The sequence below is a fragment of the Durio zibethinus genome, chromosome 13 (genome assembly GCF_047325235.1).
Source record: "Durio zibethinus cultivar Kanyao isolate XHJ-2024 chromosome 13, ASM4732523v1, whole genome shotgun sequence".
Classification (NCBI taxonomy): Eukaryota; Viridiplantae; Streptophyta; class Magnoliopsida; order Malvales; family Malvaceae; genus Durio; species Durio zibethinus.
In genome coordinates, this window is record NC_143174.1 from 16,915,710 (window position 1) to 16,987,798 (window position 72,089).

A 72,089-nucleotide genomic window follows, 5' to 3' on the forward strand; every position below is an offset into this window, starting at 1 on the left:
TGGTGATATTATTGTTTGGCCCGAATATTTCATTGGTTTTCTTCAATTTTCTACAAGAGAAAGAAATTACATCAATCGCATATGATGATCAAAGGATATATTGCATAAAGGCTTATAAACAATTTTTTTAGTAATGGGTTTACGTACTGAGAAATCATCTGAAAGCCAATATTGAATAAAATTTATCCAATCTTCAACACTTATTACATCTACATATGACATAGGTGAAACAGCTAATACATCACCTTGATCAGCTAACGTAAAATATAATAGGTTGTCAATCTGCTTTTAAAGTTTCTAATATGCTTTTTAAGTAGATTGTAACACAATCTTTTTGTAATCAATTAGGATGTCGAACCGTTCCTAAATAAATTAACACAATTAGCATGAACACATTGAATTTCAATTAAATGATCATTTAACAAATTTTATGAAATAGTTGAATAAACATACCATAACCGACTGTCATATATCATCATTTAGATCATCAGGAACTCGTCACTAATTGGTGTATGTAATTGAAATCTTACTATGGACAATGTCTCCAATATGAGTAGCCAACTTGGCAGCTCCTTCAGACATAGACTGCCCACTTTGATTGAAGTCAACGTGAACTTTTGTGTCACTCACTTTAATTTGTTTATTTGGGCCCCTTCCTTTTTTTTTTTTGGCCTACAAGTGTGTCTTGTGCATGTTCATTATAAGGAGAATGATGTTGTTCGGTGTCCATAATACCTATGATTTTGATCATAATTATATGAATTACACAAAATGATCATCTAAATTTAACACTATACATAATTAAATACAACTAATACCATACTACGTACGAAACACCATTTAGCAAACCAATCAGCAATGTGCTCAGACACACCCTTCAGCAAATTATTCAGCATATGATTTAGCATACCAATATCATACAATACCATTCAGCAAAACAATATCACACAACAAAGTTCAGCAACCCATAATATTTAAAGAAAACTATACAGAAACAGGATACTTGCAATGAAAGGTGCTTGGACGACTATGCTTATGGTGAAATTAATAAAAATATATAAACATATATATATAAATAGTAAGGAATCGAAAAAAGAAATAGCTCTATCGAATAATATAAATAATATAGTAAAAAAATAAAGACATAAAGATAACTAGAGAAGTGCGCACCATAGATTTGGTGAAGATTGGTGGCGACGATAAGAATAAAGAAACCAAAGGTCTTATAGAAATATGTTTATAGGTTTGGTTTGGTTTATTAATGCAACCTTTAATCATTCTCTGTACTAACAGTTTATGATTCCAATGTTCAATACAAGGGACTGAATATAAAAATTATTATTAAAGGCATTTTTCTGGAAAAAAAATACCTTTAATAGTCATCTTAAAATTTTAGTTGGAGATTATTGAATGCGTTTTTTACTAAAAGATGCCTTTTGTAATCCAAAAAATAATTTTCAAAGGAAATTATTAAAGGAGTTTTTCTTCAAAAAACAACTTTGATAATTCTAAAAAATTATTCAAGGCGTTTTGAGTAGAAAATCGCTTTCACTGATATTCCCGTGATAAGAATGGAGAAAATTATTGAAGGTGTATTATGTGAAAAATACCTTTAATAAATTTTTTTAAAAAATTATAACAAATTATTAAAGGCGTTTTTCAATAGAAGATGCCTTTAATAATCTCAAAATTTAAAAAAAAAATTATAGAAGGCATTTATTATAAAAAATACCTTTAATAATTATGTACAAAAATTAAAACGAATTAGTGAAGGCATTTTCCTAGAATAAATACCTTTATTAACCATCTTAAAATTTGAGTAATGGTATATTGAAGGGGTTTTTCAATAGAAAACACCTTTAATAATCCTAAAATTTTTTAAAAAGAAATTATAGAAGATGTTTGTTATAAAAAAATACCTTTAATAATTATGTACAAAAATTAAAATGAATTAGTGAAAGCATTTTCCTAGAATAAATGCCTACACTAACCATCTTAAAATTTGAGTACCGGTATATTGAATGCATTTTTCAATAGAAGATGCCTTTAATAATCTAAAAAATTTTTAAAAAAAATTATTGAAGGCGTTTGTTATAAAAAAATACCTTCAATAATTATGTACAAAAATTAAAATGAATTAGTGAATGCATTTTCCTAGAATAAACACCTTCACTAATTGTCTTAAAATTTGAGTACTGGTATATTGAATGTATTTTTTAGTAGAAGATGTTTTTAATAATACCAAATTTTTTTAAAAAAAATTATAGAAGGTATTTGTTATCAAAAAATACCTTCAATAATTATGTACAAAAATTAAAATTAATTAGTGAAAGTATTTTCCTAGAATAAATGCCTTCACTAACCATTTTAAAATTTGAGTACTAGTATATTGAATGCACTTTTTAGTAGAAGATGCCTTTAATAATCTTAAAATTTTCTAAAAAGAAATTATTAAAGGCATTTGTTATCAAAAAATGCCTTCAATAATTATGTTTGAAATTTAAAAGGAATTATTGAAGGCATTTTCTTGGAATAAACGCCTTCACTAACTATCTTAAAATTTGAGTACTAATATGTTGAAGGCATTTTTTTACTAGAAGACGCCTTTAATAATCCCAAAAATTTTTAGAAAGAAATTATTGAAGGCGTTTGTTTGTTATCAATAAATGCCTTCAATAATTATGAATAAAATTTTAAAAAAAAATTGAAGGTATTTTTCTAGAATAAACGCCTTCACTAACCATCTTAAAATTTCAGTAATGAAATATTAAAGGTGTTTTTCACTGAAAAACTCCTTTAATAATACCAAAAATTTTAAAAGAAAATTATTGAATGCGTTTATTATCAAAAAACACTTACAATAATTATGTACATAAATTAAAAGAAATTAGTGAAGGCGTTTTTCTACAATACACGCCTTCACTAATCATTTTAAAATTTGAGCAGTGAAATATTGAAGGTATTTTACATTAAAAAATACCTTCAATAAATTTCTTCAAAAAATAAAATGAATTACTCAAGGCATTTTTTTAGAATAAATGCCTTTAATAACCCCTTAAAATTTTACTAGTGTAGTATTAAAGGCGTTTTCTACAAAAGACACCTTTAATAATCCCAAATAGTTTTTAAAAGGAAATTATTAAAGGTGCTTTTAGTAGAAAACCACTTCATTGATATTCACAAATAAAAATGAGAGAATTATTGAAGGTATATTATGTAAAAAAACACATTTAATAAATACACCATAAAAATTAGAAGAAATTAGTGAATGCATTTTTGTGGCGTAAACGTCTTTAATAATCCCAAACAATTCTACTGTGACTCTGTTGAAGGCACCTATAATATATTTAAAAAATATTTAGGAGAAAATTATTGAAGGCATTTTTCTTAGTAAACATCTTCCATAATCTGGTCCAACAAAATTCTTCCCAAACTTAGCGCATTCGATCACCAACTTCAAGCATCATCTTCATTATTTTACTATTTCTCTTTCTAGGCCAAGTATAATTTACTTTCCCTTTCCTTCAGCTTTTAGTATTCGAGCATTGTCTTTTAGAACTTTATTTTGACTATTCATTATTTATTTACTTTAGCTTTTACTTCATTCGACTATTCCTTCAGCTTTTGCAAGTCGCGATTTTTTTTTAGTTTAAACAAATTTCTCCAAAACCCACCTTATTTCACCTTATTTTAACCCCAACTACAAATACTCTTAGGTACTATCTATGTTAGCAGTAGAGTTTTAACATTCATAATATCAGGTAGCTGATAAAATGCTTTACAACAAAGAGTTTTAATTTTTTTTAAGTATTGATCTTGTTATTATCTTTTGTTTAAAACATAGTAAACTTAAGTATTGTACATGTTCATTTTCATATAAATTATTTATATACATTTGATTTGATAATGTAGCAAGTACTAAATGGATAAGAGTTAGATGTAAAAGTCAAGATTAAGTCAAGAGTACAAAGATGGAGTGGAAAATTTTTTTAATTTTGTATTTGAGAATACAAGTGAAGATAATATGATATTATGCCAATGTGTGAAGTGTGCTAATATCCAGTGGCAAATACGTCAAGTTGTTTTTGAATATTTAATTTGTATTGGATTTCTCTCAAGATATGTTAATTGATATTTTCATAAAGAGTTTGTACCGTCAAGGTCTTCCACTACAGTTTCTTCAACTTCAAGGGCTTTTCAACACCAATAAGATCTTTTTATAGCAGATGACATTGAAGGCATGTTGCGAGATGCTTTTAACATTCATAACTTTCGTAATCTTTCTCCCTAAAATGAAGGATTTAATCAGTCCAATTTTGAAATAAATGAATTTGGTGAACCTGGGATAGGTGTACATAACCAACAACCTAGGAAAGAAGCATCAAAGTTTTATAGGTTGCTTGAAGATATGAATGAATAACTTTATGAGAGATCAAACCATTCAAGGTTATCTTTCTGTGTTCGTTTTTTTCACTTAAAATGCTTATGTGGATTGACGAGAAACTCTTTGACTTTATTATTAGAGTTTATGAAAGAAATATTTTCTTTTGCAAAAATCCCTGAATCTTGTAAGGAATCAAAGAAAATGATCAAAGATTTAGGTCTCGGATATGAGAAAATTCATAGTTGTCCCAATGATTGCATGTTGTATTGAGGTGATAAAAAAAATCAAGAATCTTGTCATTTGTCTGGTATTTCTTGTTGGGTGGACAAAAATCCCGATGAAAGGTAAATGAGGATGGTGATAAGATCTGTGTCAAAAAGAAACTTGTTAAGGTTTTATGCTATTTTCCATTAATACCAAGACTTTAACAATTTTTCATGTCTTTCAAAACTGCAGATTTAATGAACTGGCATCATGAGAAGCGGATAAATGATGGATCATTAAGGCATCATGCAGATTTTTTGGCATGAAAATCATTTCATTCTAGGTTTTTAGACTTTACATGTAATCCTTGAAATGTTATGCTTGGACTAATATCTGATGGATTCAACACATTCAAAATAACAAGTACTTTTATAGTATTTAACCAGTTGTATTGATTCCTTACAATTTGTCACCATAGATTGCTATGAAGCAATAATTATTTATATTGTCTATGATAATTCTCGAGGAAAAATATCTAGGTAATGATATAGACATCTACTTATAATCTCTTATTAAAAAGTTAAAGCAATTATGGAAAAGAGTTAAGACCTATGATGCATAAAAAAAGAGAACTTCAATATGCATGCTGCTTTATTATGGACTATCAATGATTTTCCTATTTATGCAAACTTAGCTGGTTAGAGTACAAAAAGTTGTTATGTTTGTCCTTATTGTATTGCACAGACATGTTCAAAGTGGTTACTTAATGGTAAGAAATTTTGTTAAATAGGACATCATCGATGATTAGATGATAATCATTGATTTATATTCTAAAAATATCTCTTTGATGAAACTGAAGAGTTGAAGAGATTGCCTTTACCCATTAGTGACTCTAATATTTTATCAAAGTTAAAAGATAACAATTTCACTTATAAAAAAATGACTCCATCAAGAAAAAGAGTGAGAGACATCTTTAAAGGTGTCTGATCTCATATTACACAAGTTGGTGATACTGATACTAAAGTTGGTGATACTGATACTAAAGTTGGTGATGTTGATGTTTAAAGCGATGAAGAGGATGATGAAGAAGATGACCCCAATGAGTCTTAGTTATGAAAAAAAAAGTATCTTTTTTTAGTTGCCTTATTGGGAATATAATTTATTACGTCATAACCTTGATTTGATGCACATAGAGAATAATGTTTGCAAAAATTTTATGGTGACAATTCTCAATGTAAATAAAAGATCAAATGATGACTTAAAGAGTCGGCTTGACCTAGTTGAAATGAGGATTTGCCTTGACCTTCATTTGAAGTTGCTTCCTAATGGCAAATATCGATTACCTGCTACTTGTTTTGGGATTTCTAAAGCTAAAAAAGATATGTTTTGCAAGGTTTTGAAAAATGCCAAAGTTTCAAATGGCTATGCATCAAATATATCAAGATGTGTGAATCTAAAAGAGCGAAAACTTTTTTCATTAAAGTCACATGACTATCACATTTTGATGCAAAACTTACTTCCAATTACTTTACATTTATCAATGTCAAAGCAAGTCACTTTTGTGGTAACTGAATTGAGTAACATATTTAAATCTTTATGTGAGAAATGTATGAATGTGGAAAAGCTTGACAAACTTCAAGATTGAGCCTTAATTACTTTATGCCATTTAGAAAAGATTTTTCCTCCAAACTTCTTCACTATTATGATGCATTTGGTTATCCACCTTCCATATAAAGCCAAAGTTGGTTGGCCGATTTATTATTGATTGATGTATCATATCGAATTATTTGTTAATAGATTGATAAGGTTTTTTTTAATGTTCATGCCAGTCTACTTAAAAAGATATATGCCTAATGTTTTATGTTATAGGTTTTTAGGGAGGTTAAAGTCTTATTGTCATAACAAACACTATCCGAAAGGTTCTATTGCTGAAGGATATTTAGCAAAAAAGTGTATAACATTTTGTTCTCGTTATTTGGAAGATGTTGAAATGAGATTTGATAGACCATCGAGAAATGTTGGTATGCAGCATACTGACTTTGCCTACAATTATCTTTTTCAAAGTTTTGGATAACCAATAGGCAAAGCTGAAATGGTGGAGTTAGATGATAAATCTTGGGCACAAGCACATCAATATGTTCTTTTTCATCATGACTCAATTGAATCATTTCGTACGTAAGTTTTTTAGGAAAAAAATTATTCATTACATTAACCATAATTTATTGTCTTTTTTTTTTTATTGTTAATACTTTATCATGATGCTTTATAGTGAGTATAAAAATAATTTGAAAGCTTCTGCACATTATCAACTATCAACTTGAGAGCTTGATAAGTTGTTCGTCAAAAACTTTCACGAATGGTTAGGAGCAACTGTAAGTAATGCCATAATTCCCATTATGAGAAATCTACATATAATACTTACGGTATAACTAAGATTAATAATATATATTTATTCCACTTTTATAGGTTTGGAGTGCAAGGCTTGTTAGTGAAAAGATGAAGTGTCTTTCACAAGGTTCGAATAGGATTGTGAAATGATACAAAGGTTTCATCATCAATGGATTTAGATTTCACACTAAATCCCATGAGAGATTTAGAAGTACACAAAATTCAAGAATTGTTGTTACTTCATTAACTACTAGCTATGCTAGTGCTAGGGACACAAACCTTTTAGAGGGAAATGTTGACATTATGGCATGATTAATGACATCATTGAGTTGAAATATTATGGCAAGTGAAAAGTTATCTTATTTTGATGTGATTAGGCTGATGTGAATAGTGTGAGGGATATTAAGAAAAATCAATATGAATTTACACTTGTGAATTTTTCTTGATAAATTCACACTGGACAACAACTCATCGATGAACCTTATGTTTTTTCATCTTAAGTCAAACAAGTTTTTTATTCTGAAGATCCCAAAGAATTGAGTTGGTTTGTTGTTCTTCAAAACACAGCTAGAGACTTATTTGATATGGGGTTAAATACCAGAGATGATGTTGAACATGGAACTGAATGTTATCTTTTTGCTGAACAAAACTTGGATGAAAATATCTCCAGTACCTACGCTTAGTGGGTCGCGAAGATGTTAGTAAAGACATTTATGAACCATGAAATGGTGCATCTATATTTTGTAATTCGAATGTTTAAGACATAATGTAGTAAATGATTGTATGTAATTAATGTCACATTCGCTACTATATATTTATTGTATTGTAAATCATACATTATTTTTTGATTTAATTAAATCGATATGTTCTTTATATATCGTAGGTTGTGATTTCTTAACTTCTCAATGTCTTTATATATGTTTTAAACTAATATCTTTTCTATATTTGCTTGTATGATGCAGGTAAGCTACAATGGGAAAGAGTAGGTTGAAAGGAATACATATCAGAGATATTAGTTCAGAACCATCTGCGACACCTATTGATATTGGCTATGGACTGAATCTTTTAGAGGGGAATGAACGTACTGTCAGATCTAACTCAGTCACTTCTAATCCTTCAACTGATATTGCATCTGACAATACGGGAAGTCCAGATTTAGATAGTATCTCATCAGTTGATTATTTTTAAATTTGAATACAGGTATCATATACCCCATATTTAGAATTTGAGTATAATGATAAAAGTATTGCCATTTTACAAATTTATTTTTTATTTCTTCTAGTTGATAACAATGGTCAACGGAGGACCAGAGGCCGGATAACTTTGAAAGAATTATTTGCACTACCTCTGAACAAGTGTATTGTAATGTCTACAAACTCTGATAGACAACCAATTAGTGAAAAGGCTCAACTGTTGGCTAGATTTCTAGGCATGCTTGCCCGTAATGGAATGAAATTGCCTATTCATTATGAAACATGGCATAAAGTTTCAGAAGAACTTTATTGAAGTATTAGTATAATTAATTACATATAAAAATATAATTATTTTACTTTTTGTTTACTTATTTAAACTTTTTTATTGTATTATTACAATCAAGATTTATACTTGAAATACCAACTTCATTTATGTTTAAATCATTGGAATAGAAATAGAAAGATTATAAGAATAATTTGAAAAATAAGTATTTCGATCGAAATACAACTGTAGAGGCAATAATGGAAAATATACCCTGTAATGTGATTAGGTGGCAATATGAACGATTAGTTAGATTTTGGTTCTCAAGAAAATGAGAGGTAAGCATATATAACTTTGTATAGTAGAATGAAATGATGAAAGTGTTTTATGCTTTAAGTTGGTAATATTTGTATTTCTATCATATAAGCAATTATTTTTTATGACAGGAAAGAGAACAGATTGGGATTGGTAGCAGAAAGCAACAGAAATATTGCCACACAAGTGAATCAAAAAGTTTCATAAGAAAGCAAAAAGAAATAGTAAGTTTATGATTTTAAACTTATTCCAATGAATGAATTGTTTGTGTCGTTAAAAGGTAAATATGCAAATTAACAATTATTGTTCTATTTTAATAGTTTTGATAGTTTCAATACATAATATTAAACTTATTTGAAAGTTTAAACTTAGTTTACACGAATGATATATATGCAAAAGTTATTGTTTACATCTATTTAGGTAAAAATACAAAATTGTTGTTATTGTTGTGTTTTAACAGTTTGAATAGCTCAATACTTGATATTAAACTTGTCCGATTGATTGAACTTAGTTTCTACGATTGATATGGGTAAAACAGTTGTCGTTTATGTCTATTTGAGACTATTTTTGCATATAAAAGGCAAATATACAAATTAAACTTTTGGATGGCTTTCAACAGTTTGAATGACTTCAATCCATGATATTAAACTTATCCAAATAATTGAATTTGGTTTCCATGATCGATATGTGTGAGAGCCCACAATGCTTTTATTTTTTGCGTCTGTTTAAGACTATTGTGTTGTTAAAGGGCCAAAATATAAATACATGATATTAAAATTTTTCAAAATTTTTGAACTTGATTGACAGGCTTGATATGCATGAATAAGTTACGATTGATATGTATCCTATCAAGTAACATATATTTTTGTATAGGAGAATGAGATGGGCAGTAAAATTGGACGTGTGAAACTTTTTCGCTTACCACATATAAAAAAAGACGGATCTTACATGAACATCGAAACACAAGAAATTATGATAATTTATAACATCTATTTTAACAGAAAGTAAATATTTACTCTTTTTAACATATTATCAAATAATCATTAAACTTGATAGTTGTATATGACAAATTTACAAGAAAAAGCAAAAGAGAAAATGGTTGCTGAGATTGAAGTAGCATCTGATGGTTTTCTCAACATGCAAGAATTGAAATATCGGATATTCATAGAAGTTGTTGGAAAAGAAAAGCATGGACGGGTCCGATGCCTTGAATTGGGTCCAACACCATCTACCTACTATGGACATAGCTCTCAACAATTTACATTCTCAACAAGTCAGTCTTCACGAGATATTTCAATATTGAGAGAGGAGTTGCAAACTATGCAACAAAGTTTTCAACAAATGGAAGTAGAAAGAGAGCATGAAAACACCAAAATTGAGGAAGAACGTGCAAAATATCAGCAGTTGCATGATCGATTCGATCATCTTATGAATTTTATGCAACAACAATTTTCAGGAACTAATCTCGGGGGTCCACCAACTTAGGTATTATATTTAGTAAATATTTATTTTTTTAATATAAAAAAAGCTTTCAATTAAGTGTTTGATATTGTATGGTATTATTCAGTAGGTTTTTGAGCACGCTAGTGACTAAGATGAAAAAATTCCTTTATCAATTGACAGTCTTCAAAATCTATGCAATCATCAATTTTATACATTTTAATTTTTATTTTGTTAATGCATTAAAAATATTTGAATGTTATTATACTAATTATTAAACTTTGTGTTAATTAGATGCATATTTGAATGTGAATTAAGTTTATAGTAATTTTAGTTTTTGAATTTAAACTCGTTTATGAAAATAATAAATATTAACAGAAAGTTTTTATATAAAAAAATACATTTCTTAATTTCGTGGCGTTTGCGTTAAAGAATATCGCTAAATGAATAATTTAGTGGCGTTTGTATCATAAAATGCCACTAAAAGTAACGGTGCTCTTACTAAAAAACGCTGCTAAAATAACGACATTTTTTTATACAAACGCCACCAAAGCAATAATATTTTTCTCATAAAAACGGCATTAAATTAATAGCGTCTCAAATATACAAATGCCACTAATATATCAACGTTTTTAGATACAAATGCCACTAAAGTAACATCATTTTTCTTATAAAAATATCACTAAATTAGAGGTGTCTCAAAGATACAAACGTTGCTAATATAACGATATTTTCAAATACAAATATCATTAATATTGTGGCATTTTTATGAAAATGTTATTATTTTTCGTGACACGTATATAGTCAACACTTTGATTGATATTTTTTATAAACATAAAAAATCTTTTAGTGACGTTTATAAACTCCATTAAACGTTAAAAAAAACACTACTAAAAACCTAAACCCTTGTAATATCTTAAGGAGTCGTTGCTTCCTCCCTTAGATTGAATCATGGTCAACCACCATGAAACCTTCAACCACCTCTTCCAGAGGCTTTGGTGACCACTATGCAATGAGTTTTCGCTTCTATCCATTGGAAAAAAGAATCCATAAATTGTAACCGTTTTGAGTTTCAATCAAGGTTAATGAAAATATATATATATTTTTTTCTTCTTTTATTTCAATTTTTGGAAAAATATTGTTTAGGTATTTTTTTTTTTTAGACTTGGTTTTACTTTTTGATTGTACCCATAAAAATTAAAAAAAATATCTTCAAAGAATTTTCACTTTATTCTCTTCAGCGTTTTATCGGAATGATTTTCGAAAAACGTTTTTGTTGAAATTTCCCCCCCCAAAAAAAAAAAAACGAAACGGGAGGAAGGAAGAAAGAAAATGTGAAAAGTGATGACATGACTTTTTTATTAAAAATACTTTATTTCAAAAAATAAGTATAAAAGTATATTAATTTGGATTAAAGATGTATAAGAGCCTTCAGCTGGGAAAAAACTCCATATATACAAAACATATATATATAATTATTGAATAATCAAATAAATAATTAATCAATAAATTAAAATATAAATATATAAATTCAAATAAAATTGAATCAAAGTGACACATAATAAAACTAGAATCTAAAATCTCAAAATTTTAATTTTTTTTATTTCTTATTTAAGTCTTGGATACTTAATAAATGCAAGATTCAATTCCAAATCCCGGTAAACACCGTAATAGAATTACAAAATGCAAATATTATGTGCTTTCCAGTTACTACATACCAAGCAGTAGGCCAAAATAATCACTTGGATTTTTTTTTTTCCTTCTTATGGATTCGGCGGAGTAACTTTAATGCAAGGAGGTCAATTTTGGTAGATTTATTTTTCCACTAAAATAAAAACAGATATAAATATAAAATTTCAAAACAGAGATAAAAATATGTATAAATTTTAAATATTCATTCCGAAAATGAAGACAAACAATATAACACCAACCCAAAATATATTTAATTAATGTATAAATTTTATTTAAAAATTAGATATCAAATAGGTCATATTAGGTCAACATAGTTTATTTAAATATTAATTCATATGTTAATAGAATATGTCGATTCAGCATTATTTTTAAATTTGTTGTGCTGACACAATTTATAAAGGTTAAAGATATGGCCGGCATGACACATGACCCATAATTTTCATGAATCATGTCATGCCAAACACAACACTATTTTTATGTTAAGCTAGATCAAACACATCTCATTAACACTTTTTCAAATTTTTAATTATTTAAAATTTTTTTTTTTTTGCAAAATTTATACATCTATAGAGATGGATAATAGAATCCATTAAATAAAGATATTGGAATTACAATTTTAATTTTTTTTTCAAAAGAACACACATACACATCATTTATACAAGGCCCAATAATATACATATAACTAAAATTTTATCAACTGATCCAATATCAAAAGTAAGTTAAATTCTAAAAGAAATTTTTGATAAACTAGATATTAAATTTTTTTTATGTGAAAAAATATTTTAAAAGCTTGTAATCTAATAGTATTTCTTGAAATTGTTTTATAATTGGGTACTATACCATTTCTAATTAATTATTAAAATATTCATCATCTACAAAAACAAATAGCTACTCAAACCACATTATAAATTTAGCTAATTGATTACACAAATTATATTGTGCAAAATAAAATGCACTTAAAGACTCATTAGAATGCCAATTAAGTGTAGTATGTCTGGGATCATTAGAAGCAGCAAATGCAGCCTCGTTTATTTTCTTATGCCTTTCAGATGAGCAATCTCTCCTTTTGTTTTACCACTAAAGTCTTATATATATATGTTATTAGTTTGAATATTTTGATCATATAACTTTGAAAAGAATGTTAATTTGTTTTTATACACACAAATTTAAATAAATAAAAATAATCCGTACATCGAACGGTTGGCAAACTATTTAGATATAATTTATCTATCAATAATTTAAATATTTAATAAGTACATTTATTTAATATGATTTTACTATATAAATTACTAAAAAATATATAATTTTATTAAAATATAAAAAATAATATGAATACACTCAAAGGCTAGAAACTCATTTACAAGGTCAAATTGTACAATAAATCTCTATGCTTTAGTCAAATGATGAAATTAGTCCCTTTTACCTTAATGTGTTCAAATTAAATCTTTATATTTCAATAAACTATCAAATTTAGTCAAATTATTAATGGTTCAAATTTTTTTTGTTAAAATTAATGATGTGAAATTATAACTTTTTTGACGTGATATATTTGTTACGTGGCCGTTAACTTTGCTGACATGTCAAGTCTACGTGGTAAGATGATGATGTGGCAAAAAATTTTGTCACATCAGTATTTACTACATCAATTTTTCTCAAATTGTATGACTTACTTATATACTTTGATTAAATAGTAAAATTTATTCTTCTACCTTAATGAGTATTCAAATTTGGTTCATATATATTAATTAATCATCAAATTTAAGATTTGACCTAAAATAAGTAAAATAAAGCTAAAAAAAAACCCAAAAAGCTTTTTAATGTATATAGGTAGAGTCATAATAGAGTCAATGCATGGGTCAACACACAAATTATGCCAAACCCATATTCTAAATCGATAACATTTCAACCTATTATAAAGACAAAAAATCAATTTTTAAAATTTTCCTCTTTTTTCCTCTCTTTCATCCTTATTTTCTTCTTACTTTTCTCTACAATACTACAAGAAATCTAACATATAGTGATGCTAAAAAAAGCATCAATAAAACCCTAAAATTCATCAGTATAGCACTATAAACTCCATATCGATGGTCAAAATATGTATTCTGATGAATTTTTAACCATCAGTATATCTTTTGTCGGTATAGACCTATACTAATGATTTTTAAAGTTTCGAAATAGCTTACAAAGATATACCTATGATTCAAGATTGTCAGTAAATGTATATCTATTGGTATAACATCTGTTATATGTTTCACTACTAAACCTTTTATTGATAGTTAACACCCATCAGTATAGACTTATATGTTTTAATTTTTTTTGCCTATACCGATGGTTAATGCTCGTTAGTATAGACTTGTATGTTTTAAGGCATCAATATAAATTTTAAGGCATCTGTAAATTTTTTTTTTGAATTATATTTTGAATTATTAATATTAATTTATTTATAATCATAATATGATATGGTTTCATATAAAGAAAAAATACATAAAAAAGTAAAAATATTTAATAACATTTGAAATAAAACAACCAGATTGTTTTATAATCTACAAATTTAAAATAAGTCAAGAACTAACATCATTGTACCAAATCTAAAAAAAAAAGAACATTAATATCTACGATTGAATGTTTTACAAACATGGTGCTCAAAGTTTATATCAAAGAATCCTCTTGGTGCTATTACTAATGGTTAAACCTCAAATCCTCTATATATATTTTGAACAATGTTTTGAGGATTGTTCACATTAGATGCTTATTGATTTGCTACAACTCTTGTTTCAATACTAGAGCCACATAATTCATTTCCTGATTGCCAGATTGTTATTTAAGAAATTTTTGTAAAAGTGAAACAGGCATTAAAATTTCAAAAAGAAGAGTTTTTTTTTTTTGTGATGTTTTTATCTAAAAGGCCTAAGAATAAGCTGCTTACTAGATTAAGAAGAAAAGCCCTTCTTCAGCTACATGTTCCATAGTCACATTTATCAATAAGCCACCAATCCACAGTAGAATAGATGAAGTTATCATTTATTTTTTCTATTGAAGTTGTTCAATTAACAAAAATAGTGCCTCTAATAACATTTTCAAGCCCTCATCTACTTTTTGAGTTGACAAACACTGAGCCTAGATTCATCCAATACAGCAAAAAATACAAAAAAAAGGCATGCTCAATGACATAAAATTAAAATGTAGAAAATGAAAAATACCTTTGAAAAATGACGAGAGTCTTGATGCTTCAACTTTGATTCAGCTCTAAAACAAAATGGGTGCCGATGAGTTTAAGATTGTAGAGTCAGTGAGGAGGTGAAGAGAGTTGGTGGGTGGTGGAGATTAAATATGTAGAGTCGATAAAAAGTTGAGGTAAAGAAAATGATTTAAATTCATAAGCCCGTAATTTTTTTTTATTATTTAAGGCATTTTTTGCCAGAAACTCCTTGGAAAATCCTTTACAAAAAATTCAATGCGATTATTTAAGGCATTTTTGACCAAAAACGTCTTGAATAATTCATTCAATAAATTTTTATAAGGGATTATTAAAGGTATTTTTAGCCAAAAATGCCTTTAATAATCTCCTATAAAATTTTTTTTATGGATTATTGAAGGCTTTTTTGATCGAAAACACCTTCAATATTCTTTTTTCAAATTTTTTAAAATGGATTATTGAAGGCGTTTTTGGCAAAAAAACACTTTCAATAATACATTCAATTTTTTGTAAGCTAATAATTTTTTTAGTTTGAGTCTATATTAATGGTTACGTTAATAACTGTTAGTATATAATATATTTATACTGATGGATAGTCATATACCGTTAAAAAAAATTTATTTATACTGACGGTTAAATAAAGTATTAGTATAAGTATGGTATATTTTGAGATATTAAAAAAATGGTTAGTAAAAGTCTCTTTTATTGATAAAATTTAACTGTCAGTAAATAATTCATACAAAAAATTTTTTGTACGTATTATGGAAGACATTTTTGATCAAAAAGACCTTCAATAATCTCGCTTCGAAATTTTTTAAATAAATTATTGAAGAACGCTTTCAATAATCCCATTCAATTTTTTGTAAGCCAATAATTTTTTTGTTTTGAACCTATACTAACAGTTACGTTAATAACCGTCAGTATATAATATATTTATATTAACGGATAGTCATATACGATCAGTAAAAGTTCATTTATACTAACGATTAAATAAAATATTGGTACAAATATGGTATATTTTAATGGTATTAAAAATCTATCAGTAAAAGTCTTTTTTACTGATGAAATTTGACTGTCAGTATAATCAAACATCAGTATATGAAAAATATTTTGTAATACAAATTTCATTTAACAAACTCATGTTTCATTGGGATTTTTAAAAATTAATGATTGAAAAATTCAATGATTACAAAAAAATTTATCCAAAAAATTTGCTAATACCCATAAATTGATCATCAATACCACCATTTTGTATCATTGTCTAAAGCAAAACTAAGTATAATGCCATAAAAATTCTAAATCTATGACCTCCAAAAAAGAATTTCTCAACAAAAAATTATTTTTAATTGTTTTTGTTGTGTTATCTTATTGATTATTGTTAAATTCTTAACATTTTTCCAAATCAATCTTTCCAAAATATTTTAATATTTTCTTTATATTTTTTAATTTTTAATTTCTTTTTTAATTTTTTTCTAATTTTGACTTCTTAACTTTCACCAACTAAATAATAAATAATAAAAACACTATAGGAAAATGATTATTTAATGGTAGTTTTTTAGCAGTGTTTCACTAATAAACTCCGTAAACTTTTGTGTTTTTATAAAATTGTAGTATTTTTCTTTAAAACGCTATTAAAATCTTATATAACGACGTTTGAGTTTAAAAACACTACTAAAAGCGTACTTTAACAACGTTTGTTGACCTAAATGTGCAATAAAATTATGATAAGTTATTAATATAAAATATTTATATTTTTTAAACAAACATTTTAGTGGCGTTTTCATCAAGAAATGCTGCTATACGTCTAATTTTTATACATTTTGCGGCGTTTATTGGATAAATGCCACAAAATAAATTTTTTTATTCTTATATAGCGGCGTTTTACTTTAAAACGCCACAAAATGCAACAAAAATGAAATTTTTCCTAAATTTCACTAGATGCCCCTTTCTCTATTTTAACTTTTACTTCTTCTTGCACCTTTCTTTCATTTCTGCTTGTTTTGGTTTTAGGGTTTAGCTTCCATTTCTGCTCATTTCTTCTCAAATTTTCAGTCCATTTTCGGTCAAGTTTCCTCTCTTTTTCTTCTGTTTCTACAAAGCTTTTTTGTTTTTGCTCAAGCTCATTTCTTGCGTTTTTTGTCGCCGTTCAAAAACAATTGGTAAGCTTTATTTCATACATTTTATTTTTCCATTCATTCCCTTATTTTTTTGAACCCCGTTTCTTCCTTTTTTGTTAGCCCACTGCTGGTGAAGCTTTTGAAACTCAAAATTTCAAGAAGGAAGGCCTTAGTTGAAGCTTCTGCTGGTTTGAATTTTCTGGTACAGGTAAGCTTTGAGTCGTGGAAAGCCTTTGATTTAGAGAAGACTAGGCAGGGCGAGAAAAGAGGTAAAGGTATTTTTGGTGAATTTGAAGAGCAACCAAAACCCATTTTACAGCCTTCCAAAGACTTTCAACTCGAGAGAAAAGAGTGCAACTTTTAGGGGACCCAGACCTATGTTAGTCTCCATTTATTTTTTCTTGATTTGTTTTGTTTAATGTTGGGTTCGGTTTTGTTGCTTGTAATAGTTCTAAACTGTATTTCAAGAGATAACAGGCTGATTATTTTCTGCTTGAGTATTGTTGCCAGAATAGAACCTTCCAATTTTCATTTTTTAATTGTAATTTATGGTATATTGTTTAAGAACTAAAGAATGTTTTGATGTGTCTGTCAAGACACAAGCTTTGATTGGAATATTCTAAACTTGGAATATTAGTAGCGTAACCGTAAAGCATATTTCTTCTACTTCTAATTATGGATGTCTTGAAAAGAAAAAGACAAGGGATCTCTTCCAAAGTGTAATAAAAAATTAATTTTTTGGGTTTAGGATGTTATTCATTTTGAAATTGGAAGTTTTCCTGAAGTTTAAAATTCAATTTTTGTTTTGTTGTTTTTCCTGCTCGGTGGTTATCATTTAACTAACATCATTTTCCTTTTTTTACATTTTGCAGTGATGCAGGGGCTGACCTATCAAATGCTGATCTTAGAGGTGCTGATTTTTCTTTGGCAAATGTAATAAAGTTAATCGTTTATTACATCTTAGGTGCATTTCTTTTCTTGAGGAAAACTCTTTTGAGCCATATCTGTTACCAAACAGATAAGTTATTGTTCTATCAGATGATCTTTTCTTCTGGATCCCTGCTTCGTTCCTACTGTAGGCAAATTTAAGCAATGCTAACTTAGAAGGTGTACTTGCTACAGGGAACACATCATTCAAAGGATCAAATATAACAGGTTCTGGTATGTAAAAGCTCCGGTTTACTCCCAATTTTAATCAGCTATATGCGTTTGACTTTTGAGGAGTAATGCGGTGCTTTTATGCAGCCTACAGTGCATTGCTAGTTATACCTTAAACATTTATATGTTTGTTCATAGTTCTCACTACGCACATCCTCTAGTTTGATGGACCATGCTTCACTGTTCAGTACTTCAAAACTGTTGGAGTAATTCTTCGGTTTTAATTGAATTTTACCAAAATGAGAGACTTGTAAATGAGTACTAGTATGGAAAAGGAATCACACCAACAAGGGTCCAACTAGGACTGAAACTTTTCAGGAAAACTTCATTCTCCAAAGTTTCACATTTGACTGATCTCAACTGAATAAGAGCTCATGCAAATTTTGTTATATCACAATCGGTTTATCTGATTTATATTTGTATTTAAAATGACTCCAATAAATAACCATCAATTAAAATTAAATCTAAAATCTTAAAGTAAAAAAAAAAAATGAACCATTACTAATTAAACTAATCACTAATCTCTCAAACAAATATATATATATATACATATATATATATACATATATATATATATATAGAGAGAGAGAGAGAGAGAGAGAGAGAGAGAGAGAGAGAGTATTTATTTGCTTTGTGTTGATTCTGCATTTCGTTAGTTATTATACCAATATATGTATTCTGGAAACTTTCTCGGAATAAAAAGGTCTGTTATTAATTAATGGAAAAAAGTGACAAGACTACATGATAAAAGCTAGAACAAAAATGAAATGAAGTCAAAGGAGAATGGAGTTGTAGAAAAGCATTGAAATTAAAAGGAGAGTTTGGAGAGGCAACATGGAGAGGTTCACTGCATCTCACAAACTGCAATTGAAACAAAACTGTTGATGCTTTTTAAGTTTGAAATAATTTGTTGAAGGATAATGACTTTCATGTGGGGAGGATGATGAATGCATTTATCAACTGTTTCGTATTAAGAGTGACGATTCATAGTCAAATCTATACATCTACTTATATTTGGCAAATACAAAACAAAATCATCTTTCATTTTTGCCTCTTTCTTCAGCATTCATTCATTTTTTCTTGCAAATTATACAGTCACAGGCCAAGGTGTAGCCCACCTGCTTTTGTCATCATATCAAAATGAGGAGTAAGAAATGTCTAACCCAAATACATTGTACAGAAAAACAAAACAGATTGATTAAATGGCGTCCATTGGATCAAAAAATTGGGAAGTGAGGAGCTAAATTTGAAGTTGTAAACTTTTATCATCCACTAATTAATTGTCAAATAAGTGAAATGATTCTATGTGATATTTTACATCATATACTAACCAACCCTTTTATTATTATTATTATGACATTGGCAAATAAAATATTTTCTTCTAATATTTCAGGACTAGTAGTGTAAGGACATTTTCATACATGAATTGGCATTTGAAAGTACTATTCTTCCATTAATTACTTGTCAAAATGGTCATGTATTATCAAAAAACAACAAAAGAAAATGTTATCTACTTATCTTTGAATTCTTACGAGGTTTCCTGGGGATAAGAATTTGTCAATATATTGTGATTAATATAATGCTTGCATGCGTGCATGCTTTCTCTTTCTTTCTCTCTTCAATGTGGTCCAGTACCTCCGCATGATCATGACTTGCTAGGACAGTGCAAAAAGGGATTAAACAGGCTGGCTCATAGTTTCTTTCTTCGAGAGGTATTGTGCTTTTTCGTTTGGCTCTGCCTTAGAGCAGAGCATTCTTTGGAACGGGATATTCATTCCTGACTGATTTCACAGGTGTGTATACTCTCAAGTAAAACTGTTGTCCAAGTATTTAAGTAAGCATTCAATTCATATTCAACTCAGTAAGTCAAGTTTAGAAGGTTTTATTTAGTAGTTTTTGTCATTAGTAATTTAAAGGCTTCAAGTTAAGAATGTTTTAATATTAATAATTATTTTATATAATTTTAATTTTAAAATATATTTAAAAACTAAAATATTAATAATTTAAATTTATGCAAATTAAATGTAATGCACTTTAATGAGTAAATTGGATTGGACATAGACAAGATTTTAAAGATATCAATTAGGTCTAGTTCATTCAATAAACAGTTATCTTTAACAAAAGCACAAAATCAATTATAGACCCTCGTTCTAGGGCCACTTATCGCCGGTGCAGGGCCTTTGGGTCTAAGCCATATCCGCTTTTCTGAAGGAAAGAGGAGTTCCACGAATAGTCCTAGATAGATCCAACTGCATAATTGATATCTTTAAAATCTTTACGATAACAAACAGCTCATTCAATATGATAACATGATAAATGAATTTATATTTAATATATTATTGTGTATAAATGTTATATTTATTCACTATTACAGCATCATAAGTCACCATTTTATTAATTTATTTTAATATAATTAAATATTAAAATTTAAGAATATTTATTTTTAAAATTTTTAAAAATTTTAAATTTACTAATTAATGATATGCACTGTTAATATAGTAACTCACAGTGCATTCCACATGCAGTGTTGAAGAATTAATGAGGATAGAAAAATTATTTGAGATTTCCTTCTCGGGTGACAAATTTGATCAAGCATGGATCATTAGCCAAACAGAAACCATGAATAACAAGCCTTAAGCAATTCAACAGTGGAACCAGAGATGCGAAGTAACGAGCCTTGATGCAATTGCCATTCCAGGAGATCAAAAAAATCATCAGCTATTATTAAATATTTAATCCAATTTTTTTCATATAATATATATATATATATATCATAATGAATATGGTTAAGTTTAAGTATAGGTTATTTCAATTTTTTATTTAATATCATTAAAAGATTGAATTTTCATTACTACAATTAAAATTTTAATATTTTTCTAACAAATTATCTGATTATTAGTTATTCTCAATGTCATGTTTTTTAAGTTTCAACATAATGCAAATTTGGTATTGTTTATATGTTTTGTTACAAAAAAAGTTTAAGTAAAAAGAAGTTATTTCATTTCAAAATAAAAGTACGTTGCAAGTTTGATTACTTACATTAAATTTATAAATCATTCAAAATTACTGTTAATAAAAATTGAATATAAACCTTATAAGAAATATTCTATCATTATTAATTCAAATAATGAAGCAAATTTGATGAGGTTGACTTCATATATGATTCCTCCTTTTTGGCAAAGCCAAACTATTATTGTTCATTTAAAATAAATAAAAAATTATTTAAGATTGTAGAAGCAGAGTTAGGTCCCTGTGGTGTTAATTAGGTCTCAAATGCATATTTAATTCTGGTTTAGCTTGATAGTTAGTTGTGTTAATTGTTAATTAATGTTCTTTAAATTGTGTTAACATTACTACTTTTGCTTTTTTAGTGGTGACGACATAAAAGACTCGTATTAATCCTTAATTACTTTTTTTTTCAATGATATATACACTCATTTGAGGACTGTAGAGAAAATCCTGGTTTAGATTTAAATATTTTAAACATGTAACGCATGCATTTGAGTGGAGACATTGCGGCTAAGTTAAATTTCATGTAGTCTGGGCAAATTTGTGGGCTTTAGTTGGCGTCACAGTCACTTTAAATGTTTCAGGCCATGTGGGGAATGGGTAGATCAATTAAAGCTTAGCATTTTTATGCACAAAAAGGTGAATAAAAATCTGAGCACTCTCATTTTGTAAGGTTAAAGCTTTAAACATAACCCTACTAAGAATACTTAATCAAATATTTAAAAAATTAATGCTGTAATTAACTTTCTTAATAATTTAAACGTTAGCTTTTTCAGTCTATACAAAAAATCAAACAAAATTTAACTATGGCTCAAAGATATTGTTAAGGTGATTCATTTCACCCTATTATTAAGGATGGTAAAAATAAAGGTGTTTTAAACAATTATTTGTCAAATGCTATTTTGCCGAATATTGTTTTGCTTTTGTTCAACTGTTTGCTCTCAATTTTTTGCTTATTTTGTATATTAATCTGTAAAATTACTAATATGTTTCTTTTTTTTATTTTTTTATTTTCAGTTTGAGATCAGATTTGCTTATCAATAATTGCTCCATTTCTATCAATCGTGTCTTTGCCACTAGTGTTTTGAATTTGTGAAGGTATTTCCCTTTCCAACAAATAATCACTTTTGATTAATTCATGTAACTTGTTAGGAGATCTAAATTTGTTACTAATTTAAGTGTAATAGTTAGCCTAATTAAGTGTGTTAGAGTTTGTTTTCATATAATTAATTATATAATTTTGGTGTGTTAATGCAGCAAGTACTAAATGGATAAGAATTTGATGCAAAAGTCAAGATTAAATCAAGAATATCAAGTGGAGTGAAAATTTTTTTTAATTTTGCATTTGATAATGCAAGTGAAGATAATAAAATATTATGCTCATGTTTGAAATATGCTAATATCGATTGGCAAATCCATGAAATTGCTTTGGAACATTTAATTTGCATTAGATTTATCTTGAGATATGTTAATTGGCATTTTCATGGAGAGTCTATATCATCAAGGTTATCGACTAAAGTTCCTTCAACTTTAAGGGCTCCCCAATACCAACATGATCCTATTAGACAAAATGATATAGAAGGTATGTTGCGGGATGCTTTCACTATTCATAACCAATATTTTTATAATCCATTTCCCTAAAATGATGGATTTAATGAGTCAAATGTTGAAATGAATGATTTTATGAACATGGGATAAGTGTAGGTGACTAATAATCTAGTGGAGAAGCATCAAAATTTTATAAGTTTCTTGAGGATATGAATAAAGAACTTTATGATGGATCTAAGCATTCAAAGTTATCTTTCTATGTGCCTTTTTTTCACTTGAAATGCTTATATCGATGGACGAAAAACTCTTTAACTTTATTATTGGAGTTTATGAAAGAAATGTTTCCTTTTGCAAAAATTCCTTAATCTTGTAAGGATTCAAAGAAGATGATCAAGGAGTTAGGTCTTGGTTATGTAAAAATTCATAGTTGTCTTAATGATTACATGTTATACTGGGGTGATAGAAAAAAATCAACAATCTTGTCATGTGTGTGGTAATTCTCGTTGGTTGAACACAAATCCTAAAGAAATGTTGAATGAGGATGATGATGAAATCCATGAAAAAAAAAAGCTTGTAAAGATTTTAAGGTATTTTTTATTAATACTGAGATTTCAACGATACTTCATGTCTTCTAAAACTGTAGATTCTATGAAGTGGCATTATGATAAATAGATGGACGATGGATCATTGAGGCATCCTACTAATATTTTGGCATGGAAATCATTTTACTTTAGATTTTCAGACTTTACTTTTGATCCTTGAACTGTTATGCTTAGCCTAGCATCTGACGGATTTAATTTGTTCAAAGTGATGAGTACTTCTTATAGTATTTGGCTAGTTGTATTGATTTCTTACAATTTACCACCATGGATTGCCATGAAGCAATAATCATTTTATTTTATTTATGATAATTCCTTGGAAGAAAGGTTTGGAAAATGATATAAATATCTATTTGCAACTTACTTAAATTAGTTATGGCAAGAAATTGAGATTTATGATGCTTCAAAAAAAGAGAACTTCAATATATGTGCTACCTTATTATAGAATATCAATAATTTTTTTACTTATGTAAATTTATCTAGTTAGAGCATAAAAAGTCATTATGCTTATTTATGTTGTGTTGCACAAACATATTTGACGTGGTTACATAATGGTAAGAAGTTTAGTTATATTGCACATTGTCAATGGTTAGATGATAATCATTAATTTAGATTCCAAAAACATCTTTTTGATGAAACTAAAGAGTTAAGGAGAGCAACCTTACTAATTATTGGGTATAATATATTGTTAAAGTTAAAAGATATCAATTTCACTTGTGAAAAAATGACTCAATCAAGAAAAAGAGTGAAAGAGATCTTTGAAGGTGTTTGGTCTCCTATTATTCAAGTTGGTGATACTGATACTCAAGTTGGTGATAATGATACTCAAGTGATTAGGAGAAAGATGAAGAAGATGACTCAAATGAGTTTAAGTTGTGAAAAAAAAGAAGTATCTTTTTCGAGTTGCCTTATTGAGAATATAATTTATTACATCATAAGCTTAATGTGATGTACATAGAGAAGAATGTTTATGAAAATTTTATCAAGACAATTCTCAATGTGAATAAAAGATTAAAAGATAACTTAAAGAGTCAGCTTGACCTAGTTGACATGGGATTCGCCCTAACCTTCATCCAAAGTTGCTTCTTAATGGCAAATCTTGATTGCCTTCTAGTTGTTTTGGGATGTCTAAAGCTGAAAAAAATGTGTTTTACAAGATTTTAAAAAATGTGAAAGTTTCAGATGACTATATGTCAAATACATCTAGATGTGTGAATTTGAAGGAGTGAAACTTTCTTCATTGAAGTCACATGATTATCACATTTTGATGCAAAACTTACTTCCCCTTGATTTATGTTCATCAATGTCAAAGCAAGTCACTTCAATGATAATTGAATTGAATAACATATTTAAAACTCTCTGTGGAAAAGTTTTGAATGTGGAAGAGCTTGAAAAACTTCAAAATCGAACAACGATTACTTTATACCATTTAGATAAGATTTTCCCTTCAAACTTTTTCACTATTATGATGCATTTGGTTATCCACCTTTCATATGAAGCAAAAGTAGGTGAATCAATTTATTATCAATGGATGTATCATATCGAAATGTATTATTTGTTAATAGCTTGATTAGGTTGTTAGTGTTGATCATATCACTCTAGTTGAAAAGGTATATTACAAATGGTTTATGCCTTAGGTTTTTGGGGAAGTTAAAGTCTTATTGTTGCAACAAACACTATCTGAAAGGTTTAATTGCTGAAGGATATTTAATAAAAAAATGTATGATATTTTGTTCTCGTTATTTGAAAGATGTTAAAATGAGATTTAATAGAATATCAAGAAATGTTGGTATGCAATATACTGACTTTGCCTACATTTATCTTTTTGAAAGTTTTGGACAACCAATAGGCAAAGCTGAAGTGATGGAGTTAGATGATAAATCTTGGGCACAAGCACATCAATATGTTCTTTTCAATTATGACTTAATTGAATCGTTTCGTATGTAAGTTTTCTTACGAGAAAATCATTCATTCTATTAAGCATAATTTATTATATTTTTCTTATTATTAATACTTTATCTTGATTTATGTAGTGAGTACAAAAATAATTTGAGAGCTCATGCACATTATCAATGATCAAACCCTCAAGAGCTTGATAAATTGTTCACTGAAAACTTTCAAGATGGTTAGGAGAAACTGTAAGTAATGTCATACTTTCCATTATAAGAATTGTATATAGAATGCTTAGGGTATAAATAAAATTAATAACATATATATTTATTCTACCTTTATTGGTTTGGAGTAAAAATCTTGTTAGTGAAAAGGTTAAGAGTCTTTTATAAGGTCCGAACAAGATTGTGAAATGATACAAAGGTTTCATCATTAATGAATTTAGATTTCACACTAAATCTTGTGAGAGATTTAGAAAAACACAATTTAGGAGTTGTTGTTACTTCATCAACTACTAACTATACTAGTGTTAGGGACACAAACCTTTTAGAGGAAAATGTTGACTATTATGGCATGATTAATGACATTGTTGAGTTGAATTATTATGGCAAGTTTAAAATTATCTTATTTTAGTGTGATTAGGCTAATGTGAAGATATTAAGAAATATTAGTTTGGATTTACAATTGTGAATTTTTTTCGATTAATTCATACTAGACAATAACTCATCGATGAATTTTATTTTTTTTTCTCTCAAGTCAAACAAGTTTTTTATTCTAAAGACCCCAAAGAGTTGGATTGGTTTATTGTTCTTTGTAACCCACCTACGAACTTATTTGATATGGAGTCAGATATAAGAGATGATGTTGAACATGCTACTGAATATTTTTCTTTTGCTAAACAAAACTTGGATGAAAATATCTCTAGTACCTCTACTTAATGGGTCCATAAAGATGTTGATGAAGACATTTATGAACCATGATGGATGATCCATATTTTGTAATTAAAGTGCTTAAAATATAATGTAATAAATGCTTGTATGTAATTTATATAGCATTCACTTTTATATATTTATTGTATTGTAAATCATACGTTAGCTTTTAATTTAATTAAATTGATATGTTCTTTATACATCATTGGTTATGATTTCTTAACTTCTCAATGTCTTTATATATGCTATTTAGATATGTTCTTTACATATCATTTGTTATATTTACAATATCTAAACTTCTTAACTTTTGATTGATTCACTTTCATAATGCAGCTAAGCTACAATGCCAAAGAGTAGATTAAACGGAATACATATAAAAGATATTAGTTCAAAACTATCTGTGGCACCTATTGATCTTGGCCATGGACTAAATCTCTTGGAGGGAAATGTGCCTATTGTCGGTTCTAACTTAGTAATATGAGAGGTTTGGGTTTAGGTAGTATCCCACTAATTCATTCTGCTTCTAATTTAAATATAGGTATCATAAACCTCATATTTAGATTTTGATTATAATCATTAAAGTATTAGTAATTTACTAATTGATTTTTTATTTTTTGTAGTTGATAATAATAGTCAACAGAAGACTAGAGGCTGGACAACTTTGAAGAAATTGTTTGCACTACCTTCAATTAAACGTATTGTAGTATTTGCAAACTCTAATAGGCAACCAATTGGTGAAGAGTCTCAACTATTGGTTGGATTTCTAGGTATGATTCCCAATAATGGAATGAAATTGCCAATTCATTATGAAACATGGCATAAAGTTCTAGTAGAAGTTAAGGTTGATACTTTAAACTTTATTAAGGTACTAGTACAATTAATTATATATAAAAGAAATTATTATTTTAAATTTGGTTTATTGATTATAACTTTTCTTTTTGTATTTTATAGTCAAGATTTGTACTTGAAATAACTACTTCATTTGTGCTTAAGTCATTGGGAAAGAAATGGAAAGACTATAAGCATAATTTAATGAAAAAGTATTTCAATCGAAATAGTACTGTAGAGGTCACAATGAAAAATTTACCTCGTTATGTGATTAGATGGTAATATGAACAATTAGTTAGATTTTGGTTCTTAAAAAAATGAGAGGTACTGATTTATAATTTTTAATATTATTTTTAATAACAAAGGATTTTATGATTTTAGTTAGTAATATTTGTATTTTTACTATATATGCAATTATTTTTTATGACAAGAAAGAGAAAAGATTAGAATTGCTAGCAGAAAGCAACAAAAATATAACCACATGAGTGGATCAAAAAGTTTTGCAAGAAAGCAAAAAAAAAAAGGTAAGTTTATGGTATTAAACTTATTCAAATAATTGAACTTGATTTTCATTGTTGATATGTGTGAAAAAGTCACAATTTATGTCTATTTAGGACTTTTTGTGCCATTAAAAAGTAAAAATGTAAATTTGCAGTTATTGTTCTATTTTAACAGTTTTGATAGTTTCAATATATGATATTAAACTTGTTTGAATGATTGAACTTGATTTTCACAATTGATATATGTGAAAAAATTATTGTTATGTCTGTTTAGAACTTTTTATACAATTAAAAGTCAAAAATACAAATTTGCTGTTATTGTTCTATTTTAACATTTTGGATAGCTTCAATACATGATATTAAACTTGTCCGAATGATTGAACTTAGTTTCCATAGTTGATTTGTGTGAAAAAGAGTACTGTTTACATCTATTTAGGATTTTTTGTACTATTAAAAAGCAAAAATGTAAAATTTGTTGTTATTGCTTTATTTTAACAATTTAGACAACTTCAATACATGATATTAAACTTGTCCAAATGATTGAACTTGATTTCCACAGTTGATAAGTGTGAAAAAGTTATCGTTTATGTCTGTTTAAGACTTTTTGTGCCGTTAAAAAGCAAAAAAGCAAAATTCTTGTTTTTGTTCTATTTTAATAGTTTGGATAGCTTTAATACATGATATTAAACTTGTTTGAATGATTGAATTTGGTTGTCATGATTTATATGTGTGAAAAAGTTACTGTTTACATATGTTTAGGACTTTTTGTGCTGTTAAAAGGAAAAAATACAAATTTTATGTTATTATTCTATTTTAATAGTTTGAATAGCTTCAATACATAATATTAAACTTGTCCAAATGATTGAACTTGATTTTCACAGTTGATATGTATAAAAAAGTTATCGTTTACTTCGGTTGCAAAAATGCAAATTTATTGTTATTGTTTTATTTTAACAGTTTGGATAGCTTTAATACATAATATAAAGCTTGTTCGAATGATTGAACTTAGTTTTCACAATTGATATGTATGAAAAAGTTACTGTTTATGTCTATTTAAGACTTTTTGTGCTGTTAAAAGGCAGAAAGATAAAAATACAAATTGCTATTATTATTCTATTTTAACAGTTTGGATAGCTTCAATACATGATATTAAACTTGTTCAAATGATTGAACTTGATTTCCGTGATTAATATGTGTGAAAAAGTTACCGTTTATGTTTGTTTAGAACTTTTTGTGTTGTTAAAAAGCAAAAATGCAAACTTGTTATTATTATTCTATTTTAATAGTTTAGATAGCTTCAATTCATGATATTAAACTTGTTTGCATAATTGAACTTAGTTTTCATGATTGATATGTGTGAAAAAAGTTATCGTTTATGTCTGTTTAAGACTTTTTATGCCATTAAAAGGTAAAAATATAAAATTGTTGTTATTATTTTGTTTTAACAGTTTGGATAGCCTCAATACATAATATAAAACTTGTCTAAATAATTGAACTTAATTTTCATGGTTGATATGTGTGAAAAAGTTACCGTTTATGTCTGTTTAAGATTTTTTATACCGTTAAAAAACAAAAATGAAAAATTGCTATTATTGTTCTATTTAAATAGTTAGGATAGCTTCAATACACGATAGTAAACTTGTTTGAATGATTGAACTTGGTTTATATAGTTGATATATGTGACAAAGTTATCGTTTACATTTGTTTAAGACTTTTTATGCTATTAAAAGATAAAAATACAAATTTGCTGTTATTATTCTGTTTTAACATTTGGATAGTTTCAATACATGATATTAAACTTATCTAAATGATTGAACTTGGTTTCCACCATTAAAATGTGTGAAAAGTTACTGTTTACATATAATTAAGACTTTTTGTACCGTTAAAAGACAAAAAATGTAAATTTGTTGTTTTTGTTATATTTTAACAATTTAGACAGCTTTAATACATGATATTAAAATTGTCTGAATGAGTGAACTTGATTTTCACGGTTGATATATGTGAAAAAGTTACCGTTTACGTCTATTTAGGACGTTTTGAGCCTTTAAAAAGCAAAAAAGCAAATTTGTTGTTATTATTCTATTTTAATTGTTTGGATAGCTTCAATACATGATATTAAACTTGTCCGAATGATTGAACTTGGTTTTCATGGTTGATATGTGTGAAAAAGTTATCATTTACATTTATTTATGATTTTTTGTGCCATTAAAAGGCAAAAATACAAATTTGATACGTGTGAAAGGGTAAAATGCTGTTATTATTTATGTTTGTTTAGGACATTTATGCTGTTAAAGGGCAAAAATATAATTTTATAGTTATATTTCTATTTTAACAATTTAAATAGCTTAAATACATGATATTAAACTTGTCTAAATATTTGAATTTGATTGCCATGCTTGATATACATGGATAATTTATGGTTGATTTGTGTTTAACAATAATATGTGTTTTTATGTAAGAGATTAAGATGGGTAAAAAAATTGAACATATGGATTTTTTTTGATTAACTAACACAAAAATAAATGGATCTTACTTGAATGTCAATGCACGATAAATTATGGTAATTTGTTGGATTCGTTTTATACAAAAAGTAAATATTTACTATTTTAAATATATTATGAATTAATTATTAAGTTGATAGCTTTATCTAATTAATTTACAGGAGAAAGCGAAAGAGAAAATGGCTACTAAGATTGAAGTAACATCTGATGGTTTTGTCAATATACAAGAATTGAAAAATTAGATTTTCACAGAAGTTGCTAAAAAAGAAAGACATGGACAGGTTCGAGGTCTTAGATTAGGTCTAATACCATTTAGCTACTATGGACATAGCTCTCGACAATTTACTTTCTTAGCTAGTCAGTCTTCACGAAAAATCTCTATATTGAGAAAGGGGTTGCAAACTAAACAACAACGTTTTAAGCAAATGAAAACAAAAAGAGAACAAGAATGTGCTAGAATTAAAGAGGAGTGTGCTAAAATTGAAGAAGAACATGCTAGAATAGACTAAAAGCATGCAAGATTTTTTCAGCAGCTAAATGATCGATTTGACAGTCTTATGAATTTTGTACAACAAAAATTTTCAGAAATTAATTTAGGTGGTTCACCAACTCAAGTATTATTTTAGTAACTATTTATATTTTATAATATAAAAAATAGCTTATTATCAAGTGCTAAAACTTATATTACTTTATTTAGTATGTTTTTTAGCATGCTAGTGACTAACATGAAAAAAATCCTTCTTCAAATAATAGTATTCCAAATCTATGCTGTCATTAATTTCATACATTTTAAATTTTTAGTTAATGTATTAAAATAATTTGAAAGTTATTGCATATATTAAACTTTGTGTTACATGCATATTAAAATAAATTATGTATTTAAATATTTAAATGTTTATAATATTCAGTTTATGAATTTAAGTTTGTTTTCTATAACAAATGTCACTAAATTCAGCATTTAGCGACACTTTTTGATACAAATATCGCTAAATTTAATAGTATTTTATATTACAAATGCCACTAAATTCAACATTTAGCAACGTTTTTAAGCACAGATGCTACTAATTTTACAACGTTTGTGCCTAAAAATACTGCTAAGTTAACAATGTATTTTTTTTAAGTAAGTATAGCTGATACTTTTAACGACGTTTTTGGCAAATGTTGCGAATTTTTTAGTGACATTTATATGACATTTATATGTGGAAAAAATGCCACTAAAGACCTAATTTCTTGTAATGATAAAATAATTTTAGGCCTTTAAATTTAGGTTTAAAAATATAATTTCACAATTAAAACCCAATTGTTTAAAAAACGATTTTAGAACTTAATGATGAGACAAAATTCGAAACCCATTTAATATCTAAAAAATTTTTGAATAAAATGAAATGTCTCTAATTGCTTTTATTGTTGATTATGTATCTGGGCTTGTTAGGTTTGTTGATTATGAGTTTCTTGATCTAATTTTTATGTTTCTATCATTTTAAAACTTTTTTTTATTATTTTTTTCTATTTTTTATTTTTATATTTCAAAAATATTGAAAATAAAAATTAACCAAAAATCAAAATTATCAAAATCAAAATCAAAATAAATAAAAGAAAGATAAATAAAAGATATAATTCAATTTATGTTAGACTTATAATCTAATTTGAATTTAACTCAATTTGTCAAATTAAGTCTAATTAATAATTTAAATATCTAAACAAATTTATCTAAATATGAAAAAAATGTCATGGTCAAATTAATAATTTATGGTTTTTTATATATTATTTTAGGTTAAATCTTAAATTTGATAATTAATTATATATAAAGATCAAATTTGAATACACATTAAGGTAGAAAAACTAATTGCATTATTTAACGAAGGTATAGGGACGAACTATACAATTTGAGAAAAGTTGACATGGAAATATAATGACGTGCGAAAAAATTTTGTCACATCATCATTTTTTACCATGTGGACTTTACACGTTAGCAAAGTTAATGGCCACCTAAGCAAAAATGATACATCAAAAAAATTAAAATGCATGTCATCAATTTTAACAAAAAAAGTTTAAACTGTTAACAATTTGACTAAATTTGATAATTAATTAAAGTATAAGAATCCAATTTGGACACACTAAATTTTTCTTCTATTTAAAATTCTTTAAACCGAAAAAAAGAAAATAATTTCAGATTTCCTAGTTTACCCCTATGATTTCTCTTAATTTTCTTTTACGTCCTTCATCAGATGCTTAATTATCTTTCTTTTTGTATAGTGATTTGGGTAATTCAAAAAAGAAAATTTAAAGTCGAAAGAAACAAAGAAAAAAGTGTTGTGTAAAATGGTGTTGATGCCACGAAAGAAGAAAGTCGGGTCGATTTTAGGTTACTTGAATGTATATAACTTGACTCCAATTAATGGTTACGCTTATTGGTCAGCCTTAGGATCTATCATTCTGGGGTTCAAGGTAAGTCTTTCCTACTTTTTCCTACCTTTTTTTCCCTTTAAGTTAGGTAAAGTTTCTTTTTCTTTAGTGTTGCCGAAAAAGGTAATGGAAAAAGAAAGAGAAAAGAACAATGGGTTGTTGTTATATTTTCTATTTATTTCATAGTACTTTTTCATGGGTTAAATTTTCTTTCCAATATGTATAATTGTATTTGTGTGGCCTGTTTGGTTGATGAGAAAATTTTTTGTTAATTGCCTTTGTAATTTTGTAATCAGTGAAATTTTGCTAGCTTGACTTGCTTTAGGTGCCATAGCTAAAATTTGAAAAATGCTTTTATTTTTTCAATTAATTTTCTTTTATTATTCTTTTTTCAATTACTAGTGACCAACTAGAATGAAAGATAAGGGGAAAATTTTGAGAATTTATATATAAAAGGAGGTTGATGTTAAATGTGTTACTGTTTAGTAACACTAACTAACTGACTGTTGGCAACCAAAGAGAATTTAAGTCCTTTGAAGGAACAAATTTTGATTTGTTATTAGCATTTACATCCATGAAGTTAGTATTTTTTTTTCTTGAAGTAGCTTTTAACTTTTATTGATTATTGCTATACAGTTTATAGAGTTGAATACGGTTTTAGGGCACATAAACATTCAACGATAGGAATTTTTGAAGTGGAATCGAGGCAGTGTCCCAGTTTCACATTTAGAAAATCTATTTTAATTGGAAGGACGGATTTAGGTCAAAAAATGTTCACGCATTTATGAAAAAACTTGCTAGAGAGTATTCTGGAAACACATACCATTTTATCATGAAGAATTGCAACCTTTTTTGTAATGATGTGTGTTTCCAATTGACAAGGAAGCCAATTCCCTGTTGGGTTAAGCTTTTTACTAGTTTGGGTAAGAAATCAACTATCTTCTGTGTCATTATTTGTTTCCTTTTCAATTTTAATTCATAAATGATTTACTTGGCTTTTGAGAAGATTGGTATATATTGAAAAGAAAGTGATAAAACATTTCATGTTTACTTTCTTCAGCTTATATTTGCATGCACTAAGGCAACTGCTAAAATCATTCATCATAAAGTGACTGTTTAGGTGTTTGTTATAAAAAAAAAGGAAATAGTACTATTAAAAATCAAGAACCAAAAGATTAATTGTGTTTTGCTTTAAAGAGGCTTTCTAAGAAAAGGAAAAGGTGGTATTAGGTTCCACCATATCCACTCACTAAACTCCTTTAGGCAAGCTTTGTTAACTATTGGTCTTGACCTGCTACCACCACCACCTATGTGCATGAGCACCATTCATGAATTGCATGCTATGAACTATAAATATGACCACCACCACCAATGTGCATAAACTTTCAAATTTGAAATGATAGTGCTATAATCACCTTCACCGCTAGCCAATAATTTTTGTGCATAAGGATAATGTCCCTTTTTGCCTCAAACTATTCCATTTTCTTTAATGTGGTACTTAAAAAAAAATTTCTAGTTAGGTACTCAAACTACATTTCCATGTGTTAATTTGCCCTAACCTTAGCACCGTTAACCCTAAATGCTGACATGGCATAAATATCCAATAAGAGATTGACACATGTAAAAAAAAAAGTCTAATCAGTACCACATCATCAATGACATGTTAGCATTCAAAGAAAAATTAAAAAAATATTCTAAAATTTTTTGAAAAATTCTAAAAAATTTTCTTTGCTATATTCTTCTCTAAAATCAAATACCTAATTTCCTAGTAAATGAATTCAAAAACAAGTTAGAATTTTTCAATCAAGTAAGAAACAAATAAGCCTTAGCACCAAAAAATCAAAGAAACCCAACAAAACCCATAATTTCAACAACATAAGAAGCAAAACGTAAACTCAGAAATCAAGTCAACCAAAAGCAATCAAAAATCAAGTCAACCTAAAGCAAACCTTAGCATAGACAATCAAAAATATTCAAGCAAAACCCAAAAGCCAAATCAGTAGCTCTAAATTGAAATCAACCACAACAAAAAACAAAGAGTCACGAGTAGACATAGAGAAAACTCAAGCAACTTAGTAGCCAGAACCCAAAAATTTCATTAACTTGATAACACCTATAAAAATCTATCTTCCCCAAACCCAAATCCTACACACAACCAAGAAATCTATCACACCATATCTAAACCCAATAGAAATAACCAAAATCCATACCATAATCACATAAAAGCAAAAGACAAAAAAGGGAAAAGAGATTACAATTTTGACATTAGAATTTCAAGTTAAGATTGTGGGAATTGAGTTTTGTTCTTAGGAAAGACATTGTGTTAGTGGTAGATCCAGCGGCAAAAAAGACAGTGAAAGTTACGGTATTTGAATTTTGATCTTGGATTCTTGAAAGATTCTTTGAAAACCTTTATAAGATAAAAAGGGAAAATTTTGAAAGGTGGCGACTATAGCTTTAGATTTGAGACATTGGAGGTTGAAAAGAAGCTCGTGGTGAAATTTATGTGTCAATAGAGGTCGATCGACAACCAAGTGACGGTGGCTAATAATTGGTTTTTGGAAAATGGAAAAATCTAGTGGCTGTGTTCTTTAGTTTTCAAATTTTAGGGTTTTATGTTTAAGAAAGAAAGAGAGGAAGAGAGAAAAGAAAAAATTAAGAAAATTTTTAAATTTTTTTAGACTTGTTAATATATGGCTGTCATAACAATTTTTCATCCGAAGGGACTCAATCGCTATACTTGATGAAAATTTTTAAAGTCGCCATTAATCTTTTTGTAGGATATGATTGACCACCTAAAATATCATCTTTTAATAAAAATCTTAAAATTAATTAAGATTTACTAAAATAAGTTTAGGTCTGTGAAATTAGCGTTAGGTCCAAGAATACGGTTATGAGTGAGGAAGGTATTAGCACCCTTACGTCACCCATTTGAAGAACAGTACCAATTAAACATGTGTAATCCTATTATTTTGATAATGAAGTCTTTTTTTATTTAAATTTAATTTCCTAAAATTTATTTTAAAAAATATTTCTTTGTTGTGAAATTAACATTATTATTATTATTTCATACTTTATAAATTTTCCAATGCTTTGACGAAATTTATAAGAAATCACTATTTAGAAAAATATTTCGAAAAAATTAACTATTCACAAAATTCTCAAAATCTCATCATAAGATATTTTATTTATTTGTTTAAAAAGGATTTTAGGAATATCCTAACTCTTTTGTGAGTTCTCAATATTTATTAAACAAATTTTAAGATTATCTCAACTCTTTGGTGAAATCTTAAAAATTTTGAACAAGTTTTAAGATCATCTCAACTTTTTAACAAGATCCTAAATAAAAATAATTTTTTTATAATTAAGAGAATTAATTAATTAATTAATCTTTATTATGATTATTTTAAAATTTTTTATTTTTTATTATTTACTTTTTAATTATTTTTGTTATAAAAAATTTATATTATTTTGACTTACCGATGAAATCTAAATATTAATCTCTTGCTTGTATTGAAGAAAATTGAACTCTTTCAATTGTCTATATATATTTTTAAAATTTATTCAAAATATCAATTATTATTATTATTTATTTTTTATTATTGTTTTACATTGTTTAAATCAACCTTTGTTCTAGTAAAAATAATTTTGAATTATCCCAACTCTATGATGAAATTCGAAAAATTATTTTTACTTGCAATAATTAAAGAAAACTAAACTCTTTTGGCTTTCTATAGAAATTATATTTAAAAGATTCATTTAAACAATTTATCATTTTTATTTTATTTATCATTTTTCTTATTTTATTATTTTTTATCAAAAATTATTTTCCATAAATTATCCTAGCACTTTGGTGAAATTTAAATAATATTTTTTCTTGTAATAAAATTTTAATTTCCTTAAATAGTTATTATTATTAATTTTTTTTTCATATTATATTTTTTTAGGTCCTTATTTTATTTTATTTATTTATTTCTAAAATAATTATTAATTTAAAATAACAATAAGATCATAAAAAATCAACATAAAAATAAACATAAAATAAATAAAATCAAAATAAAAAAAAGAAAAACCTGCGAAACGGGTCGGGTAGGTGTGCGGATCCTGCACCGGTTAGATGTGGGTCAGGCACATAAAACGACATCGTTTTGGAGTGCCCATAAAAGGCCCGTTTCAATTTTTTTTTCTTTCCCCTCTCTTTCTCTACCTCAGAGCTATTATCTCTAAAAACTTAGTTTTTCTCACTAGCCGTTATAGTTACCTAGTTTTCGATTGGTCACCGTCATGCACTAGTAACCAAAAACTTCAACCGGCATTGAAAAATTAAAAATCCCAGATTTCAACCAATTTTTTAGTTTTTGTTGGCCAAAAAATTCAACGGTTGTCAAATTATTTAAACTTTTCAGTTTCTAGCGACCTAAAAAAAATTTTTAAAAATTCTCAAAAAATCCCAAATTGATCATTTTTGTTTTCTAAACATTCTTTCCAAACTAGATTTCTAAAAAAAAAAAAAATCCCAAACCTCTTAGATCAAGGATTTCATTCTCAAAGATTTTTTTCTGAAATTTTCTTTTGTATTTTTTGTGTTTGCTGCTGGTTCCTCTATCAAAGAGGACTGTGAGCATTTTTGTTTTCCCCTAGGCTTCCCCTTTGTTGTTTTTCTCCCTTTTTTTCTTGCAAGAATTAGCTATATTTATAGAGCTTCTATGATTTAAGTTCCAGATCTTCTGGGATCTTTTTGTGAAAAATTTAAAGACCTATCCGGTGACTTTTGGTCATCAGATATCAAGCTGCCAAGTTAGGCAATGTCAGGGAGAAAAACATCACTTTGGCAACTTAATTTTAATTGCCAGAGTTGAAACAAAAAGATTTTTTTTTTACTTTTTTTTTGTTAATAATAATAATAATAATAATAATATAAACAAAATTATATTTATGTTAAAATAGGACAAAATTTGTGCCTACAATGGTCACATAAGCATGATATGTAAGTAACAACTTAAGTTGACATATCATTTTGTATCCAGATGGTGATTTTTTATTAGCTAAAATAGCCAAATCAGCAACTTGGCTAATAGAGTTATTCTTAGACCAAATTGACACAAGATTTGAGAGTTTAGGTACCTTTTTAGCAACTTTTTTAATTTTGGTACCAAATCCAAAAAAAAAAATAATAGTTTGGAAACCAAATAAGACATTATCCTTTGTGCATATTAGCATAGAATGGCCAGCTAATTATATCTTATATTGTTGCAATTTTCGTAATATGTATTCTAGTTTATTGTACTAATATAGAACTTGGTAGTTCCAATTTCTTGATATTGAAATATTTGTTGATTATGAAATGATAGCAATGATATTAGCGGAGTTGTTATATGCCTTGCTTGTGTTGGGAATTTTTTGTGAGAATTCACTAAGGTAACTTGGATGTTTTAGGTTCATCCAATATCTCTCTTCTAATGAGAATGAGATATAGGATAAGAAAAAGGGTTAAATCCTGCTTTACCATGTGAAGTAAATTTGCTTCACTAAAAGGAGAGGGGAATGCAAAATAATAGTTTCATTCACATTGTTGCAATGTAGGCCCAATTAATGCTATTTTTAGTTTCTAAAGTTCCGTTTGTTTCATAGAAATTGACTTTTATAAAATAAATTTTGGAAAACGTTTACATTTATTGAAAAAGTAGAGATTTTCTATTATTTAGATAAGTTAATGAAAAATATTTTTTATTGTTTGGTTATTTTTTGAAAAATCTATTTTTTTTTTCAAATAATATTAATATAGCTATTAAAATATTAAAAATTATTTATTATTAAAGTATATTGAAATGATTTATTATTAAAGTTATTAATATTAAAAAATAATTATATTATAATAATAATATTTAATATTAAAATATTATATTATTATTAAAATATTTAAAATAAAACTATTTATTATTTTTATATTAATGTTTTAAAATATTTAAAATAGAACTATTATTCTTAAAATATTATTTTCATTAATATTAAAATAGTAATATTTATTATTAAAATATTTATATTTTATATTAACAGTATCTTTTAGTAAATCATAACAAAAATCTTTTTTTATTTATATTTATTATTAAAATAGTAATATAAATAATACCTTAATAAATAAAAATATAAAATTATATATTTTAAACAAAAATAATAAAAAAATTATTAAAAATATTCATATTAAGAAAAAAATATTATTATATTATTTCACATTAATTATTAAAATAATAAAAATATTATTATATATGTTATTATTTATTATTAAGATAATAATATAATACTATTTATTATTAAAATATTAAAAATATTTATGTTAAATAATATACAAAATAAAAGATTTAAAATTGAAATATTAAAAGACTTTTAATGTTAATATTTTAATATTTTAATTAAAATTAAATAAAATATTTTTATTAATATAATAATATTTTAAATTGAATCAAATCAAGTTTGAGTTTAAAATATTATGTTCAAAATCTTACTTGAGTAGAATTATAAAAATATTTAAAATTAAAATATTAAGAGACTTTCAATATTAGTATTTTAATTTTTTAAGTAAAATTAAATAAAAATATTATTTATTAATATAATAATATTTTGGATCAGATCAAATTAAGTTTGAACTTTAAAAAATAATGTAAAAGTTCGACTTGAGTAAAATTATGCTTAAATACATTGATAAGTAGTTTTTTTTGGAAATTTTTTCCTTTTCAAAAAAGGAAGATAATTTTTAGAAAAGTTTCCTTTTTTTTTTGGTTGACTAGTAAGCTATTTTTCGTTGATTATTCAGTTTTTTCTATAAAAACACCTAAAAATACAAAAATCATTTTCTAAAAGTTATTTTCTACTAAATAAATGGTGCCTAAGCTTTCAAAAGACTATACTCGCCCTCTGTCCTCGTTATTCTGTGCTTGATTACTTTCTAGTAGGAGCCAAAAAAGCAGTAGTTTGAGATAGTCTGCTTTAGTTCTAAATGATTTTATAGGTACTCTTTATGTAAACTATTGATGGTATTGCTTGTGATGAATGTATAGGTTTTCTTTGCAACTGTGTTCTCCCAGCTGAGTTGAATGAGACAAAGGTTTGCCAAGTTAGATAAGAAGGCAAGTGTCAAGAGGTAGAGAAGAAGAAGCTTAGAAGCCATTCAAGTAGATTTATATCTTCTTCTAGCCTTCTACCTCCTTCATTGACTTCTTGTCCTCCTGGCTCTGCGAGTGGTAGACAAAGGCGATGTCTTCCATCATCATCTTTGATTCACACTTCTTCAACCTCAAGTTTGAGCTTGAAGCTTTAAGTAAGTTGGACTATGGTACTGTTTAAGTTTTTAAATTTTGGAGATGAGTTTAGTAAATGAAAATCTTTTTATTTTCCTCCCACTGTTTTTATTCTGTTTAGTTGATCTTCTTTGACTGGTGTGAAACAGCTGCTTGGAAATTTTGCAGCGTTTTCTATTTTCTGTAGTATGCTTTATGTTATTCAGTTGAATAAAAAAGATCTGTGTTTCACACTCATGTTCTCTACTTGCCAAATGATTCTAAAAGTGTAGGTCAAAATCATGTTCGGTTGGAAGTGTTAGATGTTTGGTAATAGAGCGAACAATTAGGGCAAAGAATAGGACCCATGGAATAGTGTTGGGCTAACTTTCAAACGTTAATGATTATGGCCTTGCCGTGTACTAGCTGGTGTGACGGGGACCTTGGTAGCTTTTATTATCATGAATTTGAGGAAGGTGCGTTGTCGACATTGGGTAAAAGAAGTTCTGAGTGCACCCTTACCCCAAGCCTAAGGAAGCAGGTTTTCTTATCGGCGTTTGGTAGAAAAAGGTTTCTATAGAGAATAGACTATAGCCTTGGGATTTACAATAATTCAAGACAGGATGCCTTCGGGGGAATTTCCTTTTCTAACCGCTTGTTAGCTTAATAAACGGCCAATAATTACCTACATTAGATGTTAAATTCTTGTTTTCAATTAATCTAGGCACCATCCAATTCCCTGCATTAAAAATGTTTTTTCTTTTGTCCTTTCTGGTATTGTCGTTTTCCTTCAAAATCCTAGTCACCTGGTTGAAAGATTGCGATGAAACGTCAGATTTTTTTTCCTAAATGTTTAATTTAGTTTTCAACGTTTGAGGAGAGGGGTTAATTTAGAATTTGACTTTTTAATTTTAATCAGAATTTAATTTATTCAAGACATAACATAAATGTGATGTTTAGTTCAAGAAAGAGTAAATTTTTCTTTTTTGTAATTAAAATTTTTTGTTTGGCTTATGGGAATATGATTACTGAAATTTTTAAGATTTTTAATAGTGTTAAATAATGAGAAAGTAAGAGAATAATTTTTTTAAATTTTTTTTTTAAGATTTCAAAGGAAAAGTAAATATTTTTCTTTATTTGTCTTCAATTAATTACGTTTTCAAATTATATAAACAACATTATTTACCTTTCAAATATAGTAATATTTTATAAAATATTAGGAAATTAATTTTTAAAATATGTTTTAAATAAAGATCATATTTTTAACATAATGTTATTAAAATCCTCACAAAAATTATGATAAAAAACATGATTTTTTTAAAAGATGAAAAAAAATCATTTTTCATAATTCAACAAAGATTACGTTTTTAAAATAAAAAAAAAATTATTTTTCAAAATTTAACATAGATGATATTTTAAAGATAGAAACACAATCATTATTGAAAAGATAATATTTTTAAGATAAAAACATTGTCTTTGTTGTAAACATGAAAAAAATATTTTTCATAAATTCGACAAAGACGATATTTCTTAGATAGAAAATGCATTCTTTGTTGAAAAAATGATATTTCTAAGATAAAAATATAATTTTTGTTGAAAATATGAAAAATATATTCTTCTAAATTCAATAAAGACAATATTTTTAAAATAAAGAATGCAATATTTGTTAAAAATATAAAAAAATATAGTTTTCAAAATTTAATAACGACGAGGCATTTAAGATAAAAATATAATCTTTGTTGAAAGACAATGTTTATAAGATAAAAACGTAATTTTTTTTTTTTTAAAAAAGGCCTTTTCTAGATAAAAAAAACACAGTCTTTATTGAATATATGAAAAAAATAAAATATTTTTATTTAATTTTATTACATATAAAATCTAAAATATATTTATTTGTAAAATCTAAAAAATTATGAGATTATATTTGTTGAAAATATAAAAAATTATTTTTCAGAATTATATAGTTTCAATGAAAAAAACGTGTTATTCATGTGTTATGTGTTATTTATATATCAGTGTTATAAATATTATTTGTTATTCATATATTATCAAGAACAATATAATAAAAGACTTTATTAGGTAATCTTATATTCTTGTGAATCAAACACAAATCTTATATTCCTTAAGTTAACAAAATTCAAGAATCACATATTCTCCTTTTTTTTTCTCTTAAATTACTTTTCCTCTCAAAATTTAAGAATTTGTGAACCAAATACCCTTTAAGGATTTCAATGATGAAATCTAAGATGTGTAACACACTCGATGTTTGTTTTGTGTGAATCATAATATTTTATTGATCACATGTAATTTTCATTTAATGTGGATAATGATTTTTTATTTAATGAATAAAATACCTTAAAAAATACAAAACATTTTTATTATCCTACTTTACCAATTATCTCAAAAATATGAACCCTAAATTAATTAACCTAAAATCTAGACAGAAGGAATCTTGATTCAACTCAAATAGTTTAAAATGAAAATGATATGGGCTTGTCTCTCTATACTATACTTAGGCTTATAGGTTGTTCCGGTTGCTTATTTTTGTTATAATTTGGACTTTGATTTTAAGATTATTATGTAAGGCCTACTTCTATGAATGTCCTTTAATAGTTTCTGTTATATATCATTAGAGGAGAGAGAAACTTAGATGCTGGTATTTTTTATATTCTAAGAATGCTTCTGTCAGAGGGAAAACGAGTGTAAAAGGGAGTGTGGGTATATGAGTTGGGCATTCTATTATGTAAATCAATCATTATTTCTCTCTGAATTTTCTGGATTCCTCATTCTCTTTCTTTTCTTCTATTTTTTTTTTCTTTCTCGTTTGTATGATTGATTTTTCAGAAACTTCAAGTTTAGTACATACCATTTTGGTATCAAAGCCTAAGACTTGGCAACCATGGTTGAGGGAATTTCCAGCAGTTTACAGCGAGAAGTTCAATAGATTCAATAGGATCTATCCAAGCTACAATTGGAGATTCAACAAAGGGATTACAAGCTTGAGCAGGAGTTGATAGGGATGCGTCAGTGGATTCCAAACCGGAACAGAAAATGATGGAGCTGCGTTTGGAATGGACGAAAGATTTCAAGGAATTTGCAGATGCAATGGCTGCTAAAGAAAGAGTATTAGCTTCTAAGGAGTAAAAAGTTAAGTAGCTCTCTGTTAGTAGACTAAAAAAGAGGCTAGGGAAGGAAGTGGTTTCTAGGAGTGAAGCGCCAGCTTTATGGTGAGGAATTCTTGAACAACTCTATACCAACCGAGTAGAATAGGTACTCTTATTTTGGCTCTTCCAAGAACTTTAAGTTGGATTGTCCTAAATTCAATAGGGAGGTTGGTTTATGAAATTGGAGCAATATTTTCTAACTAAAAGGGTACCAGAAATGGCTAAAGTAAGGGTGGTGATGTTAAACCTGGACGGTAAAGCATTGCAATGGCATCAGTACTATAGTAAGTCTCACAGGGGTTTTAGTAATTAAATTAGTTAGAGTATATTAAGAAGATGAAAGATAGGTGTGTTTCTGATGAATATGAAGACCCAATGCTAAGTTAATAGAACTGAAACAAACTACCACAATTGAATATTTCTATGAAGACTTTCTAGGCACATTAAACCTCCTTTAACTATCTGATACATATGCTTTAAGCATATTTGTTAGTAACCTTTAACCCAATATTTCATACTGTTTTGACCTATTACCCTCAATCAGGCTTTGCATCTCGCTAAACAAATTGACTCCATCATTTATCCTAACTTAAAAAAAACCTCTACCATTCAAAACCAACCTATTCAACATACCAGACTATCTCCACCAGCACCCATACAAAAACCAGCCAATTACCACCACTATTAACTACGCCTAAAGCTCCACCCAACCCTCATTTGTTGTTGTTCACTAACACTAAATCCAATTTTCAACAACCTAGCGAGTCAAATACCTTTCACAGTAGTACTAATAGTTCAAAAACCATTACCAAAATTCCACCCTAGCTGAAATGAAAGAAAGGAGCAAAAAAGGACTTTGCTATTGGTGTGGAGCTAAATATACCATTGGCCAGAAATGCATGAGGTCTCAGTTGTATCAATCGTTGATTTAAGATTTTGAGGAGGAAGCCAAAGTTGAGGAGTTCTCGGACTGCATTGATAGTCTTGATATGCTGATGATTCAAAATGAAGATAGTGAGCAGCCTATTCTCTCTTTTCATGCTATGTAAGGTACTGCTGGATTCAAGACTATGAGAGTACTTGGGGTGGTTAAAAATCATCAACTAATCATATTGGTGGACTTAAGCAACACTTACAATTTTATAGACATTATAGTAGCTAAACATTGGGGGTATATATCAGGCAAAACTACCAAGTGGGAGTTACTATAGCCAATGGTGACAATTTTAAAACTGTAGGGGTTATGTCAGCAACTGCAGTGGTTAGTTTCAGGATCCATTTTTACAGTTGACTTCTTGGCCCTATCATTGAAGGGCTATGACATTATGATGGGAGTTCAATAGCTTAAAACCGTAGGGCCTATAGTGTGGGATTTCATGTTTTGACTATGTAGATTCAGAGCCAATGACGATGGAGGGAACTTAAGGGTATACAACCTGGTATGGTTGATATAACTAGTGATAAGAAAACCATCAAACTACTGTAGTCATTGTCTGTTAATAGTAATTCCCTTCCCTGTACACTCATGTTTATCTCCCATCACCATATTCAATTGAGTTGTGGTAGTAAGATAGAAGATACACATGTTTTTAATAGCAAGGAACGTCAACTGCTATTACAAGAGTATGATGATCTATTTGCCCAAAAAACTACCCCTAGCAGATTGCATTATCAAAGAATACCATTAATGGATGAAACTCAAATAGTTTGGGTTAAGCCATATAAATATTCTGTTGTACAAAAAAATGAAATTGAAAGAATGGTAAAAGAGATGTTAGATGCTAGAATTATCAAACCAAGTTGCAGTTCTTTTGCTTCTCCTATCATTATGGTTAAGAAAAAAGACGGCTCATGGAGGCTTTGTGTGGATTACAGGCAGCTAAATCAGCTCACGATTAAGGATAAATTTCCCATACCTTTAATGGAAGAGTTTCATGAAGCTAAAATTTTTTCAAAATTGGATTTAAGGTTCGGATACCACCAAATCAAGATGAATGAAGTTGACATTCATAAGATTGCCTTTCAGACTCATGATGGGCATTTTGAGTTCCTAATCATGCCATTTGGGGTCACTAATGCACCCTCAACTTTTCAAAGTCCTATAAATTGTTTGTTCAAAGAATATTTGAGAAAATTTATTTTGGCGTTTTTCGATTATATTCTCATATATTCTACTGACTTGCACAGTCACTTGGAACATTTGAAGAAGGTGTTTGAGATCCTTAGGATCAACAGTTTGTTTCTTAATAGGAGTACATGTGTTTTTGAGGCCTCAAAGGTAGAATATTTGGGGTATTTCATTTCTGCTAGAGGTGTCAAAATGGATAGGCAAAAGGTGGCAAGTATCCTGGAATGGCCATAGTCTAAATCTGTCAAGGAGCTCAGGGGATTCTTTGGGCTTATTGGCTATTACAGGAAATTTATTAAAGGGTATAGAACATTAGCCAAATCACTTACAAAGCTGCTCAAGGATGCTTTCAAGTGGAGTGAGGTAGCTTTAGATGCTTTCAAGCAATTACAAATTGCCACGACTTCTGCCACAGTATTAGCTCTTCCTGATTTCAACAAGGTATTTATAGTGGAATCTGATGCTTCAGGCTTAGGTGTGCGAACTGCGATGACACAAGAATTGAGACCTATAACCTACTTTAGTAAAGCATTGTCACCTAGACACCAAACTCTCTTTATGTATGAAAAAGAAATGATGGCTGTGCTTATAGCTATTAAAAAATGGAACGCATATCTTGTTGGGAGACATTTCATCATTAAGATAGACCACCAGAGCTAAAGGTATCTTTTTAGTAAGTAAGCTATTACTCTCGCGCAACAGTTGTGGATAACGAAAATGATGGGGTTTGATTTTATGAAGTCACTTACAGAAAGGGTGTTTTCAATACAGTGGCTGATGTTTTGTCTAGGAAACCAGACTTAAGTCCAGTTCAACTAATGTCCATATCAACTATGAGTACTAACCTCATGACCAAAATTCAAGACTCTTTGCAATAGGATTTAAAGCTGCAAAAGGTGATCTAAGAGTTGAACAGCAGTGCCGTTTCAAGTACTAGGTATATTTGGCATGGCAACCAGCTGAAAAGGACGGGAAAACTGATCGTGGGAATGGTACCGAATTTAAGGCAGGAACTTTTGTACTGGAAAGGGTTGAAAAAAGATGTAAAAAGAATGATCCAAGAGTGCGACGCCTGCCAACAATGCAAATATGACAACTCAGCATCTTTAGGGCTTTTGTTAAGGGTTTGTCTAAGTCACAAGGCAAAGACACTGTATTTGTTGTGGTAGATCGTCTCAGGAAATGCGCCCATTTCTTGGCTATCTCTCATCCTTTTATTGCTTTAACAGTAGCTCAACTATTCATGGATCACATATATAAGTTAAATGTAATACCAAAAACCATTGTGTCTAATCGAGACAAAATATTCATGAGTAAGTTTTGATAGGAACTCTTTAAGAAACATGAGGCATCACTCAACATGTCGACTACCTACCATCCTCAGTCTGATGGGCAAGCAAAAGCAATCAACAGATGCCTTGAGACCTATTTGAGGTGCATGGTAGACGAGATTCCAAGAGAGTGGTGCAAATGGTTATCTATAGCTGAATGGTGGTATAATACCACTCACCATTCTGCGATTAATTCAACCCCATACGAGGTAGTGTACAAGCAGGCACCATCATTGCACTTTCCTTACTTAATATGCGACTCTATGGTGGAATCAATTGACAAGAGTCTGCGAGCTAGAAAGCTGCTATCCAGATGATTAAATTCTATCTAAATAGAGCTCAGACAAGGATGAAGAATTTGGTTGATAAAAGGAGGACTGACAAACAATTTGAAGTGGGAGACTTGGTCCATGTCAAACTCTAGCATCACAGATAGAAATCTTTGTTGAGTAAGGGTTAGACCAAGTTGATTGCTAAGTACTACAACCTTATAAAGTCTTAGAGAGGGTGGGACAGGATGCCTATAAGCTTCAGTTACCTATGGATTCCAAAATCCATCCTACATTCCATGTCTCTCAATTGAATAAGCATATAGGTAGGTCACTGGTACAGACTCCCTTGCCAGTTGTTGATGAAGATGGTACAATGTTGAAAGAACCAGTCCAAATGTTAGACAAAAGAATGGTTAAGCAAGGTAACAGGGCTGTCACAGAAGTCTTGGTGCAATGGTCTAACTTGATTCCAGAGGATGCTACATTACAGGTCCTGTTTGAATTGAAAATGAGATATCCTGCATTCGATCCTTGAGTATAGGGATCCTCTTTATGGAAAAAGCATTGATACGGGCTTATCTCTTTAGACTATAATTAGGCTTAGATGTTGGTTTAGATGCTTATTTTTGTTCTCATTTGGACTTTGATTTTAAAAGTAATATGTAAGGCCTACTTCTATGAAGGCCCTTTAATAGTTTCTATTATATACTGTTAGAGGAGAGAGAAACTTGGATGTTGGTATTTTTTTTTTTATGTTCCAAGAATGCAGTTGTCAGAGGAAAAACAAGTTTAAAAGGGAGTATGGGTGTATGAGTTGGGTGTTCTGTTATGCAGATCAATTATTCTCTCTCTCTCTAATTTTTTTGTACTCCTTCTCTTCTTTTTTTCTTTTTTTTTTTTTTCTTTCTCGTCTATGTGATTGATTTTTCAGAAACTTCAAGTTTAGCACGTACCAAAAAACCTAACCTTAACTTTCCTTGTCGATTCCACCAAAATGAAATTAGGCAAACTGAGACTTGAGATGTCATATAATTGTAAAAGAATATGAGCAGTTTCTTGTAATAGAAAATAAATTCTTAGATTTTCCGTATCAAAAATATTTGATGAAAATTGCATATGGTTAGTGATTTCATCAAGGTTGGTCAGAAGAACTCGTAATGAGATTAGAAATCATTGACATTCTTGGGCAAACATTTGAAGTACTATTCAATACCTAAAAGTGAAGCTTTCCAAACATCCAATGTTGAAACCGAACGCTAACAGTGGCGTAATATAATGATAAAGCATTAGACTTTTATTTCTAGTTATAAGAGTTTAAATTTTTTATAACTTCAAGTATAAAAAAATTATTGAAACTGAACAAAAGGGCTCATTTGAAATTGATCTTCCACTAGCCTATGCTACAAAAGCATTAAATTCTGAAAGATCTGGTGAAATCCAGCTCTTCCCACAATTTTCTATTGACAGGTTACCTTCAACCCTGCAACTAAAGTCGACTAGCTAGAACCAAACCATTTAGGTAATCATTGGTTCGTCCGAAACATTTGGAAAGCTTCAAAGAATATAGGAGCAGCAATTCAGTACAGAAGGATCATATATACAGTGGAGAATTCTAGGGTCATTTTCATAGAGCCTGGAGTTTCTGTTTTAAGCTAGTGTGGTTTCAAGGTTGGAAGAAACCCTCAGCTTCAAAATCTCCAACCAAAAATGGAAGGAAACCTTTAGCTTAAACAAGAAATTTAAGGAAAGAGGGTTTTCTTTTTTTGACGAAAATGGGTTTTAACTTTTAGTAGAGCGAAGTTCTTATATTTATTTAATTTTTTAATTAATTTATCAGATGAGTTTTAATTAATTTTTCTTTTAAAAAGTAATTTACATGTAGGCATGTTATTTGATATATTATTTGTATTATTTGACAAAGACAATAGTCACTTGACAAAACTAAGGATGAGTGCATTGCATATCCGGGCTACATCTCTCGAAATCCTAAATTGTTAGGTCTTAAATAAATCAGATCTAAATAGTTAAACTAAAAAGGTGACTTCGGACAAAATTGATCATTTGGCCCATTTTCCCTCATCTACAACTTCTAGGAAGGACTGAGTTGACTTCGTCACCCATAATGTCCTAGAGCAAATAAAAAGGTATTGGTCTATGGCTGATTAATTGCATTTTGTCTGTTGGAGCAAGAAGACCGCAACTAAGGCAGGGATAATAAATAGCCCATCTTCGTGGAGAAAGAAATTGAGTAGGTAAACTTTCTAGCCAAGGCTGTCGAAATGATACAGTTCGACTATCTCTTTCACTTGATTAAGCCCATCTTTGTTTCTACTATGAAAAAGTGAAGATCAGCCCACTAATTTTTTTGCTGAACAGATCCAATGTAGAAAGCCCATGCTTATTTTCTTAGGTCTTTCTTCAATAGTAATCAGGACTATCGGCATAAGGTTTTAGTTCTATCTAAATGAGGCATTTTCATATAATATAATATCCAAATTGGTGATATTATATATATATATATACATACATATATATATATATATCTACTAATCATCAATGCTTTCCTTTAGCTTGATTTGATACATTTTTTCACTTTGAGGTTTCACTTTGAGCTCACCAGCTTTTTGTTTTTCTTAAGTTTTACTGAATTCATTAAAACTTACTTCATTTTTAAAAGGATAGATGATTTCATGTGTTTTAGCTAAAAATAATATCTAACAATTTTAAATTTTAAATTTTAACATTTGCAACTAATTAATTTTTGGATTAGTTAACATTTCATTAAAGTTGGTGTTAGGAAGCTGTTGGTTTAAAAGAGTTTATGTGTACAATCGTCCTTAACTAGGAAAGTATAAGGATAAAGAGTCTAAAGATAAATTAAAATTTTTAAAAAGAATCTCAACATTTGTATTTTTTTTTTTATCTTTGTTTTGTAGATTTTGGTTATTTTTAAATGCATGTTCGTTTGCTTAAATAAAATCCTAATTCCTAATAAATTAAAAAAAATCACAAAAGCTAGTATAATCATATTTTCCAACTGTAACTATAAAATCTTAATAGAAAATGACTATCTAAAAAACCCTTAATTTCTTTGAAGGGTCGTGTCAATAAGCATGAACCTATTAGAAAAATAATTTAATACAAGACTATAAGATACAATTTGTGAATACTTTATTGTCTTATGAACTTGTGAACTTTTTGTAGCCTTTTTATGAATAGTTAGAGTTGAGCAATTATGGACCTTCAAATACAAACAAAATGACTTTAAGGAATGCCATAAATGCCACTTTCCTTAAGGTTTATTTTACCCCAACTAGTTATAGTATACAAAAGAGTGAACTGAAATGTTTCCAAGATACAATAAAACTTTGTTTGTTTATACTCTGCAGTAGTATAATAAACCACTAAACACTCCTTAGTAGGAACAAAAATACCTTGTTTTTGCAAGTTTTTTATAGCAAACAATGCTAATGCAACTTGTTTTTAATTGAGAAAGTAATGAGAGAAAGAAAAGAGTAATTCAAGATTGAATTGGATGTTATACAAATGAACTCATATCAATTTTTATTTCTAGAGATTGAATCCTAAAGTTGTGACTTTTTTTATTGAATTGTTTCAACCAACAAACACCTCTTTTGATCAAAACATAACTCTTTGAATAATTACGAAGGTTTGATCAAAACATAACTCTTTGAAAATTATTGAGGTAATTATTTGTATGAATTATCATTATATGAAAAATCATGTTTTAATCCATAAAAAACTTTTCATTTTTTCTGAAAAATCAAGATTTTTGTACTGAGCATTCAGATATTTGTATAGGTATTCAAATACCCATTTGTGTTTTTGTTTCCAAATGCAAACCGAAAGTTGGCATTCAAATGCCTAAGCTAGATTATTCATTTCCTTTAAATAGAAAGGTAGTATTTGGATACCCTTTCAAGGGCATTTTGATGCGTTTACTAGAACTTCAAATCTAGCTCCTTATAACTTCCAAGCTTGTTCCAAAACCTTGGTTTCTTATTTCATTAATTAAGTAACACACTTATTTAATCAATCTTTCATATTTTAAAAATAATTTATAACATTCTCTACCATCTTCAAAATAGAGCTAAGCTCTAATACTTTAAAAAATTTTATGCATAAGTAAAGATATCATATAATCATGATTTCAAAATCTTTACTTAATAATAAAGAGTTGTTAAGTTAGTCAAATTGAATGGTAGATCTTAGATCTTTGAATCAACCAATTTATATGACTAGTCATGCATTAAAACAGCACATAAAATTTCAAATCCTGCCAACTACATAATTTAGTCTTTCTTTGACACAATTTCAATGGTCATGTGTCAAGTAAATTCATGAGTGCTTTCAGAGTTAAGTTTATACTCCTAAAAGTTGCATTACTTCCATTCATATAGGTGAACTCCAACAAGAGTGCAACCATATCAGCATTCCAACATTAAATTAACATGTTATAGAATCATTAAAAGTTAAACTCAACCTTTTCTCATATTGTTCAAGTACTTATTTACCTTAGAATGGTTTTAAAATTTTAAAATACTTATAGTCACATACAAATGATGTATTTTACTTATTAAAACTCAAAACTCAATGTACAATTAAGCGTTAAGTTGAGGTTTCATCATATGTGCTTTAATTTATGAACTTGAGTTCTAGTCTTATAGAAGTTTTCGACACCATATCTATTATGAGACCTTTTGAATTTTCACTTGACTTGACAAAATCAACAATGATCACCTCATCTTTTATGAGTTGTCTAACATAGCTACGTCTTAAATCTGTGTCTTAACTTTCCATTATACACTTGACTATATACTTTTGCAAGTGTAGTTTAACTATAAAAATGGATAGATATAAGTGACTTTGGTTTAGGCTATAAAAGAATTTTTTATAATAAATTCCTTAACCATTCTACTTTCTTACAAGTTGAAGCTAATACCCTAAATTCAAATGCTATAGTATAATCACTTATACAAGTTTGTTTCTTAGAGCCCCAAAAATTGCACCCCCACCAGTCATGAAAATTCATCTACTTGTAGATGAATGATCTTTCATATTGGTTATCCAACTTGCATCAGTGTATTCTTTAAAACTAAAGGTTCATTACAATAACAAATACTATAACCACAGTCTTTTTTAAGTATTTAAAGACTCTTGTAATAGCATTCTAATATAAATTATTTTGGTTGCTTGAATATCTATTAAGCTTATAATTGCATAGGTTATATCCAGTTTAGTGCAAGTCATTGCATACATTAGACAACCTATAATGTTTACATATTCACATTTTTCAATCTGCATCTCTTTATTTAGAGTTAATTTTAAATTAAGATAAAAAGGTGTTGTGACTATTGCACCATTAAAATGATCAAACTTCTTAAGAATCTTCTCAATATAATGTGATTGTAACAAAGATATATTAAAATTTTCTCTAATAATCTTGATTCCCAAAATCACATTTACAACACCCATGTCTTTCATAAAAAGTTGCTGGAAAAAACTTTTTAGTAATTTCAACTTATTCCAAGTCTGTATCAAAATATCATCAAACTTTTGATACCATTGCTTAGGACTTTGTTTAAGTTCATATAAAGATTTAATTAATTTATATACTTTCTTTCCTGACCTGGAAGTATAAAATCTTTCAGTTGTTTCATATAAAGTTTTTCATATAATTCACCATTTAATAATGTTGTTTCAACTTCCATTTGATGAATTACAAGTTTATAAATGAAAGTCAATGCTATAAACATCATTATTGTAGTAATTCTTATTGCTGATGCATAGATATCAAAATAATCAATACAATACTTTTGTGTAAATCATTTAGCAACAAGTCTTGGTTTGAACTTGTCATAGTTCCATCAACTTTCATTTTCTTTTTAAAAATCTATTTGCAACCTATAGGTTTGCAACCAGAAAGTAGATCAACTAAGATCTATGTATTATTCCCTGTTATAAAATCCATTTCATCATTTATAACTTCTTTTCAAAAAATTACATCTTGAGACTTCATTGTCTTTTCAAAGGTCTTAGGGTCCAACTTCATATTAAAAATATATTCAATATGTTTGTTGATTGTTTCTCTTGTTCTTTCAACTAGAAACATGTAAAATTTTAGCCCAAATGTTTTAACCTTTCTTACTCTTTTATTTGTTCTAAAAATAAGATTATCTTTATTTTTTTTTCAATCGAAGTTTCCTTTCTTTCATATTTTGAGCTATTTAGAGCAATTTTTTTATAATTAAATTCTAGTTTGAATCTATATTTATCAAAGATAGCATTTTTAGATTTAATTACCGTATTAATAAGTATTAAGTGTTTTAGTTCTATCACTATGAATCTATATGCAATGTTATGTTAGGCATAGCCAATGACTATACATTTAATTCCCTTTCAACTAATTTCTGTGTTTTGGTTTAGGAACCCTTACTATTGCTCTATAACCTCATACTTTAAAATAATTTAAGTTAGACTTATTTTTCTTCCATAGTTCATATAGGGTCAACTTCTTACTTCTATTAAGAACTTTATTTTGAATAAGGCATGAAATTAATAGTGCCTCACTCCAAAAACATTGTCCTTAACCAAGTATGATAATAATGCATTAACCATTTCGATTAATGACATTTTTTCTTTCATCCTCATCATTTGGTTGTTGACTGTAAGATAGTGTAACTTTATGAATAATTTCATTATACTCAAGATAGTTAAGATTAAAATATTTACCTTTATTTACAGTTTTTAAAGTCATAATCTTAGAATTATAGTGCAATTTTACTTCATTTAAGTAAACATAGTAATATCTTAAATAGTCATTTATGAAAGTTACAAAGTACTTTTACCACCTATTGAAGGAATAAGATGTAAATCGCATACAAAACTATGTATTAATTCTTAGATTTTAGAACTTTTTTTCAACTTTATGAAAAGCTTTTCTAGTTATATTACTAAGCATACATGTTCTACATTTTTCATCATTCTTTCTAACACTTAGAATTAAATTTGATTTAAACATTGCTTTCATTCTATTATAATGAGCATGTCCTAGTTTATAATGCTAGATATCAAAAGAATCAAATACGTAAGCAAAATAATTTTCTTATTATTGATCATAATAAGGGATACATTGAGTTTAAACATGCCATTATAGGCATAACCCTTTCCCGTTAATATGCTACCCTTAGACAATATAAACTTGTCTCTTTCAAAGACAAACTTGAAACCATGTTTATTTAGTAAGCTAAAGGATACAAGATTTTTCCTAACTTTTGGGACTTACAAAACATTGATAATTGTTAATGTTTTATCCATGTAAATTTCAAATCAATTGATCTTTTTCTTTGATTTTTGTTGTTGAAGAGTTTCTCATGTATAGCACATTGCCTTCATTTTTCTTTTGAAAATATCTAAACAAGGCTTTGTTCGTGCAAACATGTTGTGTGGCATTGGAATCAATCCATCAAGCCTAATTGTCTTTTAAGACGTTGATTTCAAAAATTGTAGTAACAAAGTTATCTTTGGTTGCATTAGGGCTTTTTTCTCTTTTTGATTGTGGGGCAATCCTTTTGAAGTGATCTTGTTTCCCATAATGGAAACATGTACCTTTAATTTTTTTGAATTTCTTGAACTTTGGTGAGAGTTTTTTTTTTCTTTGTGGATATGGATGGTTTAACATCTCCCACTATATTAACCTTGGAAAAACTAGCTTTCATTTCTTTGTCATTTTCCTTGTGATATTTCTTTTTTAATCGAAGATGACTTGCGAGCTCTTTAAAATTAACATATTTTCTTTTTATGTTTCAATGTTTTCTTGAAGTCCTTCCATGATGATGGAAGCTTGTCAATTATAAATGACACAACAAATGTTTCATCTGTCTCTATCTTGTTTTATTTAAACTTATTGAAGATAGTTTCAATTTCAAGAAATTTATCCATGACAAGTTTAGAATTTGTCATCTTATACATGTTTTATTTTGAAAATAGGAACTCCTTAGATGTAGAAAATTTTTTTTATGTACCTTACATCTAACTTATCTCACTTTTCTTTTGCCAATGTGCATGTAATATAGGTATCAAATAGAGAATCGGACATATCATTTAAAATGCAACCCATGCATGTATAAACATCATTCTCATTTTTGTCTCGTGTGAGTTTCATTGCGATTTAATCCTTTTTCTCTATAAGTCTTGAATTAGTAAGAACATGTGTAATCTTCAATATAATGAGAAGGATATGTATCTTATGTTACCACCTTAGGAAGTTACCTCTATCAAACCATTCTAAAATATGGAAGTTGATTGTCATCTTTTTTGTGGAATTGAACTTGTCCATATTGCTTGGACATAAGCCTTAAGATTGCTAGAAAAATAATGTAATACAATGCTATAAGATGCAACTTGTGAATACTTAATTATTTTGTGAACTTGTGAACATCTTGTAGCCTCTTTGTAAATAATTAGAGTTAAGCAATTATGGACCTTTAAACATGAACAAAATGATTTCAAGGTTTGCTATAAATGCCACTTTTATGAAGGCTTGTTTCGTTCCAACTAGTTATAGTGTGCAAAAAGGGTGAACTAAAATATCTCCAAAATATAGTAAAACCTTGGTTGTTTATACTTTGCATGAGTATAACAAACCATTAAACACTCATTGGTAGAAATGGAAATGCCTTGTCTTTGCAAGGTTTTTTTATCGTAAACAATGCTAAAACAACTTGTTTTTAAATGAGAAAGTAATGGGAGAAAGAAGAGAATAATTTAGAATTGAATTGGATGTTGTAGAAATGAACTCACGTTAATATCTATTTATAAAGATCGAATTCTAAAGTTGTGACTCTTTGATTAATTTGTTTCAATCAACAAACATTTCTTTTGATCAAAATACACTTCTTTGAATAAAAGATCATGCTTTAATCTATAAGAAAAAACCTTTCATTCTTTCTAAAAAATCATAACTTTCATACTAAGCTTTCGGAAACCTTCTATAGATATTCGAATACCCTTTTGTATTTTTGCTTCCAGAATGCAAACAAAAAGTCAGCACTCGAATGTCTACATGAGGGCATTCGAATTTCCATCAAATAGAATTTTAGCATTTAAATGCCTTGGATAGGATATTCGAATGCTTAAACTATATTATCCATTTCCTTCAAATAGAAAGGTAGTATTTAGATATCTTTCTATGGGCATTTGGATGCCTTAGCTAAAACTCAAATCTATTGGAATAATTTTCAAAATAGTGAAAGTTGATTAAGTATAAGACTTAATCACGTATTATGAGAAATCAAAGTTATGGTATTTCGAAACATGTTTGAGCTGAAAAAAGTGAAGTTGAGCTAAAAGTATTTGCATGTCATCATATGGCATTCCAATACTAGATTTCTATTTAAAAGTATTTGAATACCTTACTAGGGCATTTGAATGGCCACTCACTATTTCAGGTTATTTAATAGAAAATCACTAAAGCATTTGAATACCCATGAAGGGCATTCAAATATAACCATACTGTTCGGCCAAAAAGTGTGATTTTGTAAAATAATTTCTTTTGGTGTGAGATATACTATTTTATACATGATCTTTCACTATCAGAAAGGTGAATAATTATGTCCATAATTTCTCATAAAGGTGTGATTTAGTTTAAAGTTGTGCCTTCCAAGTTGAATGACACAAATAAAGAATCACAACGCTTCTCTTTGATTTCTATAAATAGAGATGGCTAGACGATACATTTGCATATCCAAAATTTTATTAAACTCTCTTTCAAATTCTATCTTCCCCACTCTCAAAGTAGTAAAAAGTCATTAAAACTTTGTTTGCTATAGAAAACACAAGCTTTAAAATAGTATCTCCATTCTGTGTAAGGTTGTTTAGTGGTTTGAACTTCATTGGTGCAAAGCGAGTTCAAACATTAGCTACATTATATCTTATAGGCTATTTCGGTTTTTCTTTTGCATGTCAAGATTTGATGGGGGCAAAATAAGTCTAAAAGAAAATGTTTTTCAAACACGCCTTGTTGCCGGTTGTTTATAATCATTTGGTGCAACTCTCCATTGGTGCTATATTGTTCTACATTGCAAAAGGACTACTTCAACAAGTAGAGAGGAAGACCTCGGAGCCTTGATATCACATTAATTTTCTAACAACAAAATCTAGCTCCTTTTAGCTTTCAAGTTTGTTCCAAAACCTTGATTTCTTATTTCATTAATTAACAAACTTATTTAATCAATATTTCAATTTTTAAAAAAATTTCTAAAAGAATCCTACCAAGGATTTTACTGGTTCCACGCTTCAAAGTCTTTGCAGCAAGACAAACACAATATATATATATATATATATATATATCTTTAGTAACGCTTGAAAGCTACTGTCAATACATATTAACTTTTAAGATGATGTGCATTGGCTAACTTTATTTGTGTTCGACTAATTTTACGATGCGTTGTTCTTTGTCCAATTTATTTATTTATTTTTAAATTTTTGTACCAGAATACTTGGTATATATGTTTGCTGTGTCTGTTGCTTCGAACTTTCAACTACCGTAATATGGTCTGGTTGGTGTATTATGGATCGCTTAAGTTGGTAAGTTGGCATAGGGAAGAAAAAAGATAGGAAAATGGATGATATGGATGGCAGCAAAATTGATGGCTATGGCTGTCCTAATTGCTTGTCCACAGTTGGTATTGGATAAACTTAAGCATGATAATCTATTGTGATTACTTGCATAAATTGATTACAATAAACTTTTAATTCACGTGAAATATTGATAAAAAAAATGTTATTGTAACAGTCAAGAATTAGTCTTATGTCACTCATTAATTCAAGTAGCAATACATATCTTAATAACATATTGTAAATGTAGATTTTACAAAAAAAAAAAAAAAATCCAACTGATTCAGGGTAAAATAGTCAGATTGAGATAAAATTTTTGAAACTTACAAAGTTGTCCTTTGTTGTATGCGTTTCAAATAAAATCAGATTTTGTCAAGAAAATACTTTCAATATATTTGTTTTCTGATAGGCGTGAGGAATAAACAAAATATGTAGCAAAAATACTGTCTCGTATCAAATGCAAACTTTCAACCGTGCCAAATAACAAAACAGTGCCAAGTCCTCCATCATTTTCCTTTCTATTTCTTACCTTTTTGTCTATTTTTTTTTCCCTTTTTTCCTCTCATTTGAAGCTTCATTCTCTTGCCGTGTGAGCCATGGGTTTTGAGTCCCATTTATCTCATCATTTTTTCTCTCTTTTTGTTATCCCTAATTTTCCATTTCCTTTAAAATATCTTATCCACTTTTCATTCACTATTATCTAATAAACCCTAAAATATTTATATAGCCTATAACTAATAAAGATACCGCCTTTAATGTCCTCAGAAGGACATGCGTGGACAATATAAGTGTCATACAGTTCAGTTTCTATTAATAATAGATGAATCGAATGGCAAATAAACAAATGGGGGTATTCTAATAATTTAACATGTAATTACCTTTTATATAGTTATAGTTAGATTATATATAATAGAATTCTTTAAAAAAAATACATGTGTCAAGTTCTTATGAAGCAAATAATTAGGGTATTATAATAATTTAATATGCAGTTAATTCAATATGTAATTTAATATGGGTCGTGTAGTAATTTAAAAAAATAACAAACTCAAATTTTCATGAAATAATAGTAAATTGTATTTTAATAATTTAATGTACAATTAATTTTATATTATGTGAAAATTTAAAAAAAAAAGTTTATATACACCTTCTGTGATATACGACTTTTTCACTTATATTAACGTAGAATTCTTTTTTTTCATTTATAATTTTGTGATTCATTTCTCTTCTAGAAAAGGGTAACAACATTAAAAATTAAGTACAATTTATTGAAATTCCAAAATTACCTTTACTTTTATATTTTAACTCTGTTACCCTTTTGGTAATGGAAGTGAATCACAGGGCTATAAATGTAAAAAAAAAAAAAAAAATTCATAAGGGGTGCAAATGAGAAAGTCACAAATTACATGAGGTATATGTGAAGCTTATCCTCAAATTTAGTATGTAATTTAACATAAGTATAATAGTAATTTTCAAATAAAATATTACATGTCAAACTTTTATAAAATAATAATAAAAATATTTTTGTAATTTAATATGTAATTATTTTATATTATATTAAAATATAATATATAATTTAATAAAAATATTATAATAATTTTGAAACAAAATTCTCACGTCAAATGCTCAGAAACAATGAAAATGATATTTTAATAATTTTATATATACTTAATTTTATATTATATATAAATATAAATATGTGGATGTCAGTTGACTCCAGCCCGGCTACGCTTTAGAATCTAAACAGAAGTTGGCAAACTACTTGCATCCAAATCCAATACCTTTTTTTTTTTTATCCCCCAAGGCCTCTTCCCAAAACAGGTACATCCCTGGTTTTCCAACCTGAACCTGCGGGCTCTTACTCCCATCAACACTTTTAGAACTAGTATTATATTTTGTTCAAAAGTCCCAAATACATGGAGTTCTAAAGTAGAAAATAGTTTCTTTTTTCTTTTTTTTTTTTTTGTTTTTGGATCAAAGTAGAATCTGCAGTACACGTTTGAGGTCAGTTGGAAACTAGCACCACTATGATATTGTTGATGTTTCCAACAGCTGGCGGGTGTGGCAAACAGAACTTAAAAAACAACAAAAAGGCAACATTTATTACTAAAATATTAGGATGCTCCCATGTTGTTTAGATTTTTTTGGTATATAGTTATCTGAAAATAGAGCAAGACATTACAGTTATTAAAACTTAAATTTTTAAATTTATTAAATATTAATTTTTAAGAGATTATATGAATCATTTGATCTGAGTTTTTTAAGTTCAATGATTAATACTTTATACTATGACATCTCTTTCTTCAAAAGAAGAAAAAAAAAAAAATACTTGGGTGGTTGTAGATTCTGATCTTATAAATGCAGATATGGTACCATCCAACCAAAGTGGAGGTAGGCTTTGCCCTCAAACCAGAAAAGGGCAATAATCAAAATATTAGGAGTGCCAAATCAACTAACCAAAAGCTGAAGAAAAACATTTATAAAAGGATAAAATTTTCGCACCAATACTTAGAAGTATGAAACAAGTGACTACTTAAACAAAACTTTGTTCCTTTTCTATTTACAATTGAAACTCGCACGCATAAGTTAAAATCGCAGACAATGTGGAGATGAACTCATGCCTAATTCCGAGTCCCCAACAAAGACCAAAGCAATTTAAGAAAACAGAATCCTTTTTAGGGAGAAGAATCTATGGTCAGATATTCGCTAGATCGATTGGGTTTCTACAAACAAAGGCAACAGATAGAAAAACAGTCATGTGGTCAGACAGTCAACCACGACACAATTTGGCCATTTCCCATCACCTTCCGTGCCGTTGTCGATCAAGTACGACATTGCTATGTTCCTCAACATTCTCAAAATTAAAGGTAACAGAAACAGACCGCCGTAGTAACTTCCAGTTTCAGAGATCCAAGATAAGGTCAACCTTATGGACGGTTGCATGGCTGGTGATAGGATCCAAACCTTAAAGTTTTTACACACATCCAAGAAAGCTCATGAAAAACAAACAAGACACACCCTCAACATGCATCTTGGCCTATGGTGGAAACTAGGAAATTTCGCATTACAACTGCTGTTCCAATCAAAATCAAACAGCTAAAGGCAGACATAGAGGTAAAATGAGTGGAAAAGGGGAGAAGGTATACAGCAATTAAAGCAATGAACAAAGAATGATGCACAATAGAAGCAAAATTAAGGAACAGTTGCTTCTGCTCATTCAATCTGTATGGCATCTTTGATTACAAACAAGGCAACAGGATTATCAAATTTACCACTACAAAGTTACAAAGAAACAATTACAACGATTTTCAGATAAACTAGAAAATAAATAAAGAGATAGAAATTGGTAAATTTTGAATCTTGTTGAGAGAAGGGGGGAAAGGTTAGATCTATCTATGTATACATTTATCTCTCTCTATAATTACTTTCTCCTACGGTAACTTGCTTATTGTACTATGCTCAAGAACAAATGGGTTAGTGAGAAATAGAATGGCGACAATATCAACAAAACATTAAGAGGATTGTAGGAGAGCGCCAAGACAGGAAAAATCTTCACTTTGTCCAAGCATAGACAAGCAAAGAGAAGCCAGTAGGAGCACTTAACTCATTCTCCTCCACGCTTGTCCACTCCATTACGGAAGAGCTGCCTCCTGAAGAAGCTGAAGACAGATATTGAAGAAGAGGATGACCTTCTAGTAGTCCTCAACAAGCTTTTCCTCATTTTTTTCCACTCAATACCATTCATGCCAAAACTGCATGAACTTTGCTGCCACAAAACGACCCCGTTCTTCTCGTTGAAAGGACCCACTACTTCTTCAACTCCGTCCTGTTGATGTTCTCCTTCAAGAATTTCAGAGCCTTCATTCTCAAACTTAAACATGAAAACTGCATGCCCATTGTCCAAATCCTGATCAAACAACCAGTTATACACGTCCCATGAGACTTGTATTGAGACCCCATCTACTTCAATCCTCTCATTGCCTCTAAATTTCCATTTAAGTGGCTTTATTTGCAAAACCCTTTTGTTATCAACGCTAAAACACAGCTTAGAATCCTCGTTTACCCTACAATTAATCAATATTTCCCTTCTTTTACCTCCAAACCTAGCTTTTGTGTTGTACACTTTGTTGCCAAATACGTGTTCTCTTCTCAAAACAAGAGCTTGGCTTCTTCCAGGCTTCTGAGCCCTACTTCTGGCATAAGCTTCTTAGCTAGAATCACCAACAAGAAGCGTCATTTCTCCATCAAAAATAACAGCAATATAGAATCCAGAGTCGAGTTCAGGCCTAAATCCGAACTTGGCCCTGGAAAGGTCCCAGAAAACTTGGACGTTAGGGACTGCGGCGCTACTCAGTTTTTTAAATCCATGATTCTTCCAAAAAAGAAAGGGTTTGATATGGAGATGAAAATGGAGGGCGGAGAAGGAAAGGGAGATAGGGAGAGAGAGAGAGGGAAAGAGGGAGAGTAGTGAGAGGCAGGGTGGAGGTGAAGGTGGAGAGAGTGGCCGAGGAAGGTGCGGGACCAGGTGAGGGAAAAAAGGCCTAGATTTGTGTGGTAGAGACTTGTAGCAAGGTTAGTTTTAACTGAGCTTCGTGATGGCGGCGGCGGCGACGGCAGTGCTGAGTGCTCGTTGTCTGCGGTGGCGGTGGGGTGGAAGCAAGAAGGGAAGGAGGAAAGGTGGTGGCGTTGAAGGGACATTTTTTGTTGGTTTGAGATTTGTGTGATACGAGGTTTCAGCTTTCAAGGGTTATGGGGCTAAAAGGATGAGTTTTTTTTTTTTTTGCCAGTAAAGGATGGGGATTTTAACGGGTCGAGACTTGAGACAAACATAACAAGAAGACAAAGAGCGAGACTTTCCCCTCTGAAAATTTAATATGACTTCAAATTTTCTTTCTTCTTCTATTTTCTTTTTAAATGACAACAAGAGAGAAAATCTTAATCAAATAAAAAAAATAGTAATTACCGAAATGAGACGTCTGTAAGTCTCATTAAAAATATAAATAAGTAAAAAGAAGAGAGAAAGAAAGGCTTACCTAAATAAAGGCACAGGAAAAGGAAAAAAAGAAAAAAAAGGCAGGAAGACCATTGGCTTTTTTCAGCAACTTTCCTTACATTCGCATCTTTCATTTAGAGTCGTATAAATATGAATTCTGATTCACAACATAATTGATAACAAATTTACTTTTGATCATTTTAAATACCATATAATAATATTATAAAATAATTTTAAATATAATATAATATTGTAAGCATAATTCAAAATTATTATGTGAATATTAAAATACCGTAGTCAAAGAATTTAATTGACATATTTATTTAGACAGTAATAATTGATAAGTGGAAATGATTATAGTTTTTTGAAGAGATTAGATCTTTTTATTCATTCTTTCCTTATTAGTGGCTCTCAATTGATAGATATTATTAATTAAAAGTGTCGAGAGGATATACAACTGCTAAATCATACTTATGTGATAAGATGCATAAAGTTCACATTTAAGTGATCACATTAAATTATTTGGATTTTTATAATTATCTTGTATTAGAACTAAACTTATCAACCAATTTTATTAAACATTAAAATCATCAATTAATAGTAGCCCATATTATAAAAAAATTCTAATAGATATGATAAAAAATATGAAAAGTTATATGATTTTAAGTTTTAATAAAAATTATATTTAAGTTTGATAAAAAAAAAAAAAGCATTTTGTGTTTGAAATGTGGACATGAATTATGATAAAATAATTTTTATATTTTATATATATTTAATATGAAATAAATAAATACAAATACATAAACTATAAAATCAAAACAAAACAAATATGTAAAATAAAAACAGGAAGTATTATACACATGAATGAGCTCATGGTAAGATCTATGAAATGCCATTCAAATGGTAACATTAATATATATAACAAAGTATTTAGTGGTAAAAACTTGTAAGTGGTTAACAACTAATAAAGTTTCTTTAAGTTTTGATGCCAGTACTTTCACTGTAAAGAGTGAATCAGTAAAATTAAAAGAGCCTTTTTTTTTTATATTTGGTTCAAGCTGAGATGGTGTGCCCGACTTTATTTTTCGAAGTTGACCTCAACATTACCAAGATATTATCCTATTCGACAAATGTGTGAACATGCTAAAATGTCTCAAAAACATTGGAAGCACGACAGCCAAGTCAGCACAGGTCGTCCCACTTTAGACCAACCATTGATCTATTCGACTAAGTCTTTCCAACTCAATCACTCCCTCTTACAAATGTAAATATCCCCTATCTCTTCTAGGTAAGGGAACTGAATCACAAGAAATCCCCATTTAGCATTTTTTTCCTCTCTTATCTCTCTTTTGCTATTTTTTTTTCAAACACTAACTTGAGTGTTGAAACACAAACATTGGAGACACCTTTAGCCTTTGCTTCTAACTAACCTCTATCTTATGATTTTAGGTAAAAACACATTTTATTAGGCAAGTTCACTAGGCCACCTAGAAAAAAAACCACTAAAAGAAAGGGATAATCCTACTGTGGTTGGGATTGACACCCAGCTCAACCATCTAAACTTGATTAACCTATGCAGATTACACCTACCATGGAGAAATTCAAAGCTCTGACCTAACAGCCTTAATCCTTAAGGAGTTAATGCAAAACATAACCTTTCCCAGACCTTGAAAGAACCAATAGCAACTGCCTAAAGAAATTCACAAACCTAAAAATAGTTAACCTATGACTATAATAAGGCCAGCTCATCTATCTTGGAAAAAAAAACCCCATAAGGCTGTTACTTGACTGACACCAAAACATAAACCACAACCTTAACTCCAAAAAAATCTAAAAGCTCGGCTAAAGGTAATGAAAAAGAGCTTAAAAACAAAGCTTCCACCTTTAATGATGAACTTGAGTTCTTGGAAACTTTTTTATCCACCAAAGATATTGATCGAGCTATGCCTTTTAAAGGATTTGAAATGCCAACTATTGAAACTTATGATGGCAAGTCTGACCTCTTTAATTATCTTGAATTTTTCAAGATAAACATGTTAATATAAAGAGTTGACGAGCTGTTAATATGTAAAAATTTTGCTACCATGCTCAAAAGGGTTGATTGGTCCTAGTGTACTAGCCTTAAACCCCAATCAATTTTTGCCTTTAAATAGCTCAAACATTTTTTTAACTCATTTTTTCAGTAGCCGATGAACCAAGAAAACTACCTTAAGCCTGATGTACATTTATCAATGGCACCAAAAATCATTAAAGGAACATGTGATGTGTTTTAACGTTGAAGCTCTTTAAGTCTAAGACTTAGAGCATGCCATTGCTGTAGTTGCCTTCACTAATAGGCTTGACAAAAAAGAATACCATTTCAAGCTCTTTCTAGAACACCTTAAAACCTTGGTCGACCAATGCTAAAGCTATAATGAAAAATGGTCGAGGTAAAATAGGGACTTCCCCTATTTTAGTAGGAAAAGAGCCAAGAAAGTCGACAATCCCCTAAGAGGAAAAAGATCTATATAATGGTACCTTAAGATGAAAAGTTTGAACAAGAGATACAATAACTACACTACACTAAATACCTTTCAATAAAAGATTCGAATGCAGATTGTAAGGAACCCCTATCTTAAATGACTTAAACCACTGAGACAGAATAACAAAAAAGACTTGAACAATAGGTTTGCTTTCTACAATGTTCACAACCACACAATCGAGAAGCGTATTAATTTAAAGAATAAGATTGAAGAATTAATAAAGAGAGGTTAGCTAGAAAGTTTATTGAAATAGAAGATAGAGGCAAGATAGAGAACATTTTTTAAATAAAAAAAATGAAAAAGTGACTAAAAAGAGAGTTTGATGACCATTAAATCGAGGTGATAGAAACAATAGACGGTAAAGACAAAATAAGTAAAGAAACAAAATCGACAACTAACTTGTGGCTAAAGTTGTTAATGTTATAACTAGAAGACACTCGGTATTGACCAAAAAATAGTTTAATCAAAGGAAAGTCATGATAATAGGATCAACAGCTAAGAAGTTAAAGATTTGGAAAGATGAATTAATCTATTTTAGCTTGAAAGATTTTATAGATATCCAATTCCCTCGTGATGATACTATAGTGATTACTGTAGTTGTTTACAACCATATGATTAAAAATATTATCTTTGACAATAAGAGTTTAACCGACTTGCTATACTATTCCACAATAAAGAGAATAGGGATCCTTGAAGCAAGTTGAGGTTAGTCTTAACCACCTTTGTAAGGTTTCGGAATGAGCAAGTTCTGGTTAAGGGGAGTATAAAGTTACCAATCATGATGGGAATAAACTCGAGAACTATCACCTTAGTTATTGACTTTATGGTAGTAAATGTACCTTCTACATATAATATGATTTTGAGAAGGCCAAGCCAGACATTACTAAAAGTTATAGGGTTTGCTCAGCACTTTAAAGTTAAATTTTCTATTCCTCACAGGATAGGAGATGTCAAAAGAGACCAGTTATTAAAAAGCCAAGGTTGTGTAACAAAATTAAAAAAAAAAAAACTAGGATCCTAGTAGTGTAAGGTTCAATAAGCCAAAAGTAGCTATTAGAAATTCATATATCAAAATTCTGAAAGAAGGGAAGGATGAAGGTAAGAGTAGGAACTCAAGCAAAATGAAAAGAATGAGAGAATTTAAAAATTTTTCTTTTTGAATTTCAAGGCTTTTAAGCCATTTGCAAAGCTGAGCTTAAAGGCAAGCTATTAAGTTGTTAATCGAAACTGTGTTGATAACCTAGGTTTGTGTACCAAATAATGTCATTTTTGAATTTGATAAATATGATTACGATTTTTTCACTATTTTTATGATCAGATTACCATGAATAACTTGTTATATCTATAAATATGCATAAATAATTTTTATGAATCATCTGTGTCATACGGTTTTGAGGACTACTAGATAAATTTAAAAATAAAAAATAATTACCATCAATCTTTTTTGGTTAGGTGCGATTGATCACTTATTAAAACTTACATTCTTAACAAAATCTTAAAATTGATTAAAACTTTTATAAAAAAGATAATTTTGGGTTTGCAAAGATAGTTTAGATTTGAGAGTCAGTTAAAGGGCTTATGAATGCTATGCACCAGGACTAGGAGATATAGGTATTGAATGACCGTGCTGGGGGCTCTAGAGTGGGCAAGGTGCTTGGGTTAAGTTGGGGCAGTGGTTAAATTTTGTCGTGGAGTAGTTCTTGGGGCTATAGAGTTAGGGCTTAGAGAGTCTATATTGGGCAAAGACTAGACAGTTTGGAGAAAGCTGGTGCTTGATGTTGTATGGGTGTAGAGTAGTTGCTGGGCCTATAGAGCTAGTCAAACAAAGTTTAGTGAATTCAAGGGTGGAGATGGGTGTTGGCCCCCTTATGTCTCTTTTCTTCTCTGGTTTTTATTGGTCCATTGTAATAACCTTCCAAAATTTTCAATATACAAGGTAATGGAGCATAGCATTAGGCAATTTCACTTGTTATAGTCCTGCAATAATGATGGCAGTGAAATAAAGCAGTGGTTATTGGCAGAGGGTAGGGTAGTTTTATTGTCTTTTGTTACCTTTTTTGTAATTTAATTTTAATTGATCATCTTTTTTGTAATTAATTAATTTTTATTTTATATATTTTTTGATTAATTTTAATCCTAAACGATAAAAAAATAATAAATTAAAATGATTAATCCAAAATAAGCTCGAATAAATCATTTTCAATTTAATACTTAAACTGCCTCAAATTAGAACATACAAATTAAACGTAAAAATTGAACATATTTGAATTGATTTAGACAAAATTGAGTGTCTACAATTACCAATCTGTGCACATTTTTTAGAATCAGGAATAGGGCAAATACATAGATAATAATTTTGTCTGAAATAACAATTCAGAATTTTTCAAAAGTTTTTTTTTTGTTTTGGTTTTTTTATTTTTGATTTTTGATTTTTTTAACTTTTTTTTTTTATTTTTGATTTTTGATTTTTTTAACTTTTTTTGTTTTTATTTTTGATTTTCACTTTTTCTTGGATTTTGGGTTTTTTTTCCTCTATTTAGTTTTTTTTAAATTAATAAACTTGGCCATTTGAAAAAAAATTTTGAAAACTCTATTAAATAAAAACTTAACAATTTTTTAAAATAAAATAAGAGATCATGCTCGGTGGTCTTATAAATATCGAAACTAAAATAGGTTCAACTTAAAAGACTTATAAATCCTGCTCCAAAAACTTAGAGATTACATTTGGAGGTCTTATAAATCTTGAAATCTTTGAATGCTCATCCCGATCAGAGGCATTAAAACTTTGAAATTTTAAAATATTTTGCCTAGAGATCTTGCAAATTATGCTTGGAGATCTTAAAAATTATGCCATAAGGTCTTACAAATCTTGGAATGCTCATCATATCAAAGGTGTTGAAACTTTGAAAATTTAAAATTTTTGCTTAAAGGTCTTGAAAGTTATCTTGGGTTTCAACTTGATTGGGCTTAGCTTGATTTGGGTGCCAGCTAGACTAGGCTTAGTATGCCAACTAAACTAGGCATAAAGTGTGAACTAAACTAGGCTTAAAGTGCTACCTAAACTAGGCTTAAAAATCTCAAATGTGCTAACTAAACTAGGCTTTCATATCATATGTGTGCTAGCTGATCTAGGATTAAGTGACAGCTAATCTGATCTTAAAATACCAACTAATTTGGGCTTAGGTGTTAGTTAATTTGGGCTTAGGTGCCAGTTGGTCTGGGCTTAAAGTACCAACTAAACTAGGTTTAAAATGCCAACTAAACTATTTGGGCTTAAAATCTTAAATGTGCTAGCTAATCTGGGTTTAAAATGCCAGTTAATCTGGGCTTAGAGTACCAGTTAGTCTAGGCTTGAGTGCTAGTCGATTTGGGCTTGGGTGCCGGTAGATCTGAGCTTAAAGTGTCAGCTAATTTGGGCTTAAATTCTAGCTGATTTGAGCTTATGTGCTAATTAGACTGGGCTTAAGTCTTATCTTGTATCGTATCTTTTTTTTTTTATTCATATTTTTTAATAACCCTTTCATTTTTTGTAGATCAATTTTCTTTAAACTCTTTAAACATTTTTGACATTTTAGTCTCTTGTCAAACTTGTTTTTTTCTTTTTTCTTTCTTTCTCATCTTTTTCATGATGGACTTCTTTATCTCTTTTTGTCCTCATTTTTTTTGCTATTTTTTTCTTTTGTTTTTCTTTTTTTTTATTTCACTACTTAAAATATTTCTATTTCCTTTTTTTTCTTTTTTTTTTGTCAATATTTACAAAGTTGATAAACATAATCATGATACAAATGTCTATTTCCATAAAATGATTCGATGCATATGCTTGATGCAAATATAGGTGACTTTTTTCACAATGCAAATGCTAATGTTATTTTCATGTGAATGCCCTTACAAATACCTTTTCTATGATGCAGATGTAATGATGCAAATGCAAATATCTTTTTTGTTTGTTTGTTTTTACAACACGCAAATTAAATGTCTTTCTCATTATACAAATGCAAGTGATACAAATGCAAATGTATTTTTTATGATGTAAATGCAAATGCAAATGTCTTTCATGATGCATATATGAGTGATGCAAATATGTTTTTTTTTTTTTGATCAAATATCTTTATCATGATGCACGTGCAAGTGTGAATGCAAGTGATGCAAATGCAAATGCATATGTTCTTTTTTATTTTTGTGTGTTTTTTTTTAAATCTATGTTTAAATTTTCAATGATATCAGTATTTTGTACAACTTGCTCAAATAATCTATGAACTTTTCAAAAGTGATCACAAAATTATTCCATATAAAGTACCTCTATAATTAATTAGAAAAGTTAAAAGCCCATGACTTTCGAATCTCTTGAAAATTGATGATTACTATTTGAAATGCTTGTGGATAGGGTGATCGATAATTTAATTCTTTTTACTAGTAGGCATATTTTAAGGAAGGCTTGACAATGGTTGCAAAGACTTCTCTTGGCTCACAAAAGAGATAGTTTTTCTAAAACACTTTTCCTTTATTAAAAACCAAGCATGGCTTAACATAATACTTCAATGTGTGTTAGAATTAACCATTATTTTTTTGAAAAAGATTTGGGAAGAAGGCTGATTTTTTATTTTTACTATTTGGTGAAATACAAAGTCTTTAGTGCGTATTGATCATTCAAAATGTTTTGTATTATGACTTTTTATTCTGGATAGAATCTTGGAACTCTAAAATTCTTTTATAGCCTCAAAAATGGCTCTAGCTCTAAGCTGTCATTTTTGGGTTTTTACCTTAGAGTTATATTTCTAACAACGAAGAACTTGATAAAACCTTGCCAAATAGTAATAGGTATATATAAATTTTCAATGACATATCTCTTCAATTCAAGTGTCTATATTTGATCAAAATGAACTTTTCAATGTATGTAATGTAGGCCAAGGTTCAGGGTTTTGAAAGAATGGATAAATAAGCTCAAAATATGTTATTCGGGGTAACTAGGCCAAGGATCTTATGGAGCATTCTCTAGATGAAAAGTCATGTGTTTTTATTTTTTTGAAATATTTGACTTCAACTTTAGCATTTTTCTTTCTTGAGTTCTATCTGAAGCTTTATTCACTTTTTTCTCAGATTCTCATCTTCGAGGTACATGTTTTTTTTTTTTTGCTATTTTTTTTTAAAAATATTTGACTACAACTTTAGTACTATACTTTCTTGAATTCTATCTTCCTTTATATTTGGGATTCTAACTAAAACTTTATTCACTTTTTGCTCTAAATTCTCATCATCGAGGTACATTTATTTCTTTTCTTTGCTCTTTTTTTGTTTTTTTTTGCTTTTAAACATTTGACTTCATTGTTAGCAAACTATTACATTGACTTTTTAGAATTCTAACTGAAACCTCATTCACTTTTTGTCTCGAGCTCTCATATCTGAGATGCACGTTAGACACTTTTAACATCAAACACTTTTTATTGAAGTTGATCTTTTGAAGATATCTTTATTTTTTCCCATAGTGTAAAAGACGATCCTTGGCCAAGGTTCATTTTGGAATGAGAAATTTAATAGGCTCAAATGGTAACAAGTGGATAGTTTTTCTCTATATGAAGGATAAAAAAAGATGGTCATTCATCATTTCAAATATGATTACTTAGTTAGAAGAGCAAATTATTTGAAGAAAGAGATAAAAGATTTTTTTTTATTTTTTTTCTTTATTTACTAGCAGAGGGTGGGGTAGTTTTGTTGTCTTCTACCCTTTTTTGTAATTTAATTTTAATTGATAATTAAATTTTTTTGTAATTAATTAATTTTTATTTTATATATATTTTTGATTAATTTAATTAATCCTAAATAATAATAATAATAATAATAATAATAATAATAACTAATTCAAAATAAGCTTGAATAAGTCCAATTCGATTTAATACTTAAATTGGCTTAAATAAGAACATGCAAATTAAGCATAAAAACCTAACATGTTTGAATTGACCCAAACAAAATTATGTGTCTACAATCTAATATTTTAAGGTTGAACCTAAAGCCAACTTGGATTTAATAACCAATAATTATGAACATTTTCTTGCAAGAACGAACTGTGATAAGGATGACCTTAAAACTCTAATAAATAAAAAACCTGAGCTAGACTTAGCTTGGTCTATACTAGTAAACAAGTTAAGACACATCTCGTTCATTAAAAAAAATCTTGAAGAGTATATGAAAAATTCATAGATCAAAATTCTGGAAGAGGAAAAAGATGAAAGTGATTATAGGAACTCAGAAGCAAAATAAAGAGAATGAGAGAATTTACAAAATTTTTCTTTTTCAATTTCAAGGCTTTTAAGCTATTGGCAAAGTTGAGCTAAAAGGTTGGCTATCAAATTGTTAATCGAGACTGTGTTGATAAGCTAGCTCTACGCACCAAATTGTGTCATTTTTTAATTTGATAAATATGATTATAATGTTCTCACTATCTTTGGGATTAAATTGTTATATCTACAAATATGCATAAATAATTTTATGAGCGATCCGATCTCTTAAGTTCAGACCTAATGCCAACTTGGATTTAATGACCAATAATAATGAACATCTTCTTACTAGAATGAACCGCGATGAGGATGACCTTAAAACTCTGATAGATCATAAACTTAAGCTAGACTTAGCTCAGTTTATACTAGTACATGAGTTAATACACATCTCATTCTTTAAAGAAAATCTTGAAAAGTATATGTAGATCAACATGTAATTAGAAAAGAAAGATAAGCTAATCAAATTATTAAAGAAGAATGCCAATTTGTTTGCATTGAAGTCATCATATATGATGTCAAGTTTTTTTGGCAAAAGAAGAGGTGCTTTGTCCTAGAAAAATAGCAAGCCATAAGGGAAAACGTAGAACAACTGCTCAAAGCTAGTTTTATCACAAATGCTTAGTATCCAGAATAGATTACCAACGTAGTTATGGCAAAAAAATGTAACAAAAATTAAAAAATACATGTAGATTTTATCAACTTCAACAAAGCTAGCTCAAGGGCAATTTCCCCTTATCGAGCATAGATCAGTTGGTCAATGATAACATCGAGCATAGTCTTCTAAGCTTTATGGATGCATACTCTGACTACAATCAGATTAAGATGATGAAAGAAGATATGAAAAGGACAGCCTTTGTGATCAAGAACAATTTGTATTGCTACAAGATGATTCCCTTTGGGCTAAAAAATATTGGAGCCACTTACCAACGGCTAGTGAAT

General features: G+C 28.6%; 1 protein-coding gene, 1 long non-coding RNA gene and 2 pseudogenes across 2 annotated transcripts; 3 read left to right on the forward strand and 1 right to left on the reverse strand.

The window, feature by feature from the left end:
• The first annotated feature begins 16,956 nt into the window (after nucleotides 1-16,956).
• On the forward strand, nucleotides 16,957-18,247 carry LOC111304061 (uncharacterized). The gene is made up of 3 exons (XR_002691798.2): nucleotides 16,957-17,233; nucleotides 17,312-17,399; nucleotides 18,064-18,247. It is a non-coding gene; the product is annotated as an uncharacterized LOC111304061 (long non-coding RNA).
• Nucleotides 18,248-32,435: 14,188 nt separating this feature from the next.
• Nucleotides 32,436-40,635, forward strand: LOC111304033 (deSI-like protein At4g17486; annotated as a pseudogene).
• A 5,850-nt stretch (nucleotides 40,636-46,485) lies between these two features.
• Nucleotides 46,486-47,263, forward strand: LOC149515368 (uncharacterized). Its single transcript, XM_089742420.1, has 2 exons — nucleotides 46,486-46,741; nucleotides 46,953-47,263. The coding sequence occupies exons 1-2, from the start codon at nucleotides 46,486-46,488 to the stop codon at nucleotides 47,261-47,263; spliced, it is 567 nt and encodes a 188-aa protein (XP_089598546.1).
• A 13,292-nt stretch (nucleotides 47,264-60,555) lies between these two features.
• On the reverse strand, nucleotides 60,556-62,322 carry LOC111304034 (uncharacterized; annotated as a pseudogene).
• Between the last annotated feature and the right edge of the window lie 9,767 nt (nucleotides 62,323-72,089).

Coding starts and splice junctions, on each gene's coding strand:
- LOC149515368 (XM_089742420.1), top strand. CDS start 46,486: ATGTCGACTACCTACCATCCTCAGTCTGATGGGCAAGCAAAAGCAATC. Junction 46,742..46,952: donor GGTGGAATCAATTGACAAGA/GTCTGCGAGCTA, acceptor AACCTTATAAAG/TCTTAGAGAGGGTGGGACAG.